Below are 50,469 nucleotides of genomic sequence, written 5' to 3'. Positions count from 1 at the left end.
ATAGTAATTTTCAGGCTTATCGTCAAACTGGTACAGTCCTGAATTGACGACGTCTCGTCGCGCTAAATACTGTGCCAAGGGTTCTGCTGCGGGTGGCGTGCTAGCTGAGGGAATATGTTGGGGAACATATGACTGAGCGTGTACGTTCATGATGTGATTTGATGTTCTGACTTCAGACTTTGTCTCTGATCTTGCCGGATCTGGTAAGTTTGGTGTCGGGAAGTACTGGTAGTCAGCCCTTTCATATTGAGTTTGTGGCAAGGTTGCAATTGGGAGTTGTCTTGCCCAGGTGGACGCGATGCAACGAAGCTTCCCTGTGATTTCACATGAGATGGGACGCCAACAGGCAAGTATGGAGAGGGAGAATGAATCTGCAGGTCAATTTGAGATTGGAATTATCCGCTGGTGCGTTCCAATTTGGACCTTTCTGACATAGATTTTCCTGTTTCGTCCAGAACGTGCATTTCTTCAGCGTTTTCCAACACTTGTGCTTCTCCCGGGGCCGCATCAGCTTCTCGTTGTAGCATCAGCACTTCCATCTCTGTATCTATCCTTGCCTTTTCCAACTGGTTTTCCACTTCTCTGACAGGCTTTTCCTTCTGGTTTTCCGCTTCTCTGACAGACGTTTCCTTCTGGTTTTCCGCTTCTCTGGCAGCTTTTTCCGTTTTCAGGTTTGCTTCTTGGGTAGCGTATGACGCTCGCACCTTGGCGGCTTCTTTAGCTCTTGCGAGGGCAGCCACACTTGTCGACGTCCTACTGCTCTTGGCGCTGAGTGCAAGCGACCTGGTGCTTCATCGCGAAGCCATCGTAACACTTGTCGAAACATCTAATGATTGCGCCTTTTCACTGTAGTGTTCTGGTGCAGTGTGTTGAAACTCTGACTAAACACCAAGTTAAACTGGAGCCAATGAAGACAGAGTGGCAGTAAGGTTAATCATTTACTGTTCACTCTTCTACATTAACATCGTATGGTGAAAACTGTTGATAAAAAAATACAAACATATACAACGTCTGTTTCATTCTGGAGACCACACGCGCTCTCTTATTGTAGCGAGTGTCTCCAGCCGCCCTGAGTAGCGGGCGAGGGGTCCCGTCAAAATGCCATCGGGCTTGAGCCGACCCCGCGTTTTAAATTGAAAAGCTGGCACGCGCACCGCCCCAACCGCCGCTTCCTTAACAGAAACCGCGTTAATATTTTTACTTCAAATACATTCTTATGAACTTACGGCGTTACTTCTATAATGTGTCTTTGTGGGTGGACACGGAGCTCTTCATGATCATTCCGCACGCATGGCACCTACCTTCACACCTTCTCCAAACCAGAGGTTACACATAAGACGCGGCAAAACCGGAGGTACCATAGACCATATACCATAGACAATGAATTTACCTTTGTTATACTGTAACTCAATTATCAACCTTTAACTTTAACTAGAAAATAATTACAAACAAATCATTTAAAACGTAGACCCAATAAAGTCAAATAAATGCCTTAAGGGCAACACAAGGCCACTTCAAGCTTGTCCAATTTACTGTCATCTGCGCAAGTATGTGTATATGTGTGCAATGAAAAACTAAACTTGCAGCAGCTTCACAGGTACATAAGCAACATCCATAAGAAAACTATAAATATACTATTAAAACTTTAAATAATACAGAATTTTTACAAGAACACAAGTAGAATAACAATAAGCAAAGTCTATTTTTGTGCTAAACTGTAGAAATTGGGGTTTTCATGGTTGGTTCAAGAACTGAATGTTTGAGGGAAGTTACTTATATTCAGTAAGATCATTACTGATCTACCCCAAGCCTCAATTTCTTGATATTTAAAATGTACTTATCTTTAAATACTTATAATGACCTGGCCTCCACAACTCTCTCTGGGCACAGAATTGCAGGGATTCACCACTTTGCAAGAAGAAATGACCAGATACCTTGGTTTAAAAGACTAGTTTCTTAGGCTGAAAATGTGTCCCTTGTTTTGAGATGTTTCCACAAGTAAAAACATTTCAACATGCACTTTATCATGTCATGTCAGAATTATTTTTATTTCAATCTTATTCTTCCAAACTCCACAGTAACATAAACCTTGACTGTTAACTGCATTAACACTTGAAACTCAACCAAATAGTCCCATCTTTCAGTGCTGCTTGTACTTCTACGAATTGGCTTTTGAGGAATGAACAGAATAATTTTTGTAACCTACTTCCTCCCTCTACATACTGCTAATCCTCATGAGGTATTTTTACTTCCAGTACTGGGCCGAATATACATTTCCTTACACCTGACTACCTTTCCCACGATTCGGTCGTTCAGATCTATGCCAGATACACACCCGTGTAACCTATTCTCTTTCCTATTTATGTGAGTGGTAGAACCAGGGGAGGATTGATGGTAAAGAGGAGAGAATAGGTTACGTGGAAATAGGATTGCTTCGGAAACTGGCATAGAACGACCAAATTTTGGGGTGTAGGAGGAAACCAGAGCACCTGGGAGAAATCCACCTGGTCACAAGGAGAACACGCACATTATACCTCGACAGCACCAGAATTTGAGAATTAACTTAGCAGCTTTGTTGTCCGAAATGCCGAAAAGTCTTTCCCGCGGGTTAACATAGCTGCAAGCAGAAGTTTCACCTCTGATGAGAGTTAAGTAGAAATTCTACAGATTGTACAAACACAAAACAACTGAATTCCAGTCAATTCCTTAAACAGTTACGACGAGAAAAAAACTGCACTTCATGTCAATTATATTGAATTGCCTTTATTACACAATATCTGAGAAAACTTTTGTGCGTGCTTTGGGGCTTGTGATCTCTCCGTGGTTAATGCTGCAAGTGCAGCATTGTCCCCTATCAACTTTTCCGTAAATCGTCTACATAAAACGAAATAAAGAAAAAATAGATTACATTAGCAGCTACAGGGATAGAAAATGTGTCAGTTACAAAGAAAATATAACGTAAACAAAAATGTGATAAAGTGATGTTAAATGGACACCAAGAGTAAGTGGGTACTGCAACAGCAGCAAGGGACGGAACCAAAGACACGCGCTTAGAGGAAGCCAGGATAGTTTTCTCGGATGCAAGCGAGCCGGGTTCCGGATCCGCTGTGGGACGTTTCCAGAATTGGCGACAACTTTTGGTGAATTTGCTCCGGGATTCAAAGCTGCAACCATGGGGATCCTGGAGAAAATCTCGGAGATAGAGAAAGAAATCGCACGGACCCAGAAAAACAAAGGTTGGCGCCGTGGAAATAAAATAAACTTCGTCCGTAGCCCGTAGACTGTGCGGTACAATGAGTTCTTGCTCCCCTCCCCCATGGTCTGTGGAATGTGTCCATGACCCCCTCGCCCCCTCCCGTAGCCTGTAGAAAGTGAACGTAGACACCCACCGTTTCCTTCTCCAGAATATGCCCATTGCACGCACCTTCCCCCCCCAGTACCTTGCAGAATTCGCGCATTAACCCTGGGTTCATGTTCAATATGCTCATGGGCCCTTGCGCCACATACGAGGTGCTAATTAACCTCTGCATCCTTAGCATGTGCTTATTAGCCTCATTTGATTCCTTAATCCCCTGCACTTTTTAGAATGTGTTCATTATTTTCCATTTGCTCCTTATAAAACATAATAAATAAACCTTCCTTTGACTTATTAATTTACCGTTTATCTAATATTCATTAACCCCAGCTACACACTATACATTATCATTAAATCACCTTCACTCCATTCCTTACTGTTATGTACACTGAAACATTCATTAATATCTGCATGTACTTGTTAGATTTTATTTATTAAGTCTTCACAATCTATGATTTTTAAAATAAGCTCACATGCCATTCAGTATACTTTTAACAATACCTTCCATGTGCATTTTATAAATTTTGTCCTCAGAGGAGGGTAGTGGGTCTTGTTCTGGCTGGAGGTCTGTGACTAGTTTTCAGGGATCTGTTTTGGGACCTCTTGTTTGTGTTATGACATGAATAAAAATGTAGATTGGTAGGTTAATGAGGTTGTGAATTAGTGGTGTTATGCTTAGCGTAGAAGACTGCCAAGGGGTACTGTGGGATATAGATCATTTACAGATATGGGGGGGAAAAATAGTAGACAGAGTTTAAATTGGCCAGATGTGAAGTTTTGCACTTCGGGAGATCAAATGTAAAGAGATGGTACATTGTTAATGTTAAAATCCTTCATAGCCAGTTTTTCCCCCAAGGTTGACATGTCTAATACCAGAGAGCATGGACTTAAGGTGAGGTGTGTGGAGCAAGCTTTTTTCACAGAGTGGTGGGTGACTGGAATATCCTTCCTAGGGTGGTGGTGGAGGCAAATTCAATGGAGGGATCTTGGGGTCCAAACTTAGCTTCCAGAAAGTGTTATATAGATTCATAGGTTGGTGAAGAAGACATATAGCATGTTTGCCTTTTATTAGTTGATGAATTGAACTCAAGAGTCAGGAAGGTATTTTGCAAAATTAATTCGGTCACATCTGGGGTATTGTGTTCAGTCATGTCGCCCCATTTCAGGCTTTGGAGAGGGGGTTTACCAGGATGCTGCCTGGATTAGGGGTTGTGTTATAAGGTGAGATTAGACAAACTTGGGTTTTCTTTGGGCTGGCAGAGACTGAGGGAAGATCTGATAGAGCTTTATAAGATTATGAGAGGCATAGATAGACAGTAACTTTTTCCTAGGGTTGAAATGTTTAATATCAGAGGACATACATTTAAGGTGAGGCAGATAAGTTCAAGGGCGATATGCAGAACAAGTTTTTGTACAGGGTGGTGGGTGCTTGGAATGGGGTGGCGGTGGAGACAAATAAAATAGAGACCCGTAAACGGAAGGATATGGACATAGTGTAGGGAAAAGAGAGTAGGTCAGTTGAGCATTTCATTTCGAATTTAATTAGTTCAGCACAACATTGTGTGCCTTAGGGGCTGCTCCTGTAATGTACTGTTCTGTGTTCTAACCCTTCCTCTCTTCCTGCAGATTATATTCATTACCACTGCATCATCCTATATGTTTTTTATTTGCACTCTCTAAATGGTCATTTGTCCTCCTGCACCCAAGGCCTCTTCACACCCTTGAAATTTTAAAGAAAAATTCCCCTTGCAAGCTATAGAACGATCATCATTTCCTCACTACACACGCCAATAATTGCCAACACAACACACACAAAATGCTGGAGGAGCTCAGCAGGCCGGGCAGCATCTAAGAAAAGAGTAAACAGTCGATGTTTCAAATCGAGCCCCTTCATCAGGACTGGACATTGTGTAGGACTCCAATAATTAGCGGTTTTCATCTTACCTATTGGGCTCATTGTCCTTCACGAGCCTAGGTATATAATGCTTAGTAACCACCCCTCCCGCATATAGATTTGTTTATCCCCCTCTGGCATTTTGTACCACACCGAGAGACAAAATGCTGGAGGAACTCAGTAAGCCAGACATCATTTATGGAGGGAAGCAAATGGTCGATGCCTTAGGCTGAGACAAGGATGCTACCTGGCTTGTTGATTCCCTCCAGCATTTTGAGTGCATTGTTCAAGATTTCCAGCATCTGCAGAATCTCTAGTATGACCACATTGGCATTCATTTGCAAACATCACACTGTAGTTTGTATTACTCTTTCACCTCATTAATTTCACTGTTCCATTCCTCAGACTGAGGCCGATGGGTTTCATGACCTCGGCATTGTGTTTGGTAACTCTGTTGTGTTTGGGACAAGGTTTCTTCTTCTTCTTCTTCTATTTCTGGCTGTTTAGACGCATCTAGGCGTATTACGGCCCTCCGCAGGATGTGTAATTAATTATAGAACTTCAAGGAACTCAAATTCTCAAATACAACCTAGTTTCACGTATAAACTGAATTTTAGACTATTCAATCAGATGTTGATTCTCTTGACGGCCAAACAAAAATTTAATAGAAAACCAAAATAAATTTAAGCCAGATAGCCTCTTGAACAGCACGCTTCTTTCAATTTTGTATCTATTGCAGCTCAGCAAAACATGCTGGACTGTCTCTGGACTACCACAGTCACATAATCCAGTAGAATGTTTTCCTATTATCTTTAAATAATAGTTTAGCTCACAATGCCCCAACCTAAGTCTTGTAAATTTCACCATATCTCTGTGACTTAAAAGGTAACAGTCTGAAACCTTTTAACTAGTGGGTGACAATAAAAATAACGCCTGCCCCTTAATTCATTTTTCCAATCCTCCTGCCACTTCTTCTCTGTACCTTTTTTAATCCTACTTCTCAATTCTGCTCTGCCGAGGGGAACTCTAATTTCTACTTGCCTGCTCTGTAGGGAAGACTTTGCAATACCATCCACAATTTCATTTCCCTCCACCCCACCATGCCCTGGTATCCATGAAAATCTAACTGCACAACCCATCTTCCCTACTCTAAACAGCACTAAGAGAATCTCAATAACTATGTCAGGACAAGCTTTTGATTTACTCCCTTTTATAGACTCTAAGGCAGCTGCAGAATCCAAACAGATGATAACCCTACGTGGTTGAGAGTCTTCTATCCACCATAAGGCCCAGAGGATTGCTAATAATTCTGTTGCAAAGACAGAAACTCCATCTGAAACCCGGTGACCAATCTTAACTCCAAGTTGAGACACATACATCCCAAATCCTGCCCTACTGCTCTCTGGGTCCACTGAGGTGTCAGTAAAAATCTTCAGATAAGATCCCCATTTATTATTTAAATATTCATTTGTGATCAACGCTGATGAAATTGCACTGCTTCCTTTAAGCTGAAAAAGGAGGAATAGGTCTACTTCTAGTTCTGGAAAGAGCCAAAAAAGGATAGGTGGCAGGTAAATTTGGCCAACTATGTCTTCCTCAGTCAATTTCAATTTCACAGCCCAGTTATTAACCAATTCTAAAAATGGGTATCTTTTAATCTTACTTTGGCACTCCAACCTCCCCGCAAAAGACACTATTACGGACAGCTGTGATTGAATCCATTTAGCTTTACCCAATACTGCAGGCTGGGACAAGGTTTGAGGAGTCAGGGTGTTTATAAAGCTTTGGAATTTGCATCACCTGGCCTTTCCTAACGACGATTGCGAACAAGCCATAGCCCTAACAAACTAATTAAGGTCTGAGACCTTGGTAAAAGTTATCTGAGAGCTCAAATCTCTTGGGGTGCCCAAACTTTTGCATGCTGCTCCTTTCCTTTTTTCCCCCACTCTAAAATTGTAGAAAACAAAAAGAATACACTAATCTTCCTTAAAATGTTGAAAAGAATGTCTCATCTTTAACTTTATGACTTTTGGAGATCAGTTCATCTTCTACCCTCTTAACTATTCACAAATTAACAGAAATTTTGACCGGGGTGCCCAAACTTTTGCATGCCAATGTATTACTGTGTATCCAACAGCATACTCATGCCTGGTCATCGATTTCTGCTTTCAGTGATAACATCATCGGTAATTCTTTTTAATTGTAAACTCATGCTGGATCTGGAGGGAGCTAATTCTTTTGTGTAATTTGGGGTGATGGATGGTATCTACAAGTTCACCAGTAGGAGTAATAGTTAGAACAATTTTAGAGACAGAGCTGAGAGTTTTATACATGAAGCATATTACCCTTGAGTGGTTTGTTTTCCATTGCGTACGGATGCATTATCCGGAATTTTATGGTCATTGGACCGCACACTGAAACAGGTCCTTTGGCCCAAGATGTCTGTGCTGACCATGAGGTCAAATGAAACTAAACCCAGATCCCTCTACTCCCTTCATGTTCATGTGCCTCTTAAATGGCACTATTAGATCTTCTTTCTTCTTACAGTCACTGATCACTCCCTGTATATTAAAAAAAATGTCCTTCTCTCATCATAAAACTATGCCTTCTGGTATTTGACAATTCTACCCTGGGAAAGAGATTCTGATTATCTACTGTATCCATGCCACCTCTAATTTTATAAACTCCTATTAGACGTCCCCTAAGCTTCTGATACTGTAATCCAAATCTGTCCAAACAATACTCTTCTAATCCAGGTGGCATCCTGGTGAACTTGCTCTGCAACCTCTTCAAAGCCTCCACATCATCTCTAATGGAGTGACCAGAACTGAATGCAATACTCCGAACAAAATATTATGCAGCTGCAACATGGCTTCCTAACTCTTACACACAACACACTGACTGATGAAGGCAAGTATTCCATGTCCCATCTTGACCACCTTATTCAACTTGTGTTGCCAACTTTCAGGGAGTTATGGACCTGGACCCCAAGATCACTCTGTTATTCAGTGCCACTAAGCATCCTCCCATTTACTGTGCATGTTTCCCTTACATTTGACTTCCCAAAGTGTGACACTTCACATTTGCCCAGATTAAATTCTATCTGCAGTTTCTTCACCCATATCTGCAACTGATCAATATCCTGCATTTGACAACCTTTTCCACTACCCACAACTTTACCAATTTTGTATCATCTGTAAACTTACTAATAAGCCCGTCTTTTTTAAAATCCAATTTTATATATATATATATATATATATATATATCACAAAGAATACTGGAATAACTATGCTGAATAGATCTGAAGTCAACATTACTGGAGAACTGACTATAATGTGATTGATACTTTACAGCCACTGAGTATCATTTGGGCTTGTTAAAAGCCAAACTTGCTAAGTACAGAGCACACTTGTTGGAACCCCCAAAATCTGCTGGATCCAAAGGTGAAGGCTTTGATGTGATGAAATCAGGAGATGCCAGGGTAGCATTGATTGGATTCCCTTCTGTGGGTAAGGTAGGAATAAGTTTACTCTGTACGTCTTTTACACTCTTCTACAACAATGCTGTGTGTTGGACTAACATGGTTGGTGGGACAAATTGGAGGAGATACTATAAAGTGGACAAAACTTCATTCATTCAGCATCTTAACTGTGCAAGCCTTGTTTCCTTTAGAATCCACTCAATGAATGCTAACACCCAAAGCATTAATATGTTGTATTGCATTGTGCACTTCCTATTTTGGCTTTACTTTTTTTCCCTCTTGAGTAAATAAAGTTAGACTTTATCTCCTCCACATAATCCACCACCATGCTCAAGGCCAAAAAAATACAACGGGAAGGGAATCATGACCACAACAATACAAAAGCCTGTGGACCATTCTCTGTAATGTGGGTTTTTTACTGAGATGTACAAGGACCTCCACCCTCATCAAAGTTTTGAACAGAATTCTTTTGCATTCATTGTAGTGTTAGAAGTGCAATACCAGTCAAATGTAGATTTATTGTTCTGGTTACAATTTCTAATTGCTATCAGAGCATAAAATCTTGGTTGTAAATGGTTGTATGAAATGATGTACACACTTGTGAAATTGTTGTTATAGGCAGTATTTGTTTTCTGTAGATCAGAAGTTTGTGATCTTCATGCCAGGTGTTTGTGTTTTTATTATCAGTGCATCAACCATATGAATTAAATGGAATAAAATATTTCCAGCTCCTTCTTATGGTTCAGATGGGCCTTAAAGAACACCGCTCATTAGCATTTAAAGCATTTTGAAAATAACTCCTTCAATGCTTTGAAACATTTGATAGGATGATAAGATGCTACATAAATGTAGCCTAGCTGACAAATGGGTTGATCCAAGGTGATTGTCGCTTGTATGGAGCAGTCAATGCACGAAACATGAGCATAATGTCATGTATCACTACAACACAGAAACAGGCCCTTTGGCCCCTCTGGTCCATGCTGAACTGACATTTTGCCTAGTCCCATCAACCCACACCTAGACCATAGCCCTCCATTCACCTTCCATCTGTATTCTTACCAAACTTCTCTTAAATGTTGCAGTCAAAACGGCTTTCACCACTTCAGCTGGCAGCTCGTTCCGCACTTACACCACCCTCTGAATGAAGAAGTTCCTCCTGAGGTTCCCTTTAACTATTTTACCTTTCACCTTTAAGCTATGACCTCTAGTGGAAAAACCCCGCTTGTGTTTACCCTGTTTATACCCCTTATAACTTTATGTACTTCTATTAAATCTCTCTTCATCTTCCTGTGGTCGAGTGAATAAAGTCCTAACCTATTCAACCTTTCCCTATAACTCAGGTCCTTAAGTCCCATCAACATTCTTGTAAATTTTCTCAGTATCCTTTCAATCTTATTGATATCCTTCCTGTAGGTAGGTGATCAGAACTGAACACAATGCTGTAAATTTGGAGTTGCCATGTCTTATGCAACTAAAGTACAACATACCAACACTTGTGACACCACTTTCAACAGATTGTGGATCTGTATTCCCAGATCCCTCTGATCCTCAGTGTCCTACCATTCACTGTGTATACTGGTTTGTTCCCAAAAGTGCAATTCCTCACACGTCTGCTTTAAATTCCATCTGCCATTATTCAGCTTATTTTTCCAACTGGTCCTGATGCCCTGCAAGATTTGATAGCCTTCCTCATTGTCCACTACGTCCTCAATCTCAGTGTCAGCCGTAAGTTTGCTGATCCAGTTTACCACATTATCATCCAGATTATTAATATAAGATGACAAACAGCAATGGACCCAGCACTGCTCCCTGCGGCACACCACCAGTCAGAGACTCAACTGTCTGCCATCACTCTCTGGCTTCTCCTAATCCAGTTTACTATTTCACTTTGAATGCTAAGCGACTAAACCTTCTGTACTAGCTCCCATGCAGAATTTTGTCAATGGCCTTGCTAAGTCCATGTAGAACATCTTCTGCCTTTCCTTCATCATCTTTTCCAGTAACCTCCTCGGAAATCTGATTGATTGGTTAGACATCACACACAAAGCCATGTTGACTATCCAAAATCAGGCCCTGTGTATCTAAATACTTATATGTCCTGTCCCTCAGAGTATCTTCCAATAATTTACCCACTATTGATACCAGGCTCACCAGTCTATAATATCCCAGTTTATTCTTAGAGCGATTTTTGAACAACAGACTAACATTATCTGTGCTCCAAACCTCTGGCACCTCACCCGTGCCTAAGGATGTTTTAAATACCTCTGCTAGGGCCCCTGCAGTTTCTGAACTAGCCTCTCACAAGGTGTGAAGGACTTCTTGCCAGGCCCTGGCAACTTATTCTAATTTACCCCAAGACAGCAAGCACCTCCTCTTCTGTTATCTGGATACGGTCCATGATCCCACTACTATTGTGCCTCTAATAAAAGTTCTATAGACTATATCCATTTCCTGAGTAAATACAAATGCGAAAAATTCATTTAAGATCTCCCCCATCTCTTTAGGCTTCATGCTTAGATGACCACGCTGATCTTCAAGTGGACCAGTTTTGTCCCTTGCTATCCATTTAGTCTTGATATATCTATAGAAACCCTTGGGATTCTCCTTCACCTTGTCTGCCAGAGCAACCTCATGCCTTCTTTTAGCTCTCCTGGTTTCTCTCTTTTAAGTGTTCTCTTCTGTCTCTTATACTCCTCAAGTACCTTATTTCTTCATTGCTGCCTATATTTTCTGTGTACTACAGGTACGTCTTCTTAACTTGGGCCTAAATATTCATCGATATTGATCCAAAATCTGAAGCCCTCCTTCCTGTACCATCTCCTTAGCCATGTGTTAAATTGTATTATCTTCTTGTTTTTAGCCTCACTAGCACGTGGCACAGGGAGCAATCATAGATCACCACCTTGGAGGTCCTGTCCTTTAATTTAACACATGACTCCCTGAACTCACTTTGCAGGACCTCATCAACCTTCCTGCTTATGTCATTCGTACCACTGTGGACCATGACACCTGGCTTTTCACACTGCCCATTAAGAATGCTTCTGTGATCTCAAGCTTCGCAGGAAGTTCCAAGTGACCCCACTGGCTTTTTAAATCTGGTGCTAAAATCCACAAGCAGTGGCTTCCATGATCACAAGTTCTGCAAGAAAAAAAGTACTAAACTTTTATGCACAGAAGTTCTTCTCAGTAGTCTGAAAATTATCCTTAAAATTGGGATCTTTAGTGAGCATCAGTGTACAGCTTTGTACCTTCGTTGTATTGAATTAAGTCACTCCTTGTTTTTTCTAAGTTATGCTACATATTTATCTTTCAGTCAACGTTTTTGAGTTTGATGACTTCCACTGCAAGTGAAGCAGCTTCGTATGAATTTACAACCCTTACCTGCATTCCAGGTGTCATAGAGGTGAGATACTTGCATCAAAAACATTTTTAAAAATTGCAGGTGCTGGAAATCTGAATTGTAATCAAAATTCCATAACTACCTTCATAGCTGAGGCCATCTGTGGAAAGAGAAATGGAATTAACATTTCAGTTCAGTGATCTTTCAGCAGGACTATTCTCTTCATAGATGCTGGCTGACTTGCTAAGTAAACACAAGATAATCTGTAGATGCTGCGATCAAAGCAACACTTTCAGTACGCTGGATGAACTCAGCAGGTCGGGCAGCATCAGTTAGAAACGATGAGTCGACGTTTCGGGCCGGAATCCTTCGTCAGGACTGAAGAATGAAAGGTAGGGAAGGATTTGAAGAATGCTTATAGCTTCAGTTGAAAGACCAGTAATTTGAAAGACAAAGGGGTGGGGAGGGGAAGCATTGACGTCATAGCCCTGAAAACAATGGGTGGTAGAAGAAGGAGGCGGAACCATGAGGGAGCTGGGGGAGGGGGTAGAGTGAAATAGGGATAGAGGAAGGGAGGGGGAGGGAATTACCGGAAGTTGGAGAATTCTATGTTCATACCAAGGGGCTGGAGACTACCTAGACAGTATATGCTCCTCCAACCTGAGTTTTTTCCAGATGAGACAACACTTCACTTGTGAGTCTGTTGGGGTCATCTATTGCATCCGGTGCTCCCGGTGCGGCCTCCTCTACATCGGTGAAACCTGATGCAGATTGGGGGACCGCTTCGTCGAGCACCTCCACTCAGTCCACCACAACAGACAGGATCTCCCGGTAGCCACCCACTTCAACTCTGCTTCCCATTCCCATTCAGATATGTCCATACATGGCCTCCTCTACTGCCATGATGAGGCTAAACTCAGGTTGGAGGAGCAACACCTCAGATACCATCTAAGTAGTCTCCAGCCCCTTGGTGTGAATATAGAATTCTCCAACTTCCGGTAATTCCCTCCCCCTCCCTTCCCTTATCCCTATTTCACTCTTTCCCCTCCCCCAGCGCCCTCATGGTTCGACCTCCTTCTTCTACTACCCATTGTTTTCAAGACTATGATGTCAATGCTTCCCCTCCCCCACCCCTTTGCCTTTCAAATTACTGGTCTTTCAACTGAAGCTACAAGTATTCTTCAAATCCTTCCCCATCTTTCATTCTTCAATCCTGACGAAGGGTTCCGGCCCGAAACGTCGACTCGTCGTTTCTAACTGATGCTGCCCGACCTGCTGAGTTCATCCAGCGTACTGAAAGTGTTGACTTGCTAAGTGTTTCCAGGGTTTAAAGTTTTATTTGAGAACACTTGTTTTACATTTCATTATTGGGATTTTTGCAAGATTAAATAATGCTGTATTTTCATGTGTGTCTTGCGATGGGGATGCTAGTAGACTACATTTGATATGGTCTACCCTTGACAGAAGAATGTACACCATTCTGTTCAATTGAATTCCAACCAGTTTATGTTTTTAAAATTCAAACCTTAGCAGTGCTCACCCTAAGTTCACCTGCTGGTGATTAAATCAGTGTTCATTCCTAAAACAACCAGACTGTAGTTGTTGTCTCTTAATATTCACCTTCAGGTCCTTATTCCTATGTTCTCTTGCTATTTTTAGTTGACTCCTCTTTTTGCTGTATAACAGTTTGCACCTATTTCAGTATCAGTGAAATGAAAAGTAGCTCCTTTCATTTTTCAACAATCTTTTCCTCCTTTCTTCTGAATGTGAATGCTTGCCCACAGTGTCTGCAGCACCCCTGGTTTATTTGCAAGGCTAGAAGTTGTTCGGAGGCAAATCAGAAACAGTATTTGAAGGAGTTGTAATATGCCAAGTTCCTGTTAAATAGATTATCTTCTGGAAATAATGTTGATGGGATATTGCTCTATTTCTCTGTGCAGTGCATGATAACTTCTAAATTCTAACAACAGACAACGTTTGCTCTCAACTCTTGTGAAGAGAAAATCACTGTAGGTTGCAGTCAGCACTATTATTGTTTTGGAAGTTGGAAAGAGTTTTCCATTGCAAATGCAGACGTAAATGTAGAAATCCAGCTGTTAAGGTCTGTGGCTCTGCTGCTCTGTAAGCTGTGATTATTATAACTCCATATCATTCCATGTGCTTCACAGCTGGGCTTCTTTATGCGTTCTTCCTTAAAGACATGGTACTGAAGCAAGTGCGACAATGTATGCAAACTGTTTGCAGGAAAATATAACTGCTTATTTATTTTAGTGTATGTATGCCTTAATGACTTTAACTTGTAATTATTGACAAGCAACTTATTTGGGACTGAAAATTAACTTTCAGCAAACGTGTTGTTTGTCATGGAAGTTTGAAATAGCAACATCTGAATGAAATGTATTGTTCTTTAACTGGCAAGAGAAAAATAATCAGAAAATTAAATCACCATTAATGGTTATATACGAACAGTCAAGCATGATGGTAGGGAGTCTGGAGCCAGATCTTGAATATTGCATGTTGGCTGCTGCTGTTCCTAGTTTGTGATTTTGGAAATCACAAAAGATCCATTAAATGACATAAATATATTTTGTCCCTGTGTGCCACAGATTTAAGCTATTATGAGCAGATTTTTTTTGCTTAAAACAGGAATAAAATTACTTAACATGTTTCTTTTTGTAATCCAGCATAAAGGTGCTAACATTCAGCTTTTGGATCTTCCTGGTATCATTGAAGGAGCAGCACAAGGTTTGTACGTGACATTGTAGCCTTGGAATTCATTTAATAATTCGTTCATAAAGGTTTTGCTGCTGTGCTGTTGTCATAAATGTTTATTCAGTGTTCTGATCACAATTTTACACTCTGGCTTTGGAGGAAAGAAACTAGGAAAGTTGAAATGAAAGATTTGGTATTGAAGAATGGTCCTCCAAACTGGTTGTGCCACTAACCAAGGTACATTTGCAACAGTGGCAGCCGTCTAATAATGGGGGAAATTGCCAAGGTATGTCCTGTTTGCAGAAAGTAGGACAAATCCAATGTCCATTCAGTCTTTTCTAAATCATCAGCAAACTGATGGAAGGTGATTTCAACAGTACTATCCAACAGCACTTTCTCACCAGTAACTTGCTCATCAGTTAGTGTTTTGCCCAGATCACTTAGCTGAATTCCAGAGGTGAGGTGAAAGTGAATGCCATAAATACGATTTGACTGTGTGTAGCATCACAGAGCCCTGGTAGAACAGAAGTCAATAAATGTCAGTGGGTAGTAATTGGAGTCATATCTTGCACCAAGGAAGCTTGCTGTGATTATTGGCAGTGAAGAATTCTAGCCCTAGATATTGCTGCAGGAGTTCCTCAGGGTATTATCCTAGGCTCAATCACCCTCAAATGCTTCATCACTGACATTCATCAATTACATTCCTTTCATCATCAAATCAGAAGTGCTGATCTTTGATGATTGCGCAGTGTTCAGATCCATTCACTGCCTTCAGTGAATGAAGCGGAATGTCTGCAGGCAACAATGTTGAGGTATATGGGCTGATAAGTGGCAAGTAACATTTGTGCAACAAAACACAGTAAGGAACTACACATTCCCCCCCAATGCCTGTGTACCTGTGGACAGCCAAGTGGAGTGGGAGTTGTGGGGGCAAAGGTGCAAGAAATCAGTAAAGCATCATTAGAGCAGGATGAGGTCAGAGAGGGGCTTTTCAGACAGTGAGAGAATAAGGTCAGACACAAGGCACTGCAGATATTGGAATATGAAGTTAAAAAAATCTACTGGAGGAACTCAGTAGATCGAGCAGCATCTGTGGGAGGAAAGGAATCGTCAACATTTGAGATTGAGACTGCACCTGGACTAAAGGTGAAGAGGGAGGATAAACAGTATAAAGTGGAGAGGGGGAATGTTGAGACAGTGGAATACAGGCAGGCAGATTAAAAGCAATCCATTCTTGTGGGTTGAATGGTTTAAAAACATTTTGAAATAAATGATGGCACTGGAAAGTGTAAAACTGGAGGGCAGAAATTTAGAAGGAGTAGAGATGATCTGAGGGAAGATTTTTTTCACCCAGAGGATGGTTGCAATCTGGAATATATTATCTGAAGGGGTGGTGGAGGCAGAGTTTCTCACAACATTTAAGAATTTTCTAGACAAGTGTATGAATCATCAGTACAAAGAGGGCTGTGGGAAAGTGGGATTAGTTTAGGTAGTACTGGACAGTTGATATTGGTATAGATTCATTGTTGTCACATGTACCAAGATGCAGTGAAAAGCTTATCTTGTTTACTGTTCATACAGATCAGATCATTACACTCTGCACTGAGGTAGAACCAGGTTAAACAGTAACCATGCAGAGTCAGTGATTTTAGATTTAAAAGAGTAGAATAATTGTAAGAGAGGTAATGAGTGGATCTGCAGGAAGCAGCTTGCAATAAGTTGCCAATCTCTGGTGCCATCTTGTGCTCCGTGGGTGTGGACATGGTGGGCCAAAGAGCTTATTTCTGTCCTGTATGATTCTATGACTAAAAGTACAAGAACACAAGGATATAGGAGCAGGAATAGGTCACCATTCAATATGAACATGTCTGATCAACTCCAGGTCTCAGCTCTTCTTCTTCTGTGCTAAATTCCCTTGTTTTTTCAAAAAATTATCTGCCCCCACTTTTTCTAAGGAGAGCTTTTAGCCACCTACCCATGATAATCGGTGGTACTTGATTAGATTCTCTTCATCCCCATCAAGGCTCTTTGGGTGTCTGGATGACTGCATCTCCATCAAGTCTTACAAAACTTGACGAAGCAGTATATTTGATAGATACACCGTCAGTTTCTTTCCATCAGCTGTGCACTGTGGCTACAGAGTATGCCATCCAAAAAACACACACTGCAGTTACTCATCTAGGCTACTGACAGCACTCCTTCAGCCCACAAAGAAGGACAACACAGCAGATGCATAGAAACACCACTCCCTTTCACATTGCTCACCATACTTGTGTGGGAAAAATATCACTAGCCGTTCATCGCCACGGGGTCTAAATTCAGAAAGTCTGTAGCAGTTGAAAGACATGGTCAACTACTATCTTCTCATAGGCACTTATGGCTGGCAGCAAATGCTCACCTTGCCTTCAACCCTTAGATCTCAAAATGTGATTTTTTAAAAAGTTAATCACAATGACCTTGTATTTTTCAAGACATTTGTCCGGTTGGATCTTTTGTTGACCTTTTGGAAATATGATAATGTTGAGTGTGGGAATTGGTATATTTCTTATATTATCACTGTGGGCTATTTTGAGGTGATGAAGGGACAGCTTAAATATAAGCCAATTAGTTTTCTTTTATGAAGTTTTCTGTGCTCTTCAGACGCTCCTTAAAGTTCATTCTTTCAAACACACCCACATTTGCCTACCAATAAAGCAATTCATGAAATTCTTGATTGATTCTTTTCAGCAGTTTATATTGGGAATTTTACCTAAATTTGTTGACTGCTAATATATATTTTAAATCTACAGGAAAAGGTCGTGGTCGCCAGGTGATTGCAGTTGCTAGGACAGCAGATGTTGTAATAATGATGCTGGATGCAACGAAGGGTGATATCCAAAGGTGTGTCCGCATGGAAGTGTTAAAAATGTCCATAACCACCTATTCTCAGTTTTTCTAAAGTTAGAAATGGAAGTATGTTGTTATGTTAAAAGGTAGCCTAATGATTCAGGTATTTGTTCCATTTCAAATATGAATATGCCACTATATGCTACTTTGAAGTTTGTTTTCTTGCAGGCATTTATAGGAAAATAAAGAAATACAATAGAATTAATGAAAAACTATACATGTGTATGTGCACTATACTATATAAACATCCAATGTGCAAAAGAAGACAAATCGTGCAAATAATAAAAAAGTAAATAAATAATACTGAGAACATGAGTTGTAGAGTCTTGAAGTGAGTCTGTAGGTTATAGAGTCAGTTCGGTGTTGAGGTGAGTAAAGTTATCCATGTTGATTGAGGAACTTTTTCCTGAATCTGGAGGTGTGGGGCCTAAGGCTCCTGTACCTCCTGCCTGGTGGTAATAATAGGAAGAGAGCGTGATCTGGATAGTGGGGGTCCTTGTAGCAGTGCTGTCTGTAAATGTGTGCAGTGATGGACTGGGCTGTATCCACCGCTTTTGTAGACTTTTCTGTTCCTGGATATTGGTGTTTCTATACCAGCACATGCTGCAACCAGTTAGGATGCTCTCCACCATGCATCTGATAGAAAAAGTTTTGTCAAGAGTTTTAGATGACATGCTGAAACTACGCAAACTTCTAAGAAAGTAGAGGCGCTGTTGTGCCTTCTTTGTGATGTTACTTGCATTCTGGTCCCACGAATAGATTCTCTGATATGATAATGCCAAGAAATTTAAAGTTACTGACTTTCTCCACCTTTGATATTCTAATGAGGACTGGCTCATGGACCTCTGACTTCTTACTCCTGTAGTCAATAATCAGCTCTTTGGTTTTGCTGATGTTGAGTGCGAGGTTGTTGTTAACATATCATTCAGTTAGATTCTCCATCTCCCTCCTATATGCCGATTTGTTACCACTTTTTATTCTGCCAACAATAGTGGTATGATCAGCAAACCTAAATATGGCATTGGAGCTGTACTTAGCCACACAATCATAGGTATATATATGTAGAACAGGGGGCTAAGCACACAGCCTTATGGTGCACCTGTGCTGATGGTAATTGTGGAGGAGATGTTGTTGCCAATCTGAACTGACTGGGGTCTGCAAGTGAGAAAATCGAGGATCCAGTTGCACAGAGAGGTATTGAGGCTTAGGTTTTGGAGCTTAGTGATTTGCGGGAATAATAGTGTTGAATACTGAGCTGTAGTCAATGAAGATCATCCTGATAAATGCATCTTCATTGTCCAGATAGAAACAGAAAACCTACAACACAATACAGGCCCTTCGGCCCACAAACTTGTACCGAACATGTCCCTACCTTAGAATTACTAGGCTTACCCATAGCCCTCTATTTTTCTAAGCTCCATGTACCTATCCAAAATCCTCTTAAAAGACCCTATCATATCCACCTCCACCACCATTGCCGGCAGCCCATTCCACGCACTCACCACTCTCTGAGTAAAAAACTTACCCCTGACATCTCCTCTGTATCTACTCCCCAGCACCTTAAACCTATGTTCTCTTGTGGCAACCATTTCAGCCTTGGGAAAAAGCCTCTGACTATCCACACGATCAATGCCTCAAGATGTTCCAGAACTGAATGAAGAGTCATTGAAATGGCATCTGCTGTTGACATGTTGTGACTAAGTAAATTGAAGCAGATCCAACTCCTCAGGCAGGAGTTGATATGTTTTATGACGAACCTCTCAAAGCACTTCATCACAGGCTATGTAAGTGCTACTGGACAATAGTAATTTAGGCAGATTACCATTTCCTTCTTAGCCACTGGTATAATTGAAGCCTGCTTGAAGCAGGTGCATATTGCAGATTGTCAAAGCGAGAGGTTGAAGATGTCCATCAACACTCCAGCCAGTTGACAGTTGTTTGGATTGTTGAACGCAAAGTGGGGATTGAATATTTTCTTTTTAATATGTAAGGTTTAATACAACATTAAATCATGGATGGTTTAACAACAGTTTAATTTTCATCACTATTTGTTGACACAGTCTGTAGTTGTATTTTAACACTAACCAACTCAAATTTGGTTCTCAAGGTGCATGTGCTTTTGCTTAACCTGAGCTGATGTTTAAAACTTGTAATGAAGTTTAGTAGTTGAATATAGCTGCTGGAGGCCATTTTCTTGCAACCATAACTGAATTTCCAGATATTCCTTTCTGGGGATGGGGTGGGGGGGAGGCATGTGGGTGTGTGCTCCAACTGTGAATGTTATGAGTGAAATTACAAATTTTAACTACTTCCTATTTTCACATTAGGAATTTACTGGTAAAAGAGCTGGAGTCTGTTGGAATCCGATTAAACAAACCTAAACCCAATATTTATTTCAAGGTAAGGCATGTAGATTTGCTTTTTCCAGGACTGCTTTACCATTGGTGAACTCAGTCTCTTCACTTTGTGTGTTGAATTGTAAATCCTATAAGTATTTTCTTATGAATTCTGTTACAACAGTTGTTAACATTTTGAATGCTTTAAAATTTTTGAATTTAGATTATATAATCTACATTTTCTGTTTCCAACCTTTCTGTAAATGTTTCGGCTTCTTTTAATGTGTTAAATGTAAACTATAAATACATGGTTTTTATTCTTGTGATATTGCAGCACTGAAGAAATGAAATTTTCTTAGCTTTTTATTGCTTCTTTGAGAATAACTTGAAACAGTACATTTTTAAGTGGAGGGGTTTGATAATGTGATGCAGAAGTTAGACTGGACATGAAAAAGCATCAGGTTTATATAGGGAGGTGAACAGTTTTAGTGAGTGACAAGCCTGAAGCAATAGTGCACCTAGAGTGATTGTACAAATGTCACTGTATTGTTATATGGAGTAATGTATATTGTCTGACTCCAATGCAAAACCTGAAACCTAAAGTAACTTAGGTTTCACCAAACTATCAATCTGAAGAAAGCAAAATCTAAATGAACCTTGACCAACGCACATCAAATTCCCCGTTCCATCAACAACAACAGAACAATTCCACGGACAGAGGACATGGGCTAAAGCTGAGGAGTAAAGAAGTTAGAGGGAATCTGAAGATTTTTACACTTAGCTATTGGTTGCAATCTTGAGCACGCTGCTTGAGAAGGTGTTTGAAGCCAGATATTCTTAACATTTAAAAAGTATTTGGCTGAGCACATGAATTGCAAGGCATTGAAGGCTAAGGACTAACCACTGCCAAATGAGAATAGTATAATTGGTACTTGATGGACAGCATCAAAGTGGTGGGTTGAAGGGTTTGTTTCTGTGCTGTATGACTAGCAACCAATAAATCAATGTATAGAAATGTACAAACCCCATTTCCAGAAAAGTTGGAATATTTTCTAAAATGCAATAAAAACAAAATTCTGTGATATGTTAATTCACGTGAACCTTTATTTAACTGACAAAAGTACAAAGAAAAGATTTTCAATAGTTTTATTGACCAACTTAATTGTATTTTGTAAACATATACAAATTTAGAATTTGATGGCTGCAACACACTCAACAAAAGTTGGGACAGAGGCATGTTTACCATTGTGTTACATCACCTTTCCTTTTAATAACACTTTTTAATCATTTTGGAACTGAGGATACTAATTGTAGTAGATTTGCAATTGGAAATTTTGTCCATTCTTGCTTGATATAAGACTTCAGCTGCTCAACAGTCCGTGGTCACCGTTGTCTGATTCTCCTCTTCATGATGCGCCATACATTTTCAATAGGAGATAGATCTGGACTGGCAGCAGGCCAGTCAAGCACACGCACTCTGTGTCTACAAAGCCACGCCGTTGTAGCCCGTGCAGAATGTGGTCCGGCATTGTCCTGCTGAAATAAGCATGGACGTCCCGGGAAGAGACGTCGCCTTGATGGCAACATGTGTCTCTCTAAAATCCTAATATACGCCTCAGAGTCAATGGTACCTTCACATACATGCAACTCACCCATGCCGTGGGCACTGATGCACCCCCAGACCATCAGAGATCCTGGCTTTTGCACCTTTCACTGATAACAATCTGGATGGTCGTTTTCATCTTTGGCACGGAGAACTCGACGCCCTTTTTTTCTGAAAACTAGCTGAAATGTGGACTCATCTGACCACAGCACACGGTTCCACAGTCTTTCGGTCCATCTGAGATGAGCTCGGGCCCAGAGAACTCACCGGCGTTTCTGCATAGAGTTGATGTATGGCTTCCTCCTTGCGTAATACAGTTTCAAGTTGCATTTCTGGATGTAGCGACGGACTGTGTTGAGTGACAATGGTTTTCCAAAGTACTCCCGAGCCCAGGTGGCTATAATTGTCACAGTAGCATGACTTTTCTGTGCACTTTTCAATCTTATTTTAACTGCCCCAACTTTTGTTGAGTGTGTTGCAGCCATCAATTTCTAAATTTGTGTATATTTACAAAATACAATTAAGTTGGTTAGTAAAACTATTGAAAATCTTTTCTTTGTACTTTTGTCAATTAAATAAAGGTTCATGTGAATTAACATATCATAGATTTTTGTTTTTATTGCATTTTGGAAAATACCCCAACTTTTCTGGAAATGGGGTTTGTAATTGGGAATTATTGGATTATGTACTTAAGGGTTTCAGAAGATTGATGTAATTTGTGCTTCCTGATCTTGTGTTTGCATGGTGTTAGTGTTCCAATTTGTCCAACACAGAGAGAAACGACAGGTACAGGGATATCCTTACCCATATTTATGAATTTGTCATTACCGGCTATGATTTTACTAATAGCCTCCTGCTTGACCCCTTCACCCCTATAAATTCTGTATTAAATGTATAGTCTGTGATGCTTTTTTCATTACTTTGCTGAACTTTCCCCAGCCAAATATGAACTTCATTTCATACCACATCGCTAACAGGCCTTCTCTGAATGCTTTCTCTTTCTGTTTGCCTGATCATTAAGCATTTCAAATCTAATTTCTAGAACTTCACTCCTAAATCAATATGCTTTTAACTGCTCGTAAAAACAACCCATTTCCCTTGTTTTTCCGTGTAACAATACAAATTATTTTCTCTTAAATTCCTATCCTGATCTAATACTGATAGCCCTAATTTGACTCTGATCTCCACCAACTTAATAGTGATGAGCAAGAACTCAACTTGCATTGTCCTATTATATTTTTACTTCTGTATGCTTTATCCATCACTTGAAATCTGTAGTCCTAGTTCTTGAAGCATTTGACTGAAGGTCAGAGCTTTTCCCTACTCTGTCTAAACCTTTCATGATATTGAACACCTTTATCAAAATTCCTCTCAACGCCTTTCCTTGAATGGCATTTCTGTAAATCTTCCTTGTGGACATCTGGGTCTTATCCAGTTTATTAGGCTCCATATTGCATGTTATAAGTATGTGTCACTCTCTCAAGTAGATCAATGGATAGAAAGATCAGAATGACAAAAGATTTCTGAAGGCACCTGCAGTAGTGCGGTTTCCATTGCTTCCTGATCAGTGAGGTCACATGCATGTAATATGCATCTGGGGCTGCCCAGTGTGTTGGAAGTGGAAGAATGTTAAACCAGCTAGCTCTGAACACTAGCGTGTTAAACTTCCCCAATTACCTTCCATTGAATGACTAAACAATCTTGAATTCCCCTATCACCACACAAGCATTGAAATTTGTAGCACTGTTTATACTTCAAGCTAGGCAACTAATTGTGCAAACTCTTACTAATTGGCCACTTCCTTTATTCAGGGAACAAGTGAAATTAAAAATATATATTGAGATATGGAGAATTTAAAAATCTTCACGTGCTTTTCACCTCAGTAGACAGTAAATATTGTTGTGTCATAAAGTCATCTAGTAATAAAGCACCAACTCATCCATCTAAACCTCTCCTAACTGTGTACTTATCCAAATGTCTTTTAAATGTTGTATCTGTCTCAATTAATTTCTCTGGCCGCTTGTTCCATAGACACACCATTCTCTGTGTGAAGAAGTTGCTGCTCAGGCTGTTTTTAAATCTTTTCCCCCCTCGCCTTAAGCCTATGCTCTCTAGTTTTTGGTTCCCTTTTCCTGAGAAAAAGACTCTGCATTCACCCTATCTATGCCCCTCCTGATTTTATACACCTCTATAAGGTTACCTCTCAGTTGCTTCTATTCTAAGGAATAAAATGCCGGCCTGCCTAACCTCTCCTTTGATTAGTTTTATTGGGGATGAAACAAGCTTGCTAACTGGATTGGCTCTGTAGTGTTGTGTTGAATTTACTGGTCCAGCGCAGTAACAAGCCCTTCCAGCTCAATGAACCTACGTTGCCCAATTACACCCATCTGACCAATTAACCTACTAACTGTATATCTGTAAAGTTGGAGGAAACTCAGTCACAGGGAGGATGTACAAACTCCTTACAGACAGTGGCAGAATTGACCTCGGGTCACCAGCGTTCTAATAGTGTTCTTAATCAATTTAGCCAAAATATGTTTTTTACTTAAACTGTTTTAATTATTTATGTGACTATTAGGTTATGTGTCTAAACTTTTACACTTAGCTTCATATATTTCTTTTTCAGCCCAAGAAAGCTGGTGGGATCTCTTTCAACTCAACAGTTACATTGACTCAATGTTCTGAAAAGTTAGTACAGCTCATCTTGCATGAATACAGTATCCTTTGTTGTGCTGACAAATCTTCAGAGTATCCTCACTACTACCACCACTACCACAAGCAACAATAAGCATACCACCATCCCTTCAAATAATGCTTTAACGTGGAAAAATCACCCCATGGTATTTCCTATTACAAGAAGAATAAATAGAGATCGATTCAAAAAAGAAAATAGAATTGTGGCTGAAAGCATTCTCAGTAAAATGAATCTCCTGGATGTATTAAAGAAGTTTCAGGAGCCAGAGATTCAGTTTGAGGACTACTGAGCCAACGGGACATACTGGTAAAGGAGATGTTTAAGAGACCAGAGAAAGGGAAAGATTGGAATGTAAAAGTTATAGATGCTGGAAATCTGAAATACAAAGAGAATATATTGGCAAAACTCAGCGGTGAAGTAGTACTTGTGAAGAGAGGAACAAAGTTAATGTTTCATGTTGATGAGTTTTTATCAGAGCAGAAAATATGAGAAAGCAAGCATATTTAAGTTGCAGAGGAGGAGGAGGGGTGGAAATCAAGAGAGTCCATATGCTATTGTTGATGAGTAGTCATTCATCATAATTGATCTTGAAATTCCATTCTGTTTGTTCTCTAGAAATCCCACGGTTCCATCACTGTCCTTCTCCCCAAAACACACATCAAATACTAACTCTTAATTTATTACAGCAATATGACATTTCCTTTATGTTTTTCATCCAACCTTGGATGTTCTGAATGAATTTGTAAGCTATTGTTTTAATTGGCTTGAAAACAGGTTATCCGGAATTTGATTCACTTTAAGATTATAATTGTTACTGTTTGTTAATGTGTTGTCTGAACTGTTTACAGGGGAACATCATGTCAAATTGCCCGCAATTCAATTCAGTATGATATAAATACAAATCACTTGTAAAGACATAGACTCACTTTCTTTGGGTTTCAGAGCATGGTTGGAGAGCTAAACCTTTTGAGAGGAGTGAAAGAATGAACAACGGGAGAAAGTCATAGAATTATGGTCAATAAATCACACTATTCCTGTTCCACAAGGGTAGGCAGAGCAAACATTGGTGAGCAGTTGTATTGCTCATGCTCTCCGTTGGTTCCAACCAAAGTGAGACTCCAATTTATACCTAAGCAATTTAAGTCAGATTTGAGCAGGATTAGTGACTTATTGTGCTAATTGGCTTCAGCTGTTCCAATGAAATTTAAGAAGTTTATTTGGTCCTTAATATTTTCCATCCCAGAAATTTTCAATGCAGAGGTTCTTTTCAGGGAAGATGCAAGTCCAGATGAATTTATAGATGTAATCGTTGGAAACCGTGTTCACATGCCATGTCTTTATGTAAGTTAAATTCCAAATCTCTTTATACAGTAGTGTTTAAGCAGCGTGTTATGTTTTAACCAATGGATGAGGAAGGTGATGTGAAAATAAAAATTTTATTTGAGGCATGAATATACCCCATTTGCCTTCTGATGTGGAATCTGTGCCTTTGCATATCTGTAAAAAATGAGAATAGATGTAATAGAGGTAAATAGCACAAGCAACAGATGTCTGATTCTCCAATAGAAGATAATGGTTGATATACTTTGACTCCACTTGCCTTCCCAATCCCCATTTCCCTTCTTTCTCCTGGATTCTACAAATCTGTTGAACTGAGCCTTGAATATATTGAGCATTCATATGATTTAGGGTTAAGAATTTCAAAAAATAAAGGAATTCTTCCTGACCTCCATTCTAACTATCCAGTCCCTTATTCTGAAAAATGTGTAGTTTGCCTACCACCCCACAAACTTCTTGACGCGCAGCTGACGGAAACAGTCTTTTCGTATCTGCATGGCCAATTCCCTGTAGATTCTTCAGCGTTTTAATTATATTAATCTTGCTGTTCTAAACTGCAGAGGTTATAGACCCATTATTTCTTCACATTGATCCTTATGTCTTCGTACGTCTTAAGAATTACTCTTATGAAGTTTATTGCACTGCCTCTAAGGAAGTTATATCTTTTATGAGAAAAGGAGACCAAAGCAATGCTGCATTTGTTTCTTGCCAGAACCCAGTCTAAATTAAGCGGTTACTCTTGTATTCTTTGCAATAAAAGTCAACATGTCATTTTTCTTTATGATTGTATCCTGTGTATATATACTAACTTAAGGTATAAATGTCCAAGTGCCTCTGAATACCATCAGATAGTGAGCAGAGGTCTGGCATTTAATTTCATAAGTTCTTCATGTTGTAAATGTAGTTGGTGTCGTCTATGTTGACCACTTTTTCAGTGCACAATTTAGTCTTGTATCTAAGATACTATGGATGTTCTGTATCGTTTGGTCAGAACAGATGTTGCTGCTGTCATGAAAGGAAACAGCATAACTTATTTGAAAGATTGGTTATAATAGTTTTGAGGGAATGTTGTTAAGATGATCAGTTTCTCTGCATATTCAAGATAAGCATAAACATCCGATGCCCACCCTGTAAGATTATTACAGTCTTTGCATTTAGAGAAAGTAATCAGTAATTTATAATTATTAATATTTCTAGACTGTCTCATGGGGGAGTAATACATTGAAAAGATATGGATTTCACTTGAGATTATTAATGTTATAATGGGCCTTGAGTTTTAACATGTTTTCATGTTTTTGATTATAAGGTATGGAGCATTGTTGATTTTTCTCATTTTGTTAAACAGGTATATAATAAAATTGATCAGATCTCCATGGAAGAGGTAGACCGTTTGGCCAGACAACCACACAGTGTTGTCATTAGGTAGGCATAAACTGAAGTGCTGTCATTTTAATTGTGTACAGTGAGGTTTAACAGTAGTAAAACACATTAAGTAACCTAAATGAGCACCAAAGGCTGTAGTGAGTATGGAGTAAAAGCAGGAATGCTGGAAATGCATATGTGGATATGCTCTGTCTTCTGACAGACACTTGTCCTGCTGAATATTTCCAGCATTTTCTTTTTTATGTCAGAAAGCATCTTCAATTTTTTGCTTTTACTCCAGTGAGTATGATGAGTCTCACTGGGTTTTTGCAAGAACTTGTGAAATGTTTCTTTACTTCATCATATCCTTTATTCTTCTGAAATCATAAACTTGCCATTTATCAACACTACCCAACCACTAGAGCGGTGATCAGTGAGCATTCTTTTGATGGGCTAGGGTCCTTTGGGAATGCTGAAGGGCATTAGGGATGAGGTAGGGGGTAATGACATTGTTAATGGGATATGATTGGGCTGACAAGAGGTGATCCATTGTGTACAAGTTGAGGACAAGCAATCCCTATTGTTTTAATGGGCAAGATAAAGGGTAAGCAGCAAAATGCACCTAAACCCAGTTAGTTACATAAGATCAGTCTATCAAAGTGAACCCGCCAAAAGATCTGGCCTGATGGTATCCCTGGCTGTGTCCTTAGATCCTGAGCTGGTGGGGATACTTGAACGTAATTTCAGCCTCTTCCTGCTTCAATCAAATATCTAATGTCTAACATGTTCTTTCTAGCTGTGAGATGAAGCTCAATTTAGATTATCTGCTTGACATGCTTTGGGACTACCTTGCATTAATCTGCATCTACACAAAGAGGAGAGGAGGTAGGAGAATATTCAGTACTGATTAACCTTGTAGTTTAAATTTATGTGTACATATTTATAATACATTATTTCATTTTGACAGAACGACCAGATTTTTCAGGTGCTATTATTATGAGAAGATCAGCTTCAGTTGAACATGTGGTAAGAAAAAAACTGCTTCTTTCTGAAACACGGAGCACCTTGCCTCTCAATATAGCATTTATTTTTTGTCTAAATACTTAACTTGCTGTTGTCACAATTTCCTCTTTATTTCTCAAAAAAAAATGGGTTTTAATTTATAAGCAGTCATAAAACAAACTTCAGGACTTGCCATTTTTTCAATAGATAAATATGCTTTTATAGCAAATACCTTTCACAAACCCTGCTATTTCTTTCACTGTTCATTCTTTGTATGATATAGTAATGTAATTGCTATTATTGTGGAAAGCAATCCCAAGGTTAAGAATCTCAGTACCAGCAAATTGCAAAAATGAAGATAGAAATTTGAAATGACATGTTGAAAGATGACTCAGCTTTTCAAGTTCACCTTCTACAACACTTTAGGTGAAATAATACAATAATAATACTGATTAGTTGTTGACAATCTAACTTACAATTTTATAGAATCTTTCACAATGTCAGGATGCCCAAAATATTTCCTTACAACGCATTACTTTTACTCTGCTCACACACGACTGCACGGCCAAACACCCGAGTAATCACATTGTCAAGTTTGCTGATGACACCGGAGTGGTGGGGCTCATTGCCAACAATGATGAGACAGCCTACAGAGAGGAGCTGGAAGAATTTATGGCCTGGTGTGAGGCAAATAACTTCTTCTTCAACGTCAACAAGGCAAAGGAGATGGTTATTGACTTCAGGAAAACCCACACTGCTTACATCGACAGCACAGCAGTGGAAACTGCAAGCAGTTTCAAACTTCTGGGAGTGCATGTTTCACACTAGTTATGGTTCCAGAACACATCCTTCCACAGTCAAGAAAACTTACCAACCAACTTTCTGGATGGGCTGAAGAGAGCTGGTCTATGCACACCAGTGCTCATGACCTTCAGTAGATGTGAAATAGAGAGTATCCTAACATGCTGCATCATTGTATAGTACAGAAACTGCACTGTGGTAGATAGGAGGGCTCTTCAGCAGGTAGTTAAAATTGCCCAACACATCAATGGCAGTAGTCTACCCATTGTCAAGGATATATGTACAGAAGAATGCTGGCAATATCTCACCCACTTCTGCTTATGGACTTTCTGTCCCACTCCCATCAGGGGAGAGGTTATACGGCTTCTACGCTTGGACCACTAGATTCAAAGACAGTTACTTCCCCAAACTATCAGACTGATCAATACCTCCACCCATTAACCACCCCACTAGCACTACATACACATCACCTAGCATCACTTTACCCTCATTCAATTGGTCTATGTATATGTTGTTTGTACATTGTGTTTTATAGGATTGCTTTTATATTTATTATTTTTTTTAATTTTTGTTTATTGTGTTCTTTATGCTTGTGTTTTTTTTATACAGCATCAGATCTGGAGTAACAATCATTTTGCTCTCCTTTACACTTATGTGCTAAAGAATGACAATAAACAATCTTGAAGCTTGAATTTTGAAAATGTATTACTGCTGCAATGTTCCATAGCAGATAATTTGCATAAAACAAATATTATTCAGATAAATGGTCTTTCTTTTGGAGATGTTGGTCAAAGGAACCATTCTGTCCAGAACACAGAGGGCATCTTCTTCCTTTTGTGTCACACAAAGGTTTTGCATGCATGTGGAAAGGCAAATATTTAGGATTTCATCAAGAAGATAATATTTCTGATAGTACAGTACTGTCTTGGTACTTCATTGAAATATCTGCCTAGATTATGTCCTCAAGCCGTAGAACATTGCTTGAAATCATAGTCATAGTCATACTTTATTGTTCCGGGGGGAAATTGGTTTTCGTTACAGTTGCACCATAAATAATAAATGGTAAGAAAACCATAAATAGTTAAATAGTAATTTATAAATTATGCCAGGAAATAAGTCCAGGACCAGCCTATTGGCTCAGGGTGTCTGACCCTCCAAGGGAGGAGTTGTAAAGTTTGATGGCCACAGGCAGGAATGACTTCCTATGACGCTCTGTGTGGCATCACGGTGGAATGAGTCTCTGGCTTCATATATCTTCATATCCTTCAGGATGAGAATGCTGATAAAGGAGCTAAACTGACAAGTTAGAAATCTCATGCCACTTTCTACAGATTTATCGCTTGAAATGATTACAAGATTTCAGCAGTATTCATGTGACATAAAAGAAGTGTATCATCCATTTAGACAGCCGACAGTGGTGTAGTGGCATCGGCACTGGACTTTGAGGCGAGTGGTCCCGGTTGCAAATACGGACAGCGCCTTGCACACTGTCCATCTGTGCTGGATTGAGTGTCGAGTTAGCAACTCGACCCCGTTAGAAAAAAACAGACAAAAAAGATGCACGGGGAGGAGGCACACACACACACACACACACACACACACACACACACACACACACACACACACACACACACACACACACACACACACACACACACACACACACACACACACACACACACACACACACACACACACACCCCCCTACCTGGGAAGCAAAAGATGAACTACATTAATAATGGTCCTAGTTTCAGTTTTTCATTTTGTCTAATAGTTGTAGACTAAAGCAGATTCTGGCTTGCTGTGATTTGCTGTTTTGATAAGTATGCTTGGGGAAGAGAAGTAAGTAATTAGCATGATAAATAATTGGTGTTGTAAACATAACAGTGTGTATGAAAGTAATTATGTTGTCCTTGACTGTCACTTGCAGTGCCATCGAATTCACAGAACCTTAGCAAGCCAGTTCAAGTATGCTCTCGTCTGGGTATGTATATGTTGAAATTGTGAATTGATTGGGTCCTAAATATTCCACTTAGCCAGCTGATTTGCATGGCCACCTTAATTACTATTGTCACATACCCTGTGACAGGTTAAAGAACCAGCAAAAATAGAAAACAGCTAGAGTCTGGTATTGGTGTTAACATAAGCTATTTTTATTAGTAACTACATAATACAGTCATATATAGCCAGATAAATCAAACAAGTTAGCAGTGTTACGTGTATATATGTGTGTGCAAATATAACTCCCAAACTATTGAGTTTGGGGGAAACAAGGCTTAGAGTCTTAAGATGGTAAAGTATGAAAGTTCAGTTCATCCACGGAATAGGTGATGAGAGAGAGATACTTGTAATCCAGGGTAAATGTCGAGAGAAGGCAATTACGTCGATATTCCACAGATTCCACGACAGCAATACAAAATAACAATAGTAGTAGGTTTTATCTCTGAAGTTGTTCCACTCCACACACGAAGTATCACCGACAGTGATCTTTAATGAATATCCTTTCAACACAAGTGGTACCACACCCGAATTCAGCTACGGGTCATTCCAAGGTGGTGGCCACAAGATACTCAAACAGAATCCACACATGGATTATCACCAACAGTAGCTTATCACTAAGGGGACCCTCTTCAACGGAACCAACCCCAAACACACAACGTGATAGCCACTTATCCAGTTCCACGACATATGAAATAACTCCAACAGTGATTTGCGACAGGGGTGCCTTTCTTCAGTGAGCTACCACACCCAAACAAAGGGTAACACACAAGTGGTATTCACGAAGGTTTTCCCCTCACCAGAGAACCCACTCTTGTGGATTAGTTACGTGACAGTCACACCTTCGTATTCGAATGGAACTGAAACTCACCCTTACGGGCTACTTAGGAGAGAGTTCAAACAGTGATCTCTTTGTCACTAGGTTTCTTCTGTTTCAAACCTTCCTCTCCGCTCTTCTCTTCCTTTAAAGTCACCGAATGTGACCACAACAAAGGGGACCGTTCTTCTGTGGTGGAATTATCAACCCAGGCGAGGGTTGACACACAAATAACTCCCCACTGGGCACACCTTTTCCACACTGCGAGAGCCACTGATCGATTCACCTGACCGATCCTCCAAACACCCACCTTTCTGTCGGCACACAAACCATGTGTCTATGTGTCTATCAGCTGATCTATTTATCTCACCATGCTGAACACCAGCTGTCCATCAAGTAGTTCCTCCCTTCTCTCTCTGTAAGAACACAGAAGTGGGCAGTGTCCTTGCAAAAGTGTAAACAGGCTGCAGAGAAACCATAACACCATCTAAAAGTCTATTCGCCTCTCTCTCTCTTAATAACAAGGTGTTTGTGTTGTACAACTCTCTCTCTTTTTAAAGGTATAGTCCATAAAAAATATGACCCCTCGGGGTACATGACACTATTATCCCATCAACCTTTGCCAATAATGTTATTCTTTACTTTCTCCGTATCTGTTGGATTTACTCTGATAGCAACTACCTATGAGGTATCTACCCCTTTATTTTGACATTTGAGTATTCCATCTACTTTAGTTAGTAAGTCTCTTGGCCACAACTTTACCATTTCTTGGATTTCCCCTCCGTATTAGAAACATGATATGGTTTCCATTATCTTTGCTGTCCATCTTGCAAGTCTACATATGCTTTCAGTGGATTGTTATCAAGCATCTTTTTGCCACCTCCTGTATTACATCATAAGGCTATTTATGTTTTCTATTTCAGTATTCTAAAGGCTTTTGTATTTTCTGCAATATCCTGGTCCTCTCCTCCATCATCACCAACATCCATTTCTTTCTCACAACACCTACTCAAGCAAGCACAAGGGATACATCACCTAATATCTTTGTTTCTTCCTTTCCACCAAGCACATTTTCAATGATTTACTTGAAAGACTTGAAGTTTTGGTATGTTAGTCTCAATATAGTATAAGTAAGGTGAAAGGCTGTGATGCTGGAACAAGCCTATATTAGAATGTGAAGGTCAGCGCCAATTTAAGTTTAAGCTTGAGATTCTGTCACAACCTAAGCTACATTTTGTGAGATGCTTTGAATCTTCAAGGATGTTTTTGCCATCCAGCTCCCAGGCAAGTCTTCTGCTCTTGGTGAGGGGTACCCCGGTGGTGATAATCTGAACTCAGTGTATTCAGGGCCCATTCCCATTGCTCACTATAACTCTGAACCATTGTGTATAATCATACAACATTTTGTTTCCCAGAAGATTTTAGGAAAATCCCGTGTTTTATTTGAGATTGTGGTAGTGAGCTTGGGGTTCCCCATGTCCTTGCACAAATCCTGTATGCCACCACTTCAAGGCTCGGGTTACATTGAATTAGAGAAAATTCCTATGCTAGTGTCTCAGATTATTTTATCAAGTATTTAAGGGGAACCTGAAGAGCTTCTTTACTCAGAAAGTGGTGGGAGTGGGGAACGGACTGCCAGCGGAAGTGGTGGATGTGTGTTCAGTTGCAACATTTAAGAAGTTTGGATGGGTACATGGATGAGAGGGGCCTGGAGGGATATAGTCCTGATGCAGCTAGGTGGGACTACGGAGGTAAACAGGTTGGCATGGACTATGTGGGCAGAAGGGCCTGTTTCTGTGCTGTAGTGCTCTATGACTATGACTATTATTTTTCCCATTCTGATGAAAGGTCATCAGCTTGGAATGGTCAGTCTTTCTGTCTTTTTAGATGCTGCCTTACTGCTGAATGATTTCAGCAATTTTGCTTTCATTTCAAATTTCCAGCATCTACACAGTTTTGCTTTTAAACCTGAGATAATGAAACTGGAAAGAGTTTGATGGAATTGATCATTCATTTATACATTACATTGTTATGGGAAACACCAAGGTAAAATAAAAACGATACCTCTAAATTGGGGAAGCCAATTTTAGTAGACTGAAAAGTAACTTAAGAAAAATGGACAGGAAGCACTTTTGGAAGATACAGTAGTGTCGGTAATGAGAAGCATTCAAGAAGGAAAGTTGAAGGCTTCAGGATAAAATGTTCCCAAAAAAAGTCTTGAACTATCAGATCTGAAACCCCTGGATAATAAAGTGTAGATAGACTGAGGTAAGGCAATGAATATTACTTTATGTTGGTGATCAGTTCTTACAGCTGTAGAGAATGGAGTGGTAAAATTAAACTGAAATTAAGAAAGCAAAGGGAGAACATGAAAATAATGGGAAGGAAAATCAAAGACATTTTAAAATTACATGGAGTAGGAGGTTAACTATAGAAAGAGGAAGACTACTAGGAACCAAAAAGCCAAGCTTTGTGTATAGGAATTTGTTAATCAGTGCTTTGTGACTCTTCAAAGTAGAGTGGACTGATGCTAAAGTTTTTGTAAAAATTCTGGTTACAAGAAAATGTTGGATAGGCTGAGGTTATTTTCTCTGGAACAGAGGAGAAACCTTATCACATTTAAAAATTCTCGAATACTTCAAGAACTTTGAGCTTCATGGTTATGGATTAAGGCAGATAGGTGGGATTACTCTGTGTAGATTTTTTTTCAATAAGTACAGGGACAGTAAGTTAAACAATCTTCTGTGAAGTTTATAGACTTTGTGATTTTGTTTTTAATCATTCAATGATACACTTTGTGTTTGATTCCAGGGTACAAGTACAAAGTACAGCCCTCAAAGAGTGGGACTGAATCACATAATGGAGCACGAGGATGTCATTCAAATCGTCAAGAAATAAATATTGACCAGCATTTCCCAAGTAACTGCAGTGTTATCATCTGCTCTCCCCTTTCTTGGAACAGCAGGCAGTGTGAAAGTGGACTGTTCTGAAATTGTGATGAAAGAAGTTATTGTATAGAGATGGCTTGCTGTGGCAGCCCTTTAATTACAAATTTACCATTATTCTGGTACTTTACAGTATGCTGAATGTTAAAATGGGAGCATATAGCCTATTATGAAGGTCATTGATTGTACCTTGTAGCTCCTGCTTAAACAGTTACATATCTTAATTTGCAGTACATTTTGGTATCAAGATGATTTCCTACTTCAAAGAATTCTAGTACAGGCATTCCTTTGTTTGCTTATTGAGTAAACATTCTTTACTAATTCTCGGTACATCATTTTGGTTCCTCATAGAACTCCAAAGACGCTGAACTTACAGTGATTCTGAATAATATACTTCCGAATTGAGATGAAATCTCAATGAAGTGGCAAAGACAGATTGAATGCTTTAATCAGTAAATATTAAAAGTTGTAGGGTCAAGCCTATATGTTGCTAGTACCAATACATCAAAAAGAGCATTTGTTCAGTGGGCCCACTTTGGTGTGCTCTCCAGCCTTGCAGTAGTTCCTTTAAAAAATACTTTTAAAATTTCTCCATGATATTTTCAGACCATACCTAGATGAATCATCCATTTTTCATCTGTGAGTATAGTAGGATAACAAACCTGAAGAATTTCATTGCATCTAAATTTATCTTTGCACAGAATGCTGGAACTTTAAAGCAGATTTAGAGCATAGCAGTCCCTTACTTTTTAGATTTGAGCCAAGTTACACTAACAAGCTTTTTGGGGAAAGAGTTTGTTCCCCAAGAGGTAAACCATGGTTTGACCCGGATAGAGTTTATTTGAAAGTTCGTGAACCTTCAATTTTGGACATACAAAATTTGGGGTTATTAATTAATTTTTGATTTAATCAAAATTTTGTATTTAATAAGAATGATGTTTGTTTCTGTGGCACTTTTCCACATTATTCTGAGAATGTTGTGATTTGGTAGGTGTGGTGCGACCTGGAGTTATTTGGGTGCATTTTTGTAGTGCATTGATTTGCTGACATCTAATGGTGTACAGTTCATGATTTCCATGTCTACAATGGATGTTACTAGTGACTGTTGAACTGAAGACAGGATCTGCAGCAAACAGGCAATGAAAAACTAAGAAAATGGCATTTTTGAGATTGGATCTTCTGCCTGATTGCTGTTCATTTGGTGGCTGAACATCAGTTAACAATTGCTGTAAGCCTGACTTCTAGTAAAAAGAAATAAGTAGAGAGCAGTGCTGAAAGATTGTGTGTGTGTGTGTGTGTCTCTCTCAATGTGGCCTTCCCTGTTATATGACATCAATATAAACAGCCAGGAACTCAGACAGTGTATGTGGTTGTTGTGTTCTGAACCAAAAGGTGTGATTTGGCATTTAAAATTAGAGTGTAGCAATAAATTCAGGAAGAAAAGTTACTGATTTGCAAGAAGAAAACTATAGATGCTGAAAATCTGCAGTAAAATTAGAAAATATAGGGAATATATTGGTGCAGTGGTCAATGTGCATGTGCTGGGTCAAGTGTCTTTTTTGTGATCAAAGACGGATATGTTCAGCGTGTCAGGAAGTACCTGTGTAGAAAGAAACAGAATTAAAGATCCAGGTCAGTGATACAGAAAGGTCATTAACTGGAAACATTAACCTTTTTTTTCTCTTTCAAAGGTATTTCTAGTATTTTCAGTTCTTATTTGGACACAGTTGTAGGACTGTATGATCAAATAGTTAATCTTTTTTAATTCTCAAGAAATACTGATTCTTTGTTTAACAACAGATAAGTTCTCTAGTTTTTTTAAATAGTTCCAGAGGATCTTTTGTGATCACCTTAAAGAGCAGACAAGACTGGTGTCATCTCTCAAATAAAAGGCTTCCAGCAGTAGAATAAATCCTCAGTACCATGTGTCAGCCTAGCTCAGCTGCTCAAGATTTTCAGTAGCCCTTGGACTACTCCCTTCTAATTAAGAATATGTTTTCTGAGCCAAAGTTGATATCCAGTACTTGGTGAAGTTTCAATCCTGTTTGATAGTCAACATTGAAAATCACTAAGCAGATGAATAATTTAGAATTAATAAGTTTATTTGAAATTATTTTGCCATATTACTAATTGTTGAATATTCTGCAGAAAATTTTTGGATTTGGAATTAGTCAAAGTTGTTAAGTAATTCATACGCCATGTGTATCCTGGCCACTGCTCTGATGACTTCAAAGAAGTTCAACACTATGTTTATTTAATGTTTTATTGACAATTGACTACTTCATAGGTCAACATATTTTGCCATACACTACAGGTGTATTAGATAACATGATGCATAATGGGAAGTGTAGAGTAACATATGGATTTGCAATGGCTGTTCTTGAGGTTACAGTTAATAGTTTTTGTTCATTATTCTTATTGATCATCATGTTCATTTAATAAGTCTTATGTTAACTGTTAGTGATGGCAGCTGCATAGTTATGAGGAAATATGTGCAGTTTTCCTGAGAGCATGCCATTTCTTTTAATACAGCCTTTTTTCAAAATCTCAGAATATTTCTAGCAGGGAAAGAGCCCATTCTGCCTGTTGGGGTTGCACCAGCTCTATGTAAGATCCTATCAGCCATCCCACATCCACACTTGCTTCCGTAACTCTCAGAATTCTTTCCTTTCAGATACTTATCCAGTTTTTATTTTCAATGCTGCAATTCAGTCTGTCTGCACTACTACCCCAACGAATAAATGATTTTCTTTATTTCACTTTGGTTCTATTGTTAAGTTACCTTTATTTGATGTCCACTCATTCCTTCATAACTTCCACCATTTGAAAGAAAATAACTCCAGCTTTTCTAATCTATTCAGATAATAAAAGTTCCTCATCCTTCGGATCATCTGGTTAAATCTTTGGCATCTCTGCTAAATTGCAGCACCCATAAATGGAAATGCTACCCCAAATGGAACTGTGGTTTTGGCTTTGGTTGCATTCCCCAGAGGAATCCCATTTCCCCATCAATATCTAGAAATGTATGCAAGATGCTCTTGGTGGGGTGGAGGGTGTCTCCTGAATTACTTAACTGCTCAGTATTTCTTTGTCTCTGCCAACTCTTGACATTGTTGCTACTTGTTATTTGTTATGATGCTTCTTGCATGCCTGGTAGTGATTGAGCACTAATAGAAAAAGTTACTACAGTTGACTAATAGGAAGACCAAAGCCATTGGCTTTGTCTTCAATGACAAACTCTTTTCCCTGGCTGTGAGTTCCTGAGGATAAACAAGCTTTTGTCTCGGTAATATTGTTCATTCCTGCCCTGCCTCATGTTCGTTTACTGCTCAGATTCAAATTCTTCTCTTATTTCTAGACTTGAAAATTACAATGCTTTCCTGTGCCCTCCTTGTATTCTTTGCTGTCTTGTGCTCTTCCAAGATATGACTACCTATAGGGGCAAGAAAAGGTTTGTGAACCCTGTGCAATCACCTAGTTTTCTGCATCAATTATTCATACAATGTGGTTTGATCTTCATCTAAGTCACAATAATAGACAAGCACAATCTGCCTAAACTAATAATACACAAAAAATTGACTTTTCATGTCTTTATTGAACACATTGTTTAATCATTCACAGTCCAGGCTGAGAAAAGTATGTGAACCCTTCTATTTAATAACTGGTAGAACATCCTTTAGCAGCACTAACCTCCACCAGACGTTTCCTGTGGCTGCAGATCAGACTTGCACAATGACAAGGAGGAATCTTCCATACAAAACTCTTTCAGTTCATCAATATTTCTGGGATACCTTGCAAAAACAGCCCTCTTCAGGTCATGCCACAGCATCTCAATTGAGTTAAGGTCTGGACTCTCACTTGGCCATTCCAAAACACAAAATTTTCTTCTTTTTAAACCATTCTGGTGTTCATTTACTCTTGTGTTTCAGATCATTGTCTTGTTACATCATCCAACTTTTATTAAGCTTCAGGCGATGGACTGCTACCCTGACATCCTCTTGTGAAATGTCTTGATACAATTTTGAAATCATTGTTCCCTCAATGATTGCATTCTGCCCAGGCCCTGAGACAGCAAAGCAGCTCCAAATCAAGATGCTCCTTCCACAATGCTTCACTGTTGGTATGAGGTTTTGGTGTTGGTGTGCTGTTCCCTTTTTCCTCCAGATATAGCAATGTGCACTTCTGCCAAGAAGTTCAACTTTTGTCTCATCTGTCCACAGAACATTGTCCCAGAAGTGTTGTGCAACATCCAGGTGGTCTTTTACAAACTTGAGACTTGCAGCAATGTTTTTTTGGAGAGCAGTGGTTTCCTTCATGGTGTCCTTCCACGAACACCATTCTTGTTCAATGTTTTTCTTATAATAGACACATGAACAGAGACTTTAGCAAGTTAGAGATTTCTGCAGGTCTTTTGCTGTTATCCTTGGGTTCTTCTTTATGCCCTTCAGCATTGCACGCTGTGCTCTTGGTGTGATATTTGCAGGATGCCCGCTCCTAGGGAGAGTAGCAACAGTACCGAATTTCCTCCATTTGTAGACAATTTCTCTTACTGTGGACAGATGAACACCCAGGTCTTCAAAAATGCTTTTGTAGCCTTCTCCTGCTTCATGCAACTCTACAATTCTTCTAGGGTCCTCTGAAAGTTGTTTTGATTGAGGCATGGTGCACCTAAACAGATCTTTCTGGAGAAGAGCAGACTCTGTCAGTAACTTGACTTTGTGTGTTTTTTATAGGGTGGGGCACCTCTATAATCCACACCTCCAATCTCAGCTCATTGATCAGAACCTTTGACTCCGAATAGCTTTTGTGGAAGACATTACCCCAGAAGTTTACATACTTTTTTGAACCTAGACTGTGATTGTTTGAATGGTGTTCTCATTATTGATGAAAAGTACAATTGTTTCTGTGTTATTATTTTTAGGCTGATTGTGTTTATCTATTATTAAGTGAAGTCAAGTCGCTTTTTATTGTCATTTTGATCATAAACTGCTGGTACAGTACACAGTAAAAATGAAACAACGTTCCTCCAGGACCATGGTGCTACATGAAACAACACAAAACTATGCTAGACTAAGTGAGACAACACAAGGCTACACTAGGCTACGTAAGACAGCACAAAAACTACATTAGACTACAGACCTACACAGGGCTACATTAGTGCACAAAACAGTACAGTACAATAAATAATAAACAAGACAATAGGCACAGTAGAGGATAAATTACAATATAATAACTCCTGTAGATGTCAGTCTAATCTCCGGGTATTGAGGAGTTTGATGGCTTAAAGGAAGAAACTGTTGCCCAGTCTGGTCGTGAGAGCCTGAATGCTTCGATACCTTTTGCCAGATGGCAGGAGGGAGAAGAGTTTGTATGGGGGGGGGGTGCATGGGGTCCTTCACAATAGTTAGCTTTGCGGGTGCAGTGTGTAGAGTAAATATCTGTAATGGTGGGAAGAGAGACCCCGATGATCTTCTCAGCTGACCTCACTATCCGCTGCAGGGTGTTCCGACCCGAGATGGTGCAATTCCCGAACCAGGCAGTGAGACAGCTGCTCAGGATGCTCTCAATAAATCCTCTGTAGAATGTGGTGAGGATGGGGGGGTGGGAGATGGACTTTTCTCAGCCTTCACAGAAAGTAGAGATGCTGCTGTGCTTTCTTGGCTATGGAGCTGGTGTTGAGGGACTGGGTGCGACTCTCCACCAGGTGAACACCAAGAAATTTGGTGCTCATAAGGATCCATCAATGTTCAGTGGAGAGTGGCTACTCTGTGCTCTCCTGAAGTCAACAACCATCTCTTTTGTTCACATTCAGAGACAGGTTGTTGGCTCTGCACCAGTCCGTTAGCCGCTGCACCTCCTCTGTTTGCTGACTCGTCGTTCTTGCTGATGAGACCCACCACAGTCGTGATATCGGCGAACTTCATCTGCTTCGAGCTGAGTTTTGCTGCACAGTCATGGGTCAGCAGCCCCGTGCTCAGTGTGATTGTGTTAGAGATGCTGCTCCCGATCAGGACTGACTGAGATCTCCCAGTCAGAAAGTCTAGGATCCAGTTGCAGAGGGAGGTGTTCAGGCCCAGCAGTTTCAGCTTTCCAATCAGGTGCTGAGGAATGATTGTGTTGAATGCTGAACTGAAGTCCATGAACAGCATTCGAACGTACGTGTCTTTTTTGTCCAGGTGGAGGGTGGTGGCGATGGCGTCGTCTGGTGAGCAGTTGGGACGATATGCAAATTGCAGGGGGTTCAGTGAGGGGGGCAGCAGGGTCTTGATGTGCGTCATTGTGAGCCTCTCAAAACACTTCATGATGACGGATGTGAGTGCAACGGGACGGTAGTCGTTGAGACAGGGCACTGAAGACTTCTTTGGCACGGAGACGATGGTGGCGGCCTTGAAGCAGGTTGGAACGACGCGCTGATCAGAGGTGTTGAAGATGTCATTAAGAACATCTGGCAGCTGGTCTGCACATCCTCTGAGCGCTCTGCCAGAAATATTGTCTGGTCCAGCCGCCTTCCGTGGGTTGACCCTGCATAGAGTTCTCCTCACATCGGCCACGGTAAGACACAGCACCTGGTCACTGGGGGGAGGGGTGGTCTTCCTTGCCAGCACGTCATTTTCCCCCTCGAAATGAGCGTAGAAGTTGTTCAACGCATCTTATTATGTCATGACTTAGATGAAGATCAGACCACATTTTATGAGTAATTAATGCAGAAAACCAGGTAATTGCAAAGGACTCACAAACTTTTTCTTGCAACTGTACATATTAATTCACATTCATCAATTATTCTGCTTACTCAGACCAGCAGTTTCTCAAATTATCATTCATCTAAAATCCCTCTATACCTTGCTTTATTTTTCTAACCTTATTTGAACTTCTCCACACAATTTGATTACTTTATAAGTGAGGACTGCGTGTGTAACATTATCTGGGACGTTATCAAAGTTTAGAGCTCTCTAGAACAGAGACTTGGCCTGGTTTCTTTCCATCATTCCCTTGTCTACCATTTTGTCATCGTCTTTCTGTCTTCAGTTCCAATGATTTTGATTAATGGAATTGAATAGATGCTTTACTTCACTATTTTCTAAGCCCTCTGTTGATATCCCAATTTATTAATCATACCACTGCCTCAAAGTTATAGATATTAATAAAACAATGTCTAAAATTTACACTTACTTGTGAATGTGCTCTACTTAAAATTGTGGTACCAAGAAAATCACTGGAAAGGCTTTAAATGTGCACCAAGGTCACGTAGCAATTAACGCAACACTATTACAGATCAGGGCATCGGAGTTCAATCCCAGTATCCTCTACAAGGAGGTTGTACATCCTCTCCATGGAATGCATGGGCTTTCCCCGGCTGCTCTGCTTTCCTTCCACAGTCCAAAGGTGTGTCGGGTAGGTTATTTGGTCATTGTCAATTGTCCCGTGATGAGGTTAGGGTTAAATCGGGATGTTGGTGTTTGCTGCATGCTACATCTCCAAATAATTATTTACAGATTCCTTGCCTTCAGTAAGAAATATTCTTATGATCTCTCTCAAAATCAATGAACATTTACAATTACATCCTATTTGTAAATAAAAACAGAAAATGCTGGAAATTTTTAGCAGGTCAGGCAGTGGTTTTTTAAATGGGGAATAATTAATGATATGAGTCCAAGAATTTGTTTGGTTCTGTTAATTCTGTGTCCACAACTGCTGACTGATGCTGAGGTGATTCCAGTACAGTATTTTCTGTTTTTGCAGATGCTGGATATCTAAAACAGTGTTTATTATGATTTTCATAGTGCTAATTGTGCTGGAGATTTCTGTACCCAATATGGTCAACCAGAGCACAATTACATTAGAAGATATTTGGACAGGTAAATGAATAAGAAATATTTAGAAGGAAATGGGATTAGCTTGAGCAAGCAGCTTAGTTGGCATAAGCAAGTTCTTTCTGTGCTGCCGAGACGTTATGACTATGCATGACGTACAATCTCTTAAAAGCTTCAGAACTGTCAAACAGGTCAAAAATGGAAACTTCTTACCATTGTTACCATTCTATATTGCCCAGTGGCCTGCAAACAATAATTCTAATCAGCGGATCTACTACAATTCAAATCCCTCAGCAAATTTTGGTCAAATAAATCCATGTCATTGCAACTACCTTCTCAATACTCCTTCCTAAGATGCTTCACATTACCTTTAACAAACTTCCATTGAAATGGACAGTGACTTACAGCACACAGACATATGTATATCAATGCTCTGCACCCAATTCCAAGTCATTGTTGGTTCTTTCAGGCAAGTGTGCAAGAGGATGGACCGTATGCTAAATGTACAGAAAACAGACCAGCTTGTGCTTACTTCCAAATACCGGGACCAGTTAGTTCATAATAAGACCCTATAAAAATGTGAATCACCCTCCACATCTTGGAATCCATGTCTTGGCAAATGTAGATGATAATGACAAAACTAATCACTGCCCGTGTTGTGTTAGTATAGCCTTGTGCAAACTGAGGAAAAGAGTATTCAAGGACAATATCTTATACCCAGTGCCAAAGGTATGGAACACTGACAGAAGCAATCTCTGCCCTCTAATCTTCAGGGACAAAATAACATGCAGCAGTTACCTTAAAACAATCAAAAAATACAGCCAAAGCTGTCAGTGAAATTCTTTTGGTAGGATAAGTGAACCAATGTTGAGCTTTGTCACATGAAGTCAGACCAGATGCTTCAAGGACGTTCTCAAATACTGGAAACGTGATGTCCTCACTCACATGGAAGTTCTTGGCACATGACACTGAAAATAAAGGAGGAGCACTTGGAGAAGGCAGGTGTGTGCACACACAGAGGTCACGCATGTGAGTACAGCACCCCAAAGAACCCACACCTTGTCAAGCACTACCTCACCCAGCTGTGGGTCAAACAATCTCTTTAACCACCAGAGCTCACAAAACGGGTGTGAAGCTAGGTCATCTTGAGCCTTGAAACTGTCTAAGAAGAATTCAACCTTTGGAGTGCTAATTTTTTAAGAGCTGCAGTACCTATAAAAAGTTTTCTCCCCTTTGGAAGTTTTCATGTTTTATTGTTTTACAATACTGAATCACAGTGGAGTTAATCTGGCATTTTGTCACTGATCAACAGAAAAGGAATCATGTCAAAGTGAAAACAGATCTCTAAAAAGTAATCAAAATTAATAACATATAAAACACAAAATAATTGATTGCATAAGTACTCACCCTTCTACCCCCCCTTTAATATGACACACCAAATCATTACTGGTGCAGCCAAATGGTTTTAGAAGTCACATAATTAATTAAATGGAGATCTGTTTTTGGAAACCTGTGTGCATTCAAGGTGTTTCAATTGATTGCACTAAAAATACACCTGTATCTGGAAAGTCCAACTGCTGGTGAGTCAGTATCCTGGCAAAAACTACACCATGAGGACAAAAGAACACTCCAAGCAATTTTGCTAAAAAGCTTATTGAAAAGCACAGGTCAGGGGATGGATATAAGAAAATTTCCAAGTCACTGAGTATCCCTTAGAGTACAGTTAAGTCAATCATCAAGAAATGGAAAGAATATGGCACAGCTGTAAACCTGCCTAGAGCAGGTCATCCTCAAAAACTGAGTGACCGTGCAAGAAGGGGATTAGTGAGGGAGGTTACCAAGAGACCTAATGACAACTCTGGAGGAGTTATGTGCTTCGTTGGCTGGGATAGGAGAGACTGCATGGGTGCCTCACCAGTCGCAGCTTTATGGCAGAGAGAAAGCCATTACAGTATTTTAAAAAACATGACATTTCAGCTAGAGTTTGCCAGAAGGCATGTAGGAGACTCTGAAGTCAGCTTGAAGGTCTGATGATAACAAAATTGAGCTTTTTGGCTATCAGACCATAAGCTACACTTGGCATAAGCCAAAACAACTGCACATCATTAAACACACACATCCCTACTGTGAATTGTGGTGGTGTCTGTATTATGCTGTGGGGGTGATTCACTGCGGCAGGCCCTGGAAGGCTTGTGAAGGTAGAGGGTAAAATGAATGCAGGGAAATCCTAGAGGAAAACCTGATGCAGTCTGTGAGAGAGCTGCGACTTGGGAGATTTGTTTTCCAGTAAGACAATGACCCCAAGCATAAAGCCAAAGCTAAACAGGAGTGGCTTAAAAACAAAAAAGTCAATGTCCTGGAGTGGCCAAGTCAGAATCCAGACCTCAATCTAATTGAGAATTTATGGCTGGACTTGAAAAGGGCTGTTCACTCACGAACCCCATGCAATCTAACAGAGATTGAGCAGTTTTGTAAAGAAGAATGGGGGAAAATTGCAGTTCCCAGAGGTGCAAAGCAGATAGACACCTATCTACACACTGGTTGGGGAACTGGTTGGGTATAAAATCCAAAGAGAAACAAAGAGCTTTGAGACCTTCCTGGTGGGGGATGGAGGTATATAGGGACTGGACATCCATAGTGAAAATAAGACGCTGGGGCCAGGGAACTTGAAATCATTGAAAAAATTCAGAACGTGAGAAGTATCAGGAACATAGGTAGGAAGGGATTGAACAAGGGGCGATAAAACAGCGTCGAGGCATGCAGAACCGAGTTCGGTGGTGCAGGAGCAAGCTGAGATAATAGGTCTACCTGGATGGGCAGGTTTGTGGGTCTTGGGTAGGAGGTAGAAAAGGGGAAGTGCAGGGTGTGGGATCTATGAGGTTGGTGGCAGTGGATAGGAGATCCCCAGAGCTGATAAGGTTGGTGATGGTGTGGGAGACAATGGCCTGGTGCTCCTTAGTGGGGTCATGATCGAGGGGTAAATAAGAGGAGGTATCAGCGAGTTGTTGCTGTGCCTCGGCAAGGTAGAGGCACATTATCCATTCAGGGCCCCAGACAGTCCTTCCAGGTGAGGCGACACTTCACCTGTGAGTCGGCTGGGGTGATATACTGTGTCTGGTGCTCCCGGTGTGGCCTTCTATATGTTAGTGAGACCCGAAGCAGGTTGGGAGACCGCTTCGCTGAACACCTACGCTCTGTCCGCCAGAGGAAACAGGATCTCCCAGTGGCCACACATTTTAATTCCACGTCCCATTCCCATTCCGATATGTCAATCCACGGCCTCCTCTACTGTCGAGATGAAGCCACACTCAGATTGGAGGAACAACACCTTATACTCTGTCTGGGTAGCCTCCAACCTGATGACATGAACATTGATTTCTCTAACTTGCGTTAATACCCCGCCTCCTCTTCTTACCCCATCCCTAATTTATTATTTATTTATTTATTTTACCTCCTCTCCCCCCCCCCCTTTCCCTCTCACAATAACTCCTTGCCTGTTCTCCATCTTCCTCTGGTGCTCCCCTCCCCCTTTCTTTCTCCCTCGGCCTTCCATCCCATGATACTCCCCCTTCTCCAGCCTTGTATCCCTTTTACCAATCAACTTCCCAGCTCTTGGTTCATCCCTCCCACTCCTGTCTTCTCCTATCATTTCGGGTCTCCCCCTCCCCCTCCCACTTTCTAATCTCTTACTATTTTATCTTTCCGTTAGTCCTGATGAAGGGTCTCGACCCGAAACATCAACTTTAAACTACTTAAATTGCTTTAACTCTTGAATAGGATAGTATGTAAAACAAAAACTCTGTCAGTTTCTTTGAATGTTAAAGCAAGGGAATGTTGCATATTTCTAACAAACAAATACAATTAAAACTATGTTTACTCAGCTGCTGTTTGATTTGCATTTTGTGTAAATTTCTGGATTCCTCTCCATGACTGAAGCAAAACAGTGCAACCTGTTGTTTCAATATTTAGAGTAGTTTCTAAACATGGAGCTGTTTTTACTTTCTAATGCCATCAGTAAGGTAATTAAAGACTGGAGCATTCCATTTTTAACAGATTTTTTTTGATACTTCTAGTCAAATATAATACTTGCACCTTCAATGTCACTTCCAGAATATTTCAAAATTAATTGATGTGCAATTATTGTAATATATGAAGCATGACAGTCAATTTATTGCCATAGACAGTGATATAATGACTAGATAATATATTTTGCAAATGTAGACTGAGTGATAAATATTGGCCAGAGCTCCCCTACTGACCCTCATCATCATACCATAGATTTTCACCTGAGAAAGCAGGTGTCATCCAGAAGATGCCATCTCTGACTGAGCTGGAATGTCAGCATAGATTTACCTGATCAAGTTTCCAGAATGGAGCCCAAATCTAGAACCCCTGACTTGGAGGTAGGTCTGCTGCCAAATGAACTTGGCTGATCTGTCAGTTACCTGTCAGCATAACCACAATTACTACCAGAGCCACGTGCAGGCGGGTTTAGAAATAGTAAGATAGCGCAGAGCAACACGTGGCTGAAGACATGGTGCAGGAGGAGGGGGGCTTCAGATTTATAGATAATTGGGCAGTTTTCCAGGGAAGGTGGGACCTGTTCTTGCGGGACGGTTTACATCTGAACTGGAGGTGGACAAATATTCTTGCAGGTAGGTTTGCTAGAGAGGCTCCAGTGGATTTAAACTAGATACGGGGGGGGGGGAGGGAGGTGGAGGGGAACCAGAGTGTAGGAACAGATGTAGGGGAGAAAGAAGAAAAAGAAAATAGTAAAGTTGTTTGCACCGTTACTGATAAACAGAGAGTAAGAGGTGGAAAATTTCTTAAATGCATTTGTTTTAATGCTAGGAGCATTGTAAGAAAGGTGGATGAGCTTAAAGCATGGATTGATACCTGGAAGTATGATGTGGTAGCTATTAGTGAAACATGGTTACAGGAGGGGTGTGATTGGCAACTAAATATTCCTGGATTTCATTGTTTCAGGTGTGATCGAATCGGAGGGACAAGAGGGGGAGGTGTTGCGTTGCTTGTCAGAGAAAATATTACAGCAGTGCTCTGGCAGGATAGATTAGAGGGCTCATCTAGGGAGGCTATTTGGGTGGAATTGAGGAATGGGAAAGGTGTAGTAACTCTTATGGAAGTGTATTATGGACCACCTAATGGGGAGCGAGAAGTGGAGGAGCAAATTTGTAAGGAGATAGCAGATATTTGTAGTAAGCACAAGGTGTGATTGTGGGAGATTTTAATTTTCCACACATAGACTGGGAAGCTCATACTGTAAAAGGGCTGGATGGTTTGGAGTTTGTAAAATGTGTGCAGGGTAGTTTTTTTGCAGCAATACATAGCGGTACCAACCAGAGAAGGGGCAGTGTTGCATCTCCTTTTAGGGAATGAGATAGGTCAGGTGACGGAGGTATGTGTTGGGGAGCACTTTGGGTCCAGTAATCACAATGCCATTAGTTTCAATATAATTATGGAGAAGGATAGGTCTGGACCCAGGGTTGAGATGTTTGATTGGAGAAAGGCTAACTTTGAGGAGATGCGAAAGGATTTAGAAGGAGTAGATTGGGACAAATTGTTTTGTGGGAAGGATGTAATAGAGAAATGGAGGTCATTTAAAGGTGAAATTTTGAGGGTACAGAATCTTTATGCTCCTGTTAGGTTGAAGGGAAAGGTTAAAAGTTTGAGAAAGCCATGATTTTCAAGGGATATTGGAAACTTGGTTTGGAAAAAGAGAGATATCTACAATAAATATAGACAGCATGGAGTAAATGAGGTGCTCGAGGAATATTAAGAATGTAAAAAGAATCTTAAGAAAGAAATTAGAAAAGCTAAAAGAAGATACAAGGTTGCTTTGGCAAGTAAGGTGAAAATAAATCCCAAGGGTTTCTACAGTCATATTAAGGGCAAAAGGATAGTGAGGGATAAAATTGGTCCCTTAGAGAATCAGAGTTGACAGCTATGTGCAGAACCAAAAGAGATGGGGGAGAATTTAAACAATTTCTTTTCTTTGGTATTCACTAAGGAGAAGGATATTGAATTGTGTAAGGTAAGGGAAACAGATAGGGAAGTTATGGAAACTATGATGATTAAGGAAAAGGAAGTACTGGCGCTTTAAAGGAATATAAAAGTGGATAAGTCTCCGGGTCCTGACAGGATATTCCCTAGGACATTGAGGGAAATTAGTGTAGAAATAGCGGGGGCTCTGACAGTAATATTTCAAATGTCATTAGAAACGGGGATAGTGCCGGAGGATTGGCGTATTGCTCATGTTGTTCCATTGCTTAAAAAGGGTTCTAAGAGTAAACCTAGCAATTATTGGACTACACATCAAAGTTGCTGGTGAATGCAGCAGGCCAGGCAGCATCTCTAGGAAGAGGTACAGTCGACATTTCGGGCCGAGACCCTTCGTCAGGACTAACTGAAGGAAGAGCTAGTAAGAGATTTGAAAGTAGGAGGGGGAGGGGGAGATCCAAAATGATAAAAGAGGACAGGAGGGGGAGGGACGGAGCCAAGAGCTGGACAGGTGACTGGCAAAAGCAGCGGTCCCCAACCACCGGGCCACGGACTGCTACCGGGCCGTGAGGAAACGATAGGATTTGGTGATATGAGTCAGCCGCACCTTTCCTCATTCCCTGTCAAGCCCACTATTGAGCCATTACGCACGCGAGGTCATTACACGTGCGTCATCCATGTCAGCGCAGGAAGAAGATCAACTCCTCGAGCTTGCAAATGACAGTGGGCTGAAAAGTATGTTTGACATAACATCTCTGCCGGCATTCTGGATCAAAGTCAAGGCTGAATATCCTGAGATAGCCACGAAAGCACAGAAAACGTTGCTTCCAACATGTTTCTGCGAAGCGGAGTTTTCTGCAATGAATGCAACGAAAACTAAATTGTGGAATAGACTGGACATAAGGAACCCCCTTCGAGTATCGTTGTCTCCTATCACCCCTCGATGGCACCGTCCTGTTGCAGGAAAACAAGCCCAGGGCTCCCACTGATTCAGCGATATTGGTGTGTTGCAATGATTTTATATGTTCATACGGGGAAAATATGCGCTGTGTGTTTAATATCCAAATATTACTTAAAATATTATGATGCTATTGACTGATAAGTGACTTATATAACCATATAACAATTACAGCACGGAAATAGGCCATCTCTGCCCTTCTAGTCCATGCCGAACGCTACTCTCACCAAGTCCCACCGACCTGCACTCAGCCCATAACCCTCCATTCCTTTCCTGTCCATATACCTATCCAATTTTTCTTTAAGTGGTAATATCGAACCTGCCTCTACCACTTCTACTGGAAGTTCGTTCAACACTTACTTCAAGCTCCCCTGTCCTCCCCTGATGATTGACTTATCACTATATTCATGCGAGGAAAATATGCGCTGTGTGTTTAATATTAAATTCGTTAGATAAACCCTTTTAGAAACGAAATGACGAAGGGTCTCGACCTGAAACGTCGACTGTACCTCTTCCTAGAGATGCTGCCTGGCCTGCTGCGTTCACCAGCAACTTTGATGTGTGTTGCTTGAATTTCCAGCATCTGCAGAATTCCTGTTGTTTGTGTTAGAAACGAAATTGAGTGTATTAGCTAATTATCACCTATATTCCGGTTGTGCTTAACACACCCCCTCCGAACAGAATCACCAAAACGATTTGCAGGAAAACAACAGGAATTCTGCAGATGCTGGAAATCAATGGCATGAACATCGACTTCTCTAATTTCCGCTAATGCCCCACCTCCCCCTCGTACCCCATCTGTTACTTATTTTTATACACACATTCTTTCTCTCACTCTCCTTTTTCTCCCTCTGTCCCTCTGAATATACCCCTTGCCCATCCTCTGGGGTTCCCCCCGCCTTTCCTTCTCCCGGACCTCCTGTCCCATGATCCTGTCGTATCTCTTTTGCCAATCACCTGTCCAGCTCTTGGCTCCTTCCCTCCCCCTCCTGTCTTCTCCTATCATTTTGGATCTCCCCCTCCCCCTCCCACTTTCAAAACTCTTACTAACTCTTCTTTCAGTTAGCCCTGACGAAGGGTCTCGGCTCGAAATGTCGACTGTACCTCTTCCTGGAGA

The 50,469-nt window shown here is 40.4% G+C and overlaps 1 protein-coding gene across 1 annotated transcript; it reads left to right on the top strand.

The window, feature by feature from the left end:
• Positions 1 to 3,089: 3,089 nt before the first annotated feature.
• On the top strand, positions 3,090 to 37,329 carry drg2 (developmentally regulated GTP binding protein 2). The gene is made up of 13 exons (XM_072268537.1): positions 3,090 to 3,236; positions 8,603 to 8,763; positions 12,044 to 12,133; positions 14,755 to 14,815; positions 17,572 to 17,662; positions 19,996 to 20,068; positions 24,234 to 24,324; positions 25,546 to 25,643; positions 26,986 to 27,062; positions 27,799 to 27,887; positions 27,970 to 28,028; positions 30,736 to 30,789; positions 34,432 to 37,329. The coding sequence occupies exons 1-13, from the start codon at positions 3,173 to 3,175 to the stop codon at positions 34,516 to 34,518; spliced, it is 1,095 nt and encodes a 364-aa protein (XP_072124638.1). The 5' UTR covers positions 3,090 to 3,172; the 3' UTR covers positions 34,519 to 37,329.
• Positions 37,330 to 50,469: the final 13,140 nt, after the last annotated feature.

Source organism: Mobula birostris, chromosome 9 (assembly GCF_030028105.1).
Source record: "Mobula birostris isolate sMobBir1 chromosome 9, sMobBir1.hap1, whole genome shotgun sequence".
NCBI classification, from domain to species: domain Eukaryota; kingdom Metazoa; phylum Chordata; class Chondrichthyes; order Myliobatiformes; family Myliobatidae; genus Mobula; species Mobula birostris.
The sequence above is the reverse complement of the archived record's forward strand: the minus strand, read 5'-3'. Positions and strand labels throughout refer to the sequence as shown.

Bases quoted from the DNA above. Each gene is read 5' to 3' on its own strand.
- drg2 (XM_072268537.1), top strand. From the start codon at position 3,173: ATGGGGATCCTGGAGAAAATCTCGGAGATAGAGAAAGAAATCGCACGG. The intron at 3,237-8,602 runs GTTGGCGCCGTG...GATACTTTACAG, and splicing joins ACGGACCCAGAAAAACAAAG to CCACTGAGTATCATTTGGGC. The intron at 12,134-14,754 runs GTGAGATACTTG...TTTGTAATCCAG, and splicing joins GCATTCCAGGTGTCATAGAG to CATAAAGGTGCTAACATTCA.